General features: G+C 42.3%; 2 protein-coding genes across 3 annotated transcripts; both read left to right on the forward strand.

Annotated features, from left to right (window-relative positions):
* The first annotated feature begins 1,142 nt into the window (after window positions 1-1,142).
* Window positions 1,143-4,648, forward strand: LOC117540405 (diablo homolog, mitochondrial-like). Its single transcript, XM_034207066.1, has 6 exons — window positions 1,143-1,293; window positions 1,747-1,867; window positions 1,978-2,100; window positions 3,273-3,383; window positions 3,567-3,663; window positions 4,040-4,648. The coding sequence occupies exons 1-6, from the start codon at window positions 1,250-1,252 to the stop codon at window positions 4,246-4,248; spliced, it is 705 nt and encodes a 234-aa protein (XP_034062957.1). The 5' UTR covers window positions 1,143-1,249; the 3' UTR covers window positions 4,249-4,648.
* Window positions 4,649-9,300: 4,652 nt separating this feature from the next.
* On the forward strand, window positions 9,301-40,335 carry nectin3a (nectin cell adhesion molecule 3a). 2 transcript variants are annotated; one of them, XM_034207046.1, is made up of 6 exons: window positions 9,301-9,484; window positions 23,794-24,135; window positions 28,128-28,427; window positions 30,896-31,013; window positions 32,500-32,651; window positions 36,304-40,335. In XM_034207046.1, the coding sequence occupies exons 1-6, from the start codon at window positions 9,412-9,414 to the stop codon at window positions 36,957-36,959; spliced, it is 1,641 nt and encodes a 546-aa protein (XP_034062937.1). In that variant the 5' UTR covers window positions 9,301-9,411; the 3' UTR covers window positions 36,960-40,335. The 2 variants fall into 2 exon arrangements, with proteins under 2 accessions (XP_034062937.1, XP_034062936.1); XM_034207045.1 differs by having other exon boundaries at window positions 9,311-9,484; window positions 23,791-24,135.
* The last annotated feature ends 31,754 nt before the right edge of the window (window positions 40,336-72,089 follow it).

The raw sequence follows: 72,089 nt of genomic DNA on the forward strand, positions 1-72,089 counted from the left end.
TGTATTTGCTTTTTCGGTTCTGTTATCTTAATGATTGTTCTGTTATATGATAAATGTTGTAAATAATAAATACTTTTTCTATCATTCTATGAAATGCAGTGCAATGTATCATTTGAAATATATGGACTAGATATGAGTATGCACAGAACTAACTAAATGAATAATCAATTAAAACAAATATTAAATAATATACTTAAATACACTAATATATCAATTAAAAACAAATATTAAATAATGAACTTAAATACACTAATAGAAAATATGACTTTTTATACCACATATTTAAATACATTCATGCATTTAATTAGTATGAAGTTTTTTAATTATATTTAGTCGAGTGCAGATTTGTATTTGTACTTATTGTAGTTGTCCAGCAGATGATGCTGTTTGTGTCATTAGGATATCCATACACCCCGCCCATTGGACGTCCAGCCCCGCCCACATCCGACCCCGCCCCATTCCATTCACTCTTGTAGTTGCCAATGTCCAGCAGATGATGCTGTTTGTGTCATTAGGATATCCATACACCCCGCCCATCGGACGTCCAGCCCCGCCCACATCCGACCCCGCCCCATTCCGCGTTCCGCAGCCAGGGCCTATAGGAATGGGGCGGAGGAGGGGTCGGACGTCCGACCCCGCCCACATCCGACCCCGCCCCATTCCGCGTTCCGCAGCCAGGGCATATAGTTGTTTTCCCCAAAAAGTGGGCGGAGCCGTTATTTTTGCCCGGAAGTGACGCATTTGTTACTCTCATCTATGCAGGGTCGCTACAATACTCTTAAATGTATAAAAACAGGATAAAATAATAACCATAATAAAATACTGTGTAAAGATAGATTCTGCGTTACAAGTACTTTTGATACTCCAAGTAGTTTAAGAAAATACTTGATATTATTCTGAAATGATAATTTAACTTTTGGCACTTTAAGTACATCTTGATACTAGGCTACTACAATTTGTACTTTAACTTAAGTACACTTTTGAATTCAGGACGTTTATCTGTAGTGGAGTATTTTTATAGCATAGTATTTGTACTTTTACGTGTAATGTCTGAGTACTTCTTCCAACACTGCCTGTTGGTGATATGTTGATAGATTAAGAGGACATTTGGTGACTGTATTTACAGCTGAGCACAAGTTAATGTTGCCGTTTCACCGCGTGAGGGAAGCAGTGTGCACTGCAGGCTGTGACGTCTCACTGCCGGGGAATCTTTGCTCGGTGACACGAACATTTATTGAAGCGGACCAACATGGCCGCACTGCGGAGGATAACAACCTGCTTCCGTCTACTCAGGTACGATATGTTTTGCAGTTAAATGTATTTGTATAGGTAAAGTTTATAGATCAATGGCTACACAATGTCCTAAACTACCCGCATCTTAAAAATAAAATACTGTTGTCGACGATTAAAGTGGGAAAATGAAAATGTTTTGCCTCTGAAAGTGATAGCAACAACAACCGGAAGTTGTTATAATACACGTTAAACTTGTTTTTCCTTGCCCAAAACCGCATTATATTACACTCAGTAAAGAAGAGTAAAGGGCGAATTAAAACTAGGTTCAGTATTGATTCCCCAAACGTCTTATTTCATCTTTAGGGGTCCTCATTCTGTTCAGTCCTTTGTATGTAGGCTACTGACAATATAAGATCGTAACTTGACATTGCTTAACACTTATGTTAAAATCATATATTTAACTGTAGGCCTAACTGGCTGATTTGAGATGAAACTGTTTTATTATTTGTCAAGGAGTTCAACTCGTGTCCTCATCAGTAGCGGTAAACCTGCGGGGAAATGGACACACATTCTGTACACAGGTATATCGTCACTAACTGTGGGCGGTGCGCTGTGTGCTATACCTTTCAAACAGGTGAGTAATCTTACCAGAGATATACGCATAGAAACAACACAGCAGCCATCTACAGTATGTAAATAAGTGTACATTTACCTTGTGTGTTACTCTGTGTGTCTCTGTTGCAGGCTGACAACCTCTCTCGTGACTCTCTGGTCAGACGAGCAGCCTCTCTGGTTACAGACAGTTCAAGCACCTTTCTCTCTCAGACCACTTTAGCTCTTATTGATGCCATCACAGAGTACTCTAAAGTAAGTTCTCATCTTTTCTGAGAAATATCTCATATTTGCAACAAGGATTGTGTTCGATCTTCTGGTCTATTGGATACGTTTTCATTATAACATTCCACCAGTCTTTAGATAAAAGGCCTTGATTAACTAACGAGAACCTTTTGAATAACTGTATTGTTTAATAAGTGCAGAAGAAAATCAGCAACCAGCTGGCCAGACTCAATACAAATATTGACAGTGTAATAACTTAGATTGCCAGAAGGGTTGACTAAAGTCCACAGTTTTAACAAAATAGTTTACCTAGAGAGGTGCTAGTAAGATAGCGAGCGAGCTAGCTAATGTCAGCTATGCATCTAACAAGTTAGCTAGCCATCTAACAAGCTATTGCCAAATTAGTTGCTCTTATAATTAAAATGATAATAATTATTGACTTGCATCTACCCTTCTAGCAGTGAGTGATTACAAAAACATTGTTGACATGTGCTTTCAATATGCCAGCCAATCTCACAGAGCCAGCAGCTCTGGCGCTCCAAACATCCACCCACATTTCCAATGATGTGTTTTTTGGGTAATACTAATTAATCTAAGTAAGTAATCTGAATGGTTACTTTTTAGCAATTTTTTAAAACTAAACAACAATTTATTTGAAAAATAAAGGCTGCCTTATGCCCTAATGACACCAAGCAAAGTAATAGCACATACGCTCTAAGTTGAAATATGACCACAAGGTTATGAAGCATGGAACTGGCCCTTGTTCAAAGCGACAAAAAGGTAAAGACCCTCTATCCTCATACCTTTAATTGTGTTAAGGGAAACATTTGCAGTTTTTCCATGACCACTTCCATTTGATGTAGTATGTAGAGACAAATCAGTGGCAATGTCGAGAGATCTGTATACAAACTGATTTGTTAAGTACGCTTTCCCCCAAATAGTTTAGTAAAGACATGCAGGCACTTCAGGATTATTTTTAAGTTTTTAAGTTTTTTAAGATATCTGTGAGTTCTGCTGCCACTCCCAACACAACAGAGGTCCATTTCCTTTATTTGTGGCAATCAACCATCAAAATATATTGTGCTATTTTTGTGGATTTAATTAAGTTAGTTTAAATCTACTTGAGTACCTCTGTGCTAGTCTGCCTCCTGAAATAGATTTGAAATGTTAAAGGTTTATGTCCTCCCTCTGTTTGCCAACAGACTGTGCACACACTCATTTCCCTCCAAAGACGATATTTGGAAGCGCTGGGAAGACTATCTCAAGTAGAAGAGGATAAAATCTGGCAGGTGATCATTGCCCAGCGTTCTGAGGTGAGTTTTTATTGTCTCCTTGCGTGAAAGGTTCTTGAAAACAAAATTGAGCATAGCATTACGTTTTTCTGTGGATTTATTGATTGCTGCCCCATAAATATGACAGCACACTTACAAACCGTATTAAAACAAACATTTGCAGATCTGTTGAAGACAACCTTATAACTCTCTCTGTTCTGACAGGTTGACGACAGACAAGATGAATGCAAACGTTTTGAGTCCACCTGGTTCATCGCAGTCAAGCTGTGTGAAACGGCGGCTGAGGCAGCACGCACATCAGGTGTGTAAAATACATGTCGGTGTGTGGTTATAATGCCATGAGAGAGAAAGGTTGTGATGTCATGGTTGAAGTGTTGAGGCAGGTTTTTCTCAGGGTTCTTGTAACTGTGAATACATGCTAAGCTGTGAATCGTCTTTTCAAAGCTTTGTTTCACTGTGTGCCTGTTCCTTTTCACCTGCTGTCAGTGTTGCACTTTGGACAGTTTATGGATCATTTGCTGTCCCTCAGTAGCGCTTTGTGTGAAACAAAAAGGAAGTGATGGATAGGAGTGTCTTTTTAATCACTACCCATGTCTGAACTTAAGCTGGTGTTATATCAACCTTTGAACTTTTTTTATCAACAACTTGACAGTGTCTGTTTGCATCTGTGTGTCCAGGAGCTGAACATGCGTCCATCACGGTGTCGACGAACATTCAGGTGGCCCTGACGCAGGTGGAGGAGGCACAGAAACTGTCAAAGGATGCCGATAAAAAGTTGATCGAGATTAAAGTAATGGAGGTTGAAAGGATGGCGCAACATGCTGCTTCCTTACAGAATGATAGTGATGAGGAAGAGGTGCCTGACGCTTATCTAAGAGAAGATTGAAACAAATACTGGGAGGTATCAGAAAACAGAGGAAAGCATTAAAAAAAGTGTGATATGCTTTCAAAGTAAATTTACTTTTTATCATTCTTATAATGTTTGTCTCTTTTTGAGTCTTTAATGTTTGGCTGTAACTACTCATGTGGATTGTGCACACATGTAAATGCTTACATCTGTACATAATCTGCAATGTTGAATCGCACAAACGGAGGGAAACGCCTCAGTAATTCAGCAACTCCTTCATAAGTGTTATTTAAGTCATTTAAGACTATGTATTGGAAAAATGACTTCTACCTTCTAGGAATATGTTTTCCATCTATTGCTTGTTTTATTGTGACTCGATCCCATTTTGTGTTTTAATTTGTCTAATTCATTGTAATAAAGACAAGAGGCAAGACAGAAACGTGTTATGGTCTTCACTTAATGCACAACATCAGAAAACGTTACATAGCATTTCGTGTCATGTCACTAGATAAACTTAGATATAATGCAGTGACCAGTGGATCAGATTCAGTGTTGTGTTGCAAGGGCTTGTTACTTGTTTATCCAAATGACCTAAAAACTGTTCAATAGTAACACAAATGTGGGTAAAACTTGCTTCTTATGGTTGCCAGGGGATGAGAGCGGTTTCAAACCAGCATTTGTTCTGATTAAATTGTTGTTGTGATGTGGATGTTAAATGTGAGGTGTCTAACCCGACTCCATTAAAATAATTTCCCCTGTTGTCATCTGCGGAACTTTGTAAACCCCATATAACCAAAAGACACCCCGCAGTCGACTTGCTTGTTCTGTGATACTAATTCGTTTTTAAAGTTACTTGGAATAATGTATGAATATTTCGTTCACACACATTATGATTCTGATTCCCACTTATGTTCCTCTGAGAACATCTTTAAGGTAGTGTTGCTTTACCTGTTGTTTGTATCTCTATTTCACTCAACAACTGTTCCTTGTCTGCAAATTACCCATGTCCAGACTCACCTGTAGAGCTTTTAGGTCGTTTCTCAACTCCTACCCCCCCCCCCACCTGTCATCACTTAATCTACAGCATCACCTCTTTCCACACTGTCAGAACAGAAAACAAACGGCTCTTCATCTGGTCAAAATGTTGAATTGTGATGCTTTTCAAATTGGAAGACAGAAGAATAATTCCACTATTGGACAAATCAAGCGCACAGTTTACAAAAGATTATAGATTGTATGTAAAGTGCGGGCAGGTGGCAAATCTGTAAAGGAGTTAAATGTAGACGGAATTTCACAGTATTAAAGCCTTCAAAAATGTAGATGCCCATACACTGTACACTGAAGCACAAAAAAACTTCCTTTAATTCCAGCAGATGGCGTTCTACATCCATTGTAACAGATTGTTTTATGCCTGCATTGGCAATTTTATTCTGAATTAATGTTTATGCACTTACTGGTGTTACTATTTAACATTTAGCTTTCCCTGATATACCTACATTTGCATGTGGTAGTATTTGTTTAAACCATCTATACATCGTATTTCCTTTTTTGTTTAAATAGATTTGACGAAATTGTATTGCATGATTGTGATTCAGATTAAACCTCATATTGTTAGAGAACCCTTTATGTGAATAAAGTGCATACCCTGGTGCTTATACCTACATGAGGCACTTTCACTCTAAACCAGCTTGGTACATACAGTATAGAATAATTGTGCACAACTTTAAACCATTGTGACTCTTAACACTTTACATTCCCAATAATGTGCATGTTTTCACTGTATATGAAAGTGCTACTACTCTTACACCATTAACCTGCAAGTCTATTACCAAATCTACCAAGCCTTATCCTTTAGTAATGTGAATATGCTCTGTAACAGGTACATTGTTTTAATTATTTTCACGTAAGTCTTCCAAAGGTCAGTGCAGAGGGTCATTTCATGCTGTGGCGTCAGCAGTGAGGTGACCTCTGCTTTAGATGGTCAAGCCTTGGCAGGGGATGGGACCATGAGAGTGGCTACAGAAAAAAGGGGGGGGAGGTTAAAGTGTGCAAGTACTGGCCAATGTGACTAGTGAGGAATGTTGTGTTTAACAAAGGCTGTTTTCACAGACTGTAAAATCAAAAGTCCCAGACAGTCTGTGTGGACGTGCACCCACTGGTCACAGGGGAGGTGGTGCCAGTGCTGCCTGGTAGAAAATGTAATATAGCTCACTGAGTAGTAAAGTATTTTTGCAGCATAAAACCTCAATGAGGTAACCATAATTACAAAGGTCACGGGCCATAAATGCTCATAAACTATTTAGTGCTACTGAGGGGGATTGAGCATTTCTGCAGCATTTCTGGATAAAAACGTATACCAGTGGTGTGAAATAACCCTCACTTAAACCATTTCACCCAAATTGGTGATATCATTATCACATTCAATGTTTAGTGGAAGAAAATAAGATGTCCGCTCATTAATACACAATCCTCCTCTTGCTCTGATTTTACTGTTCCAATGCAAAGTTGCCCAGGAGGGGAGATTGATTGGTGAAAAGGGCAGCACTTTCACCTGGGGATTTATAGCTCTTTGAGGATATAAATAAACCACCGGAGGGTATAAAGGCAGGGGGTATTGTGGCAACATATCATGGGGCATGCCTTAATCACAGTGATGCTGAGCTGTAGCTCTGGGAGAGGGACAGGGGTAACATTTTTGCAGGAGATGGTGGTTCCCTGGAGAGTTGACAGCCCATGATGAGGACTCTAATACAGGCTGTGAAGACGTCACAGCTCAGCATGAGGGAATCACATCGGACGAGCATTTATGCTTATCTTCACTGAATAAATATAATGTTCGAGTCAAACTGCTGAGGTAGCCTTTTATCAGTTTAGGCTGCAGTGCATGATAATAACACCGTGCTGCACACAGCGCTGGATTCCTGAATGTGTAAAATCTGTAATTATCTCAAAGGAAAGAACAATGCAAGAGAGCGCTTCGTATGTTTTAGGACAGAGTACAGTGTGCACACTTTTTTCAGAAACAGGAATCAGTGCAACGCTGTCATTGCATGTGACTGCTTTGTCCTTCAGTAGCTCATCTCCTCGGGTTTATATTAACTTCTACATTCACTTCCTTGTTTTCCCTAAAGGCAAGGCAAGGCAAGTTTATTTATATAGCACCTTTCAACACAAGGCAATTCAAAGTGCTTTACAAAAAACGAAAGACATTGAGAAAATGGCAGTTTATAAATGTTATAAATGTCTTTATAACATTAGTTACACATTGACCACCAAACACGTGATTCTCATCATCTTGTTGTGGGTGTATTCATTTGACATTAAGCTGACACATTTTTGTAGACTTAGGCATTTTTTCAAACAACGAATGTGCTGAATACACTGTGATAAAGATGGCAGTCCTAAAATACTCAGAAATGTCTATAGTTGAAATAGTCGTGGTAGCAGAGGAAGCTGTGTTATACGTATTGACTGATTACATTTGCTATTGGAGAGCCCTTACAGATGTGCAATGTGAAAACAACATGTTTAAGCTTAAACAATACAAAACCTGCATATGAAAACTTTATTGATAAGTAGACTCGGCCTCATGGTTAGAGACAAAACAGGTTCAGTGTCTCTGTGAGGAAAACAATTAAACCTTTACATGTTCAGTCACTGCTGTAAGGAAGATAATCTTACTCAAAAAGTAAAACAATCATTTCTTTGCAATTTAGTTTGCATGTTTTAACAAGTGTGCTCTTGGAACAAGAGGATCGCCCACAGATACAAACTCAATTACACTTTTATTTCATTATTTTTAAGAGATCACTATTTGACAATGCCTAAATATTAAGCAGTCCACTTCTGTTATATCCAGGGTCAGTTTAACCCTCCACTGAGCCCCAATCATGTTACCCCTTCTATCTATTAATTGTTTAGTAACTTGATTAAGCAGATTTATTTAGGAAAATGCCAAATGTAACATTATAAATGCCTTAAAACTATAGGTTTTAACTCATGTTCCATCTACATAAAAGGCTTCAACATTATTTAACAAAGCCAGTGTAAATTTAGGGCCATTATTATGACAGTTTAAGTTGTTTTTTAGTGTTCAAAACAATATTACTAAACAAATGTTTCTTTGATCAAATTACCTTAAACTAATTGCCATGTGGTGAACCTGGAGCTTTGGGCCCCCTGAGGTTTTGGGGCCCCAGGGCAGCTGCTACCTTGTGCAGCTGATCCATCCTGGGTAGTGGATGGATGGATAGATAGATTACTGTTACAGTAGCTTATATTAAAGTAGACGATACCACTTTACAATAAGACTACCCTTATAAAGGATTCATAAAGGGTTTATAATTAGGTTATTAATTAGGTTGTAAACACTTTATTAATCCTTAAGAACCATTTATAAACCAGTTCTAACATAGTTTTCATACATCAACACAGGCTCACTATTTGGCAAGATGACTAAGCCTTATATTGGCTACCTAGTTTACTTCGTCTTCTTCATCAGCCAACATTCTTGGTATCTGTTGTTCACTGAGTTGATTCTCCCCCCATCCATCTTGACGTTTCTTGGCATCTCTTTATGACCATTTATTTACGAGTTACTAACATTTATAGTTGCCAAAATGGAGCCTTATTGTAAAGTGTAAAACACATTCCCATGTATTAATGAGTTACTACCATTTATAATAAGGCTTAGCAGTACAGATACATGTGGGCTCACTATTTGGCAAGCAACCGGTCACATTTGCCCTGTTTATCTCATGTCTTATAAAAGCTTATATCCTACTTTTTTTCTCTCACAATATTGAATTAGATGATATTTGAATGCCTCTAATTTGACCCAGACCAACAAAACAAAAAACCCTTTTAATAGCCACTTTTGTATTGAGAAATATTGCTTCTGCAATAGGCTACTATAACCAGTAACACCACAAAACACATTCTGGTACCACTTTACACTAACTCATTACATCTCAGAGGTGTCCAGTGTTGAAAGGTTGAAACAGAACAATTCAAATGGCGATGTTTGGGACTGCGTGCGTGCGTGCGCGCGCGTGCGTTTCTGTTTGTTGTCCTTGCAGGAGTGGTACAGCCCACGCGGATCGGTCGCTATGGAGAGCAGCGAGGCAGTCACAGAGAGCAGGACGAGCAGGAGCGAGGAGGACCGACACAGAGTGCCCGAGTGCACACACACACATAGGCATCATGGAGAAACGATCCCCGCCAGCTAACGGACTGCGACTTTTAACAACGCTGCTCATCTTTTACGGACTTACCTGTGAGTTAACTGTTTCTTTGTCATTTTGAGAGGCCATTGTGAGAAGTTGCCATAGTGCTCGGAGTCTCTACCGTTAGTCACTGATTCAAACCCGGCTAACGTTGGTCCTCGTTGTGCTGGGCTGTGTTCCGTTCAATGCCTGCTAGCTGTGTTCAGGCTAACGGTTCTGCTCTGTGGTTATCCTAACTGTATGTCGCTAGGAAAGTAAGTTAGCAGTTGGCGTCAGTTCACAGTAAGATAAACCTCGCTTGCACATTTCAACTGTGTTAACGTTATTAACAACAGTGTACCCTACCCAGCAACTTATTACACGCAAGCTAACCTCCGTTATAGTCCCATTTCTCCCTACCCGGGACAAGAGGTAGGGTTAAGCGCAGAGCTGATTTCGTTGTAGTCACACCAGTCACACGCAATTTTTTTTAGCTAAGGGGAGTTCTACTAAGTCACAACACGACTTGCCTTACATTAATCATTAATTGAGGAGCAGTATTTATTAGTATAGAAATATAATTGCATATCTGTGTGTGAGTGTCACTCATGGTGAGCTAAGAGCAGCTCCTTTGTGAAAAGTTTGCCCACTGGTTGTTGGATAGGGATGGGGGATCCACGCTATTGAGGAGAGGCAGCGCAGACCTCTCCGCTTTGGGCGTGAGAGTGGCAGGGGAAATGAAGACATATTTCAGGGGAGGCACTGCAGTCGCAGTCTCTGGAAGTATTGACCTGCAGTTGGGCTGCATGCCAGTCCGAGCACCTTTCAGTCTCCATACTGTCCCAAGCTGTGCTTTGCTCTATCCCAGTCCTGAGCTGGGATTACAATACATGGCAGGCCTGCTAAGACAAACATTGATGGATACTAAAAGTAAATGCCTCCAAAGAATGGCCCATTTTTTTTTTCTGAATTCAAGGGCAATAAAAAGACTCCAATATGCCATGGTAGCAGTATCTTAAAAGGACCATAAAACCTTTCTCGCATAGCTACATGCATGGCAGTCACCCTGGCACCAGCTAGGGCCGCAACTGATTGATGAATCTGCATTTGTTTTCATTTTTACATAATCTCTTGGTGAATGAAACATCAGAACATTTCCAAAAAGATTTAGGAAACCAGCACATAAATGACAATGGAAAAGCTTGAACCAGAAAATTCCTTTTGCACCCATTTTCATTTGAATTAGCACTTGCTCAGCTATTTTATTAATATAGCCATATACTGGCATTGCCATTTGATAATAAAAAAATGTGCAGATATTCATGTTTTTACATAAGCAGACAATCTAACAAGACATTTTTGATAAGCTAAAAGCCCCCACACAAAACAAGTTTCAGTGTGACACACACACACACACACACACACACACACACACATACACATACACATACTTTTTCAGTCTTCTTCATAAATTATTTTTCTGTCTGTTCCCACTAAACACTGGTTCATAGATCAACACAGTGAACTGATAAACAACACACTGTTGCAAAGTAAGCTGATTGGAACATGTGCTGCTGTTTGGAGCCATGTGCACACGTCTTAGTTTAACTAGTCACCTCAGCAGCCAAACAAGCTAATTATTAACACAGGACAATCTAGCCAGCAAAGGTTACTTTTGGTGTTGTGTTTGGAAAAGACTCCCTACCATATGGTTGAAGACCATGTGGCTCAAGCCTACTATTGTGCAGGGGTACTTTGAGTCAAGAACCTTCCTCGATAGTATCATTTTCAGATTCCCTGTATGTAGACAGGGCTTTGAGGAGGGGATTCATTCAAGGCGTGGCTACGGGTTGTGAGGTCTGTAATTGAAGACCTTAGTTGTGTGGTCTCTTCTCTTGGGGCCGCATGATTCATAATATAAATAAATAATGTTGTAATGAAGCCACCTAAATTACAGACTAAAAACAGAAATAGATTTTAAAAAGGCAATGTACTGACTGAGCAGATTTGTTCCCCTTATGTTAATGTACTTCAGTGGTTTATTAATTGACAGCAAGATGTAGCCAAGAAAGTGGTTTAGTCATTCGACATATTAATCCACTCCTGCTTTGTCTTTACAATGCTAAGGCATATCAGGTCAAGACTTGGAGACATTTGTTTGAGGGAGATATTCAGATAACATCTTTTTTTTAAAAATGTTTTGGGCCACCAGTGCTTTTATTACAGAGACAGATTTGAAAGTTAGAGAGAGAGATATATGACTCACGTAAACGGTACCCAGGTCGGAATCAAAACCGTGTCTACCTAGTGGTGACTGAGCCCGGGTATGTGTTTTTTTATAGCTCTACCAGGAAAACTATTTGGCCCAATTTGAATCTTTTTATCTTGCAACAAAAACTTCTGTCACACTGATTTTGACTTGATTCACTTGATGATAATAATTCAAAGTTGAGCATGAACAAAAGTATTTTTCTGCTCCACTGACAAAAGATGTCAACATTTTCACAAACATTTTCCATGTCTGGTGTTAATTATCCAGACTAGTTATTTTCTATTGAAAGTATATACAAGAAAGGGCATTAAAGTACATTTTAGCATTTGGACCCACATCTGTTGGTAGCAGCTGTAGCATTCATCGGTTCCTCTCATTTGAGGTTAAATCTCAGCTGTGATGCAGCAGCCTGAAAACTCCTAATCACATTAAATGCAGGCAGTGTTTTCCTTTTGAAAGAAGGCCATCAGCAGATGAGTGTGCTGCTTTATTGTGGGACATGGAGGCAGTGTGTGTGGGGTTCAGGGCGCAGGCTGTGGTCACCAGCTTCTGTTGACTCCACCCTTTGCTTCCTCTTCCTCGACAGATGTGACTGTCAGAGGCTTTGTATGGCAAGCTGTTCCCTGGTGGTCTTTCAGTAAATGAAGAGCTGTAGCCCCCAGTCGTTGCTTATCCCTGGACTTGTCGGTAGAATGAATAAAAAGACACCAGTGTGACACTGCAGTGCATTTTTCATTACTTTAGCCTTTTTTCTTTCAAAAGTTCAAACAGGACTCCCTGCACTTACCTGATTAACTTTGCACTAGAACATTGTCTGTGTACTTTATTTTAGGCTTTGAAGATGGTAGCCATTCCCACTCACTCAAACAAAAGTTACTCAACATATTTACAAAAATGTTACCCGCTTCCTTGTTTCCGTGTTGGGTGGCCCACACATGTGCATTAGAGAGGTTACGGTTATTAGACTATGCCTTCATGGATTTAGGAATTCACAATACAAAGAGTTATAACTGACCACTTTTAGGTGGTTACAGACATCTATGACTAAGAATTTCACTGTTATGGTATTTTGAGGAATAAGAATGGCATTGTTATAATATCATGTTTTTTTTTATTCTCAGGAAATCCCATGAAAAGACAAAAAACAGCAATGAATTGAATACCGAGCTACGACATGGCTTATTCTTCCATTGTTGTCCAAAAAAGATTAAAAACACATCAATCTACATTACCATGAACATGGCCTCTGTAGGTTATTTTGAGCCAATCCCACATTCACAAAGCTGCATAAATACTAGCTAGCTCACCAAATGTGAGGTTATAGTCACTAACAAATGCTGTGCCCATTTAGTCTTGTTTCAGTAACGTTGGCTAAAAACTTTAGGGCTCAACTGTTTAAAGGGAAAATAACTACTATGAAACTTAATATTTTTAACCCAGATTTGCATCTTCCACAGGAAATAATGGATCTTGGGGCTGGGTGTCACAGACAGTTTATGGAAGTTGCAAATCATTGAGGGGCGGACTAAAACTTTGTTGAATTTGGTCTTTCTGTGGGGTTTCATTGTAATGACACAGAAATCAACCTTTAACCGAACCTTCTTGTTTAACATGCCAATCACAGTGCTTTTGGTGGCACGGTGTCTATTTCCTCCCCAGACCAACATTATGAGTTACCTGTCATTAGAACCGAAGTGCATGGGGTTAATAAGCCATTCAAAATTGTGGGCAACAAGGGAGCATTCAAAAAATACATAGGAAGTGCTATTATTAGTGATGCTATTTTCACTGTGTGTTAGCTAGTAGCCTAGGTCTTGTCGACTGAATAATTCTTGAATAGACAATTGACTGTTTCAATTACTGAGTCATAGGAAACTATGCGGTAAAAATGGCTTCCAGATATTTCCATGGATAATTAACTACTGTGAATGAACACAGGCCAACCTTTTGGAACAGTTTTTGCCTGCTGTTTTCAGAGTCAGGGTTTTTCCCTCAGGTTAGGGTCACTCGGATACACTGTGGCTTCACAGTCCATATTAAAGAGGTATACATGCAGGATGTGCACAGTCAGCAGTTGAATCCCCCAGGAGGGGAGCGTCAGGGTTATGGGAAACAGGTGTGGCTGCTTTCCACGGCTCACTCTTATTTGTTTCACTCATTCAGCTGTCAGGTGGTTATGATATTTGGGAAGAGCACACAGTCTTGTATACGCTGACCTACCCCCTACCACCCAAGTGGAAGATTATTAGCACTTACCAGTCAAATACTGGGTGGTGCTGACTGCAGCAAGTTAGCTTTCAGTAGTGTTGTCTTATTTGCTTGTACACAAGTGATGACATACATTACTGTAGCTAGTAAGGAATTTCCTTTGTCAACTGTTTTTGGCATATCCGAGTCCCGCAGTGACTCACATACTTCCTAGTTCTTAGCTCTCTATACATCTTTCTTATCAAGTCTCCAAACATTAAACATATGTTAGGAAGGAACATTGTCCTTTGGCTCAACATAGTAGACCATTTTTTTAAAGTCAATCATCCAACTTTTTTAGTTCCCCCCTACAAGTATATTTCTGTTATATCTTTATTAAAAAACATTTTAAATCGTTGACATATAACTTGATTTAGCAGTTTTAAAGTATTGGACTTACTATACCAGAGTCTCAGGTCCAAAACCACAAGTGAGCAGGAAATGTTCCCTGCATGCTTTATTTACAGTAATAGAGTAACTGATTAGTGACAGTCCAAAATTGTTTATTGTATTACAAAAGTGATCAAGTCCAAAGTTTTCTAGGTTTCTTAACACACCCTTGTCCCTCATTGTGTGTGAGATAACATCAGACACCGAAACCGAGAAGAGAAAGAAATGTCCCCTGGCTCTGAGTCCCTGAATTGGCTTGCTGAGCAGCCCTGGTCCTTGATGCAGATATATTGCGGTAATGGCTTGAACAGGATTTTGGAGAACTGTGTCCCTTCTGGTATTGAGCCAAATGATTCTGTATTCCCCTGCCATCTCTGCTACACCCCCTATGTCCACATTACCCCCTATAGTTTACATCCCTCTGCTTTGGTTGCAGGTGCCGTCTTCGTTTTCAGAAAAGCTGAATACCGTTAGCAAATAATAACAAATAGACCGCAGGTGATGCTTCTGTTTGGTGTTGATGTAGGGATGGAGGAACATACTGCATGTTTGAAAGCTAAGTGTAGAGTCATAGATTACTACTCACTGCTGACAAACACTATAGTTCAACGTGGTAGCTATGTTTGCCTCTAAATAGATTGCGAAAAGAATCTTAACAAAACAAGTGGCCAGTTCTATTTAGGGCTTAAAAACAATGTTAGAATAATAGCTATTGCAAAACAGATTGAATTACATTTTAAAGAGCAGGGGTCAGAGTTTAAAGATTGACTAACCCTACAGCCGTGAACTGGTTGGACCTGGATTAAATGAGGTACTACTGACTATATATTCTCAAAATATTTGTCTTCTATGTCCAAGTGGGCTTCATGTTATGGGAACAAACCAGACATGTAACCTGAGTACCAGAAAAAATACACTTGTATGCTGTTTTACTGGCTTTATGTGATGCTCCATGGACTTAAAACTGTGGGAGGGGGTGTGTAGTACAGTGCAAAGAGGGGTGTGTTGACAATATTCCCCTTCGATTGAAGTCTAGACGTAGTTGTACAAGATACAGGGCAATATAATTTCATCATAAACAACGCAATTGGCCAAGCATTTTGCATTGGCATCTTATCAAATACATGTTTTTGTGCTGAAGTCAAATCCGCTGTGATTTTTTTTCTTAATCCCAAATGACCTAGGCACCTAAATCTCCTTGTTCTCACAGTTCAAAGTGGGTGGTAAGTGAAAATCAAGAGTTGGGTTTTAATCTGTTGCAGAAACAGGGTGTGTGCCGGGAAAAGTGGGTGTGCCGGGAAAATGAACAACCTCTGACCAGGATAATGCTGCTGAAATGCCACACTGACCAAACTACTTACTGTTTTTATTGACCATGGTACACACAGTACAGATGCTGCTTTTGTTGGACTGTGTTACTTCCTTTGTAATTGTGAAGCAGCTTCCTCTTTTAATGTTTTTGTATACCTTACATTAGCTAAATTCCTTAGAGGTAGCTGCATCCAAATGTAGCATAGTTAAACAAGTTTAAATAATATTATTATCATGAACTGTAACTAAACCTCTGAACTCTAGTCTTACTAGCACTGCTTGCTTAACAACTTGTTTTTTAGAAAAGTCTAACTTTTTATCTAAAGAATCACTGTTCTTCTGACCTCCGTTACTATTCTATTGAGTGGCGAAGTCCCTCCCCTTCCGGGGGAGCTCCATGGGACCTTATTTCTGAAAAATTCTGTATTGAAATCAATGGAGAGAGAAAGATGATCTTTCGATCCCGTTTGAATTGTGCCACGAATTACACATATGATGTTTGTCAATTTAAAAGATAATTTTGCAAGTCAAAAAAAAAAAAATGTGTCGTAAAACTGTGAAGTAACACATTTGTTTGTGTGAAACACTCAATGAACTACATCTCTGGTCTCGCAGACTAGCACAACAATACACGTCACCAAGATGGCCGTCACCACTGTCTTGTCAAAAAATGGATTGACTACCCTCACTATCACCACAATGAAACACGTCCAGAAGAATGTCATGCAAAGCTGCCTGCCTTCCTTTGATTCTCTCTGAACTGCCTGATATTTTTAATGTTTAATGTCAACCATTTGTGCAGATAGCATGAAGTAGAACAGATCGCCAATGCTAATGTAGCGTTTCTCCCCCGGGCTTAAATGGTGTATGATAGAATGATCACCCCGGTGTGACAGTACTCTTCAAAGGGTTCACGAAATATGACTACTACTCTTACTGTTTAACATTTTGGGTTACTTAATGTTACTTCATGTTAAGGCTAATACAAATGACAAGGCTAAGACTGTAATGCTAACTAACGTGCTTGCTACTAGCTAGGTAGCTAACTTGATCCAGCCACTCCTGGTCCTTTCATCAGACGGGAAGTGAAAGAACGAGCAAGACCCATTGCTGATATGATAACTGTGGAGCTAATTTCCTGCCAAAACTCCACAAACAAACTAAACAGGTTTACAAATGCCTCATGATTCACTAACAAACACAATGTGGTTTGCAAATACAAAACACCATCTCCAAACTAATGCATTTAGTTTTGCAAAGAAAAAACATATCTATCAAACAAACACATAACATTGTTCTAATAAATCATGTTTCAGAGACAAATTCAGCATAGGTTTTACAAGTTCACACATTTTTTTTACAAGTACAAAACTTGTTTTTACAACTACAAAACTTTTTCTTCTCACGGCGGAATATTACTGCCAAAAGTCACGTGACTTTTGGCAGTAATATTCCGCCGTGGCTGGCACATGCTCCACGGCAGCAGGGGGCGCTACTGAGTCCATTGGGGAAGGCGGGAGCAGAGCATGGCCAGCCCTTGCCAGCCTGATGACAGCGGTGTTTCTAGCGATCCAGCGATCTGGGTCAGTGTTATAGTGATAATAAACAAGGTGAATTTAGCGATCACAACGAAAACAGCCTAGACACATATTGAGACCAGAAAATGAATGTTATTAGGGCTGTAAATATAATAAGCCTTTGTCTAAAGCCTAGCCTTTGCTTGGCGAGCTACTTTAGAACATGCCCCGCGGGCGACTAAGTGCCCGCGGGCACCGTGTTGGCTACCCCTGGCCTAGACCTATTAAACTACTCCAGTGTGCAGATTACATGGGACAATCACTAACAACATGTCAATCGCTTTAAAAAGGTTTGTTTGCATACAAGAAATCTAAAATTGGAGAATGATGGGAATTATTTTAAAGAAAAACAGCGGAATTCCCACTGGGGTCTCTGCGGCAAGTGGGAAACTATGTTTCCATTATGTTAGATCAGCCTAATGAAAGTACAGTAGCCTATTTAGACCCAGCGAAGGGCAGTGGAGTCTGTGATTAGCACAGAACCCATTCTCTCTCCTCAGCACAACTCCACCCCCACCCCCGCCACCCAACAAGGGCCTAGTCTATTTCTGTCCTCATGAATGAAAATTGAGACTGGTTTTATAAGATATAATTTAAAAGGACAGTGTGACTTGTAAATTGTGGAAAAAACACCAACATGTGTATTTAAAAACATCTGATTTGTTATATTATGAATCCCTCAAAGTTGAATTGAGTTGTTTTGAACATATGAGGCCAACAATGTATATTTTATTATTACAGAGACTTACAGTACGTGAAGGCTTGGACCTGGAATTATCCTTCCAAAGTAGCCTGTCTATGCTGCCTTTGTTTGGCTTGATGTTAGATTTTAGCGGATGCTGTGAATAATTTACCAAAATCAATTAAACAGATACTAGGCCAACCATAAAAGAGCTGAAAGTATAAAGGCTCCAGTTGTGTTTGAGTGATGTCTGGCTAATTGTTTTATGTAGTATATGTCTAAACATTCATTCATGGCTGTCAGCTTCTGAGACGAGATAAAGGTTTTTTTTTTAGAGCAGTCAGCTATCTAAAAGAGGACAGGAGAGGATGTTCTTGATGAGCTAGCAGACCCTGACATAAACAACAATTCTACCCAAGTGCATTTTGTAACACCACTGTGGTGTGATACTGAGGGCACTGCGGTCTCTATTAGCATTAACGTGTCAGGGATGTCCTACACTTAGGCTCTAATTGACAAGGACCCCATTGTAGCTTCTCCGCCTAACATTAAAACTCCCAAAATGAAGTTACCTATTCACACAGCAGCTTGAAAGATGTCCTCCCTTGCTTTCTGTGAACATCTGGGACCTTTCCAAATGTCAATTTCACAAAAAAGTACTTCCTTGCATGGAAAAATAACATTGCTGCCCACCTCTGTGTCCACAGCACTGTGGTCAGAGACTGAAATACCTCAAACCCCCACAACAAACAATAACAAATCCCACACAATAAGGCAGGATGCTGTAGGAGTGTTTGCATTGCCTCGATACACAGTGGCATACATTGTTCTTCACCAGTTCTACAGCATAGTCGTAGTTGACTCTGATGAGAGGTTGTAACCTATCCTGACACTTTGTATGTCAACACTATTGATCTTTTTCTCTTAAGCATGGATCTTTAATCAAATGTGACCTGGATGAGGAGAATTCCACATTGCTATGGGAGAGCAATGAAAAAGGCGTTTTGAAGAGGATGGTGATGTGTGAAAGAGGCCCGCACGCCCCTTTTTTAAAGGCCTGTCAGTCTGTGTTTGTTTCCACCATGAATTAGCCCACTGAAAAAGCCTCACACCCTCACAGGATACAATGCTAGGAAGGAAGGGGGTAGATTAGAGCTGGTGTAGGGACTAATGTTTCTTTCACACTGCACAAATATTTCTTACGATAAAGACATGCTATAAAACAAGCGATACACCACTTGGCCTATCCTGTCTCCGACTGATTGAGACTGAGTTATAGGCGTCACAAATAATAAAGCAACAGTCTGGGGTCCTGTGTAAGGCATACAGGCATTGTCTGTTTTCTTTTCCCGGTCACCTCTTTAGAGAATAACAATACCAGACAAATAGCTCCCCACCTCCTATTGACTTCTTTGAGTTTCTGGTGTTTAAAGGCTCATACAACTCTGAGAAAAAGCATTGAGACTTGGAGAGCTTGGCTGTGGGCTGGGAACGGTTGCTGTAGCGGGCATAAGTCCATTGAGACATTACTGAATAGCTCATTGTTGTATGACTTCAAAGTTACAATAGTCATATATCAATCCATATTGTTTGACTGTTTTTGTGGGAGGTTTGCCAAGACAGTTTTTCAAATTCATGTCAATTTTATTTTTAAATGTCACCTTGGTATCAGATGGAAGTTTAATGGTCAGCTAATGTTGTGATTTGCCTGTACTAAACTAAGGGTCTGTAGAGCAAGGAATGAATTACTGCATTCATTAAACAGTAATGAAACACTGCCCTTCCGCCTGTGTTCACCTCCTACACACACACACACACACACACACACACACACACACACACACACACACACACACACACACACACACACACACACACACACACACACACACACACACACACACACACACACACACACACACACACACACACACACACACACACACACACACACACACACACACACACACACAGGGAAGCAGGGAAGAGGGTGAGGACTAGGCTAGTAGAATGATAGGTAGCCAAACACATTTATTATTCAAAATGAACAGCTAAAATGTATTTATTTACTTTACAAGATGAATGTGCTTCTTGACTCAACGTAAATAGTTACTGTAGTGACATCTAAACTATGTAGGTTATCATAAACAATAGATATGATGGCCACAGATGTCAGAAGACCTATCACCCATAAAACTGTCATCAATCAGCCCATGACCTAAATACTGCTGCTCAGAGTCCGATAACATGACGTTATAAATTGTGTCTTTGTAGTGCACACCATACATACAGTATTTGCATTTGTATCAGTATTTTTTATTTGAGGGTCTTAACTCTGTTAAACTGTCATGTACTAACACTAGCTTGTAAAAAGGATTGACCCAGCCTAGTTACAGTTTTATATCCTAACCCAGGTCTTAACTTGTGTCACTCTCACTCCTGTACTCCCCCTCAATGACTGTCTTATCCCTTGCTCTGTGTCCTTATTTTTCCCTGCATTACTATATTCATTTCTGAATGCTGAGCACTCAGTTTCCTCTCGCTTCAAACCACACTCCCTACTGCACAGATCTCATGTCTGCATTCTTCTCTTGTGAGGTCTGCAGATCAGTCCCCGTGAGTGCTGCTTGACATGATAATCTATGCATGGAGTTTGTCTACATGAACATGACATATTGTCTATCCTGTTGCTGCTTGTGAATGTCTCTGGCCTTGGATCCCTCCTGTCTCACACGGCTCTGACATGGCTTCAACATGGCTTCAACATGAGGGTCTCTATCCAGGAGACAGCGTCCTCCTTTGGGGAAGTCAGGCCTGAAGCTGGGTCAGGTCTGGTTAGGTGGAGATCTTGGCTCATCAAGTGAACGACGTGGAATGTTTGAGCCGGTTGCTAGGCAAAGAGGAAGGTTTTGATTTACCATTGCGTCCACGCAGCAGCTTGTCGCAATTAGTGATGTCAGGAGGGAAAGAAACAAATATGAAGCATCTCTTCAAAGGCCAAGCATTTCCTTCCCATGAGTTCATACTTTCCTTGGGTTTCTCAAGGAAAAAAGGGGGCAAAAGTGCAGCCTATTTTCTCAAGTCAAATTAGATTTGTACAGGCCAGGGTTCTTCCTGTTCTCTGCTTGAGTTGAATAAATGTGTTGCAAAGTATCAAATCGTGACGCAGCATTAAGATTGAACTTTTCATGTTCCTTCTAAACATTTGGAAACATATTGTTTTCTTGGATAAAATGGAAAACCAGCAATGAAATGAGTGACAGTCCTTCTCTGAGCCTGTATTTCTTGATGAAACACCATGACAGCTCTTTGTTTAGCGATTGCTTACATTTCATTTGCCTGCTGTATTTTAGATAATATTTCACAGAGCTGTGGCTGTGTTCTTTATGGTCCCAGCCTTGCAGTGCCAAGTTTCCCCACTCTCCTCCTGGCTTTAGGTATCCCATGCAGAGGCCATCTGTCTCTCCTCCCATAATGGTAAGGGTGGAGTCCTTCTTTAAGCACTTCCCCCCTTTCTCTCCCTCCTTCCCTACATACTCCCAAATGCTCACTGTAAAACACACAGAACATAGCATGGATGGAGTCTAGTTTCTCTGTATGCTTTGACACAGGCCTGAAAGCTGACACACTGCGATAGACAAACTACGTTCGGTAGCAGTTGGAGTGTCGTGTCAGGTAGCTGCAGAATGTGGAGCATGTTGGGGAGCAGGAGCCTGGTCGGAGACACGTGTCTTCATGCATCAACACAATGTCACGCATGCCAAGCATGTTGGTTTACCACTCAGACAACAAGTGTTGCAGGAGGATTTTATCAGCATGACATCTATATCCTACCAGTTAAATATATATATTTGCAAATATTTATCTTTCTGTCCAGCTTTTATCATTGCAATATATTTTTATTAAAGCAGTTGCACTAGTAAGGTGACAACAAACAGCTGTCAGGTCAGCTCAGATGACCGAAGAGTACAGAATGTAAAACCCACACGGCTCTGACCCTGATTCCCCCCACACCAGAGCTCAGGACTCCAGACGCAACGCAAACACCGGGTAACACATGCACATTATAGCAGTGAGGGCTTTTTTTAGATCAGGTCATGATTCAAAGGTGGGGAAAAACTGTAATTGAAACCCTACATTATCTCTGAGAAATGGAATAAGAATCCTAAGCGACCCGAAAGTGTCTTTCCGACTGAACGGCAAATATGGTCGGCTGAGTTAAATGCTTTAGTTTAATAGGTTAAGAGTCTAAATACAGGGCAGAACTGTGCTGGATTAATTGACAGTGTAAGGCAAGAAACACAAGGAAAATATTTTTGAATATGTGGGTCAGCAGAGAAACAAACAAACAGGAAAGCCGGAGTATTATAGCACAGCAGGGAATTTCACAATGCAACATGCATTTAGGACTCAGCACAGCAGACATTCAAACAAAATGCTCTGACTCACGTAAGAAGACACACATTTTGAAAAGAGAAACTGTGTGTGTGTGTGTGTGTCTTTGTGAAATTACAGGGGACGTAATGGAGCACGGGGAGCCTCAGCCTCCTTTGGCTATATTCCTCACAAACCAAGATAGCATTGCTGTGGCTTACCGCTCACATTCATGCCAGCGACTCAAAATACCAGCCAGTGGACCACTTTTTTTATAAGCTTTACTCCATACACATCCGAGACTACGTACCAAATGGAAATGTATAGCTCCCAAATATAGCTTACTCCGAGTGTAACCGTGTCAGGAAAACTGAGGCACACTGTTATAATATTTTTGAATTAATTCAAATATTTCATTTACATTTTCACTGCAAAGCAAACATTTTCACAAGGTTTATTGTGGCTCTACTCCACAATTCACTTTCGATTTTGTAAAGTGTCTTGATGAATATTTAAGCAAACATATCTATCAATGGCTCATTTGTGTGATAATGCTCACAGAATAGCCTTGGATAGACTTGGGTATATGTGTTTTGTTCCCATTCATGGCTGTAACCTGTAATTTAGGATTTATTTCAGGTTAGGTTTGCATTCATTCCCTCTGAGCTGGTTGTTTTTGTTTTCTTTTGCTACAACTCAGAAGCACGTTTATCAAGTGTGACACGCAGACGACTGTCCATACAGCGTTCACATCACAAACACTGAATCACACTTTTTCACACGGTCCGTATCTCACGGTTACGGACCGGTGTGATTTTTCTTTTTCTCATTGCTCATGCTCATATTTTTTTTACTTTCTTTCATGTATTACAGCCTTCAATTAGCCATTATCATCAAAACCAACTTTACATGTTGCATTACTTTACCTTAAAATAACCTATATGAAATAACAGGTCCAAAAAACCTGTGGTGGGCTTCAGGTTGAATTAAGGGCCTAATAAAAAGAGGGTATAAAACCAGATTGCTTGTTTTGTTTCATCTCCTTCCAGGGATTTGTTTTCCTGTTCCTGCTTGAAAGGTGCTCTGACAATTAGCAAGGGGGACAGTCTGAGTGTCCTGCGGTGAAAGTGTGTTGCTTATTATGAGGGAAAGCAGAGCACTCAGACTAACCACGACGAAGTATGGTCGTTTACCCCAGGAGAAACATGTCTCAAACTAATCATGGCTGTTATTGTGACTTTGGGAATACTTTATCGATGATGAGTGACAAGAATAAATGCATGAGCCGGTGCACTGCATCTTGCAAAAATCACGAATACACATTTATTGTGAGCCTCAGTCCTGGCTCATTGCAGCTACTTTTGAATAATAATCTCTCTTATATCCGTCACAATGGCTGTGGTAAAATTAGCTGTTTGACAAATTAAAATCTAGATTCTAAGAGTGTACATTTTTACAGTTAATTAAAGCTTCAGCATTGATCCTGTTGTTTATCTGAATCTGATCTCTATTGTGTTTTCCCAGCAGATGCCAGCGGTAACCAGGTGGTTGTTCCTGAGAAAGTGAACGCCGTGCTGGGGAAGAACATCACTCTGGGCTGTAGAATAGAGGTGGGCTCAAACCTCACGCAAAGCTCCTGGGAACGCAGTCTCCCTTCAGGCACCATTACCTTGGCAGTGTTCAACCCCGAGTTTGGAACCTCCATCTCTCCAGACTACGCCAAGCGCATCTCATTTGTTTCCCCCTCCGTGCGAGATGCTTCCATCACGATTGAAGGAGCAGTCTTAGCAGATGTCGGGACCTACACCTGCAAAGTGGTTACATTTCCTCTGGGCAACACACAAGCATCAACCAAAGTAAATGTTTTAGGTAAAGTATAGCTCTGTCACTTCCTTCTTATTGTATTGAGTGCTTCTTAAAGCTGTTATTTAATCTGACTTTTCAAAGGAGGGCACTGTTGGTTGTGATTAGGCAAAGCTTAGGTGATTACTAAGTGTTTGCCCTGAAGGAACAAACAACTCCCTGAAGCCACCTAGCTTTTTAAATCACTACCTGGACACAGGCCCTTCTACATTGAAATCCCTATAGGAATCTGCAGCTGTGGAGAAGCTGTTTTGGCGTGGTCCATCTCACCTCACTCACCCCAGTGTCACTCACTGTGAAATACTGCTATGTCAGCTTTAAATTCATTTCGCCATGAGGCCACTTATATGCAAATCACACATGAATAGTTATATGGAATATACAGACTCTCCTCATCTAAACAAAGTGCAAAAAGTTCAGAGGCCCAACAACAAGTTAATTGCAGGGTGTGATACAGAGCAACTCTCAGGACATTCACTTGCATCTAACCAGGCTGCATGAAAACAAATCATACATAACAGTCTTAAGATTTCAATATGCAGCCATTCCCCTCGAGGCAGGGAGCATTGTTGTCAGCTCGGCCCTCTTTACCCCTTGTCACTCATTTTGAAATCATACCCCATGCTAAGTCATTGGCATTTTTGAGGCTCTCAAGGGCATTGAACTAAGCAGAGGACAAACTTGGCAATCTTGACTAAAAATAATAATATACTTTTAGGCACATTTAGCTTCTTCATAATCTGTCTTTTTATCAATGCCATCTTTGTTTTATCTTGAGGCTTTTTCCTTGATATTGTAACCCCCACAAAACACATACATTAATAAATACTGTATACAAATATAAACATACACTGTCACTGGTGTTAGCATGTGCATTCTGCAGCTTATGGGCGCTGTACAATAGCTGCCCACTGCTACTAGTACTAGGATGGGTACAAATCAGAGACCATATTTCACTGTGTGTGCTGTGTGCATGAATGTGTGACAAATAAAGAGGGTTTCATCCTACGATTCTATATTCTCTGTGGGTACATCGAGTCACCCACTCTCAGAGCTTGAATTTTCTCTGCGGTCAGCGTATGTTTCAAACTCTAAATTGGTGGTTAGATTGCACTCAGGCATTGCTGAGAGTCTGAGATTGCTCTGTAGGCAGTAGTTTCTTGTCTCCCTCCAGAGACTGGGGGAGACTGATGACTAATGAGTGGTACATTTAGTGCTGCTGTGACAGCCAGTGTGTCTGGGACCTCACAGAGTTCAGCTACACCTTGCCCTCCTCTCTCAGCTGCTTCTCAGCCCTAGTTATTTTATGGCTCACACATACATGTACACCCATAAGAAAATACATACTTTACAATTCAGACGTAATTAGGGTGTGATTATGTTAGAAATACATGTCTTGGCAATTAGATACATGTCATGTGGGTATAGTTATTTTCTTAAAGATTGAACATCACAATTAACAGACCTAAACTAAGCAGATTTAACTTCCCAAGGCAGCGATGAAGATCAGATTCATCATCCGTGCCTTGTAAGTATTTGGAGAAATGAAAACATGGCTGCACCCCTAAAACACTCAGGACAACACCACGTTAGCGTATGTTCAATATAGACACATTTAACCACAGTTAATTTGCATATTGTTGTAATATACAGAATATTGCGTGTTCGCTGTGTGTATTTGTTTGAACTACTGAACTCCAAGTTTTAATTGATGTTTATACTTTGAGATTAAGGAGAGAGCACTTGACTTCATTCCTTTCAAATGAACTAAAGTAAAGCGATGAAAAGGCTCAAACCCTCGAATAATAGACCTTAGTCATGAGTCACGACACATCATAACGATCAACAGGTGCAGTACACATCAACTTATTTTCAAAAATGTACACTCTTGATACAAACCTTGTCCTGTATTTCATCTTGAAACACGGCACACGCAATATTTGTTTTGGCTCAACGCTTTCTCGCTAGTAGGCCAAGCCTTTAATGAACACTTCAGTGGGAAGCATGCTCCAATATAAGCAACAGGAAGGAACCAGAGGAGGAAAATATGACACATAAAGTGAATGAATTACAATGACCCTTTGTTTTGAAGTGCTGAACAGCAATTGATCTACCTTTTAAAAAAAACACGTAGACACACAATTATGACAAGGCAGATTTAATGAATAAGCAATAAGCATTTAAGCTTAATCTTCAAACCACAAACTACTTTTAGAAGAAGTATGTTCATTAATGTGGCCAATAATGCAGTTTCTATCTTTGTCAGTTCATACAATTGAGAAATCAGCCCCACAGAGTTGCTGTAGTTGCTTAATCACCATAGAAAGAATCTGATGAGGGTCATAGATTATCTATGGTGAGAAATGTTTCATTTATCCTTTTAGTCTATTCAAATAATGCTGAACCTACTGAAGCTTTAGTAGGTGCACTGTTATTTATAGTTGTTTCAGTTCACTGGCTTTCTTTTCTTTGAGAACCAACTTTTTCCTTCACAGCATTCAAAATCTAAAGCATAAAAGATGCCTGTTCTTTTAAGAACTGCTATACATCATTATTTCAAAAATTACTGCCAATTTATAGGTTTTTTAATGCTAAATCCTCCTGTAAAAATGTCCAGGCGTGATGCATGACTCGCGAAGATCCAGTTAAATCCTTTACTTCTAGGGGTTCCCAATCTGACGTCAGTGCTCGGTGTGCATATCTGAATCAGTGTGTATGTGGGCGGGAAAGGGCCAATGCAGCTGAATGTACGCTGAAGGGAAATCGTTATCCTTTCCCCTAAAGCATTTCCACTCATCCAAAGTGTTCCCCTCCCTTCCTGACAGCAACTCCAAATTAACACGTCTCTCTGATTTAGTTATTCTGAGGCTTTGGCCAGCTCGACTCTCAACATAGAGCAGCTACTGTTTATAGTCAGGGGCTTGTAACCAGGGGCATTAAGAAGGGAAGAATGTCCCCGCCCCTGCAGCGGGTACAGGAGACGGCAGGTTATTTTTGGAAAAAGGGGTGCCTGGAGTTATTTAAATATGTTGTTGGGCCTCCTGCTCAGCTGGAGAGGAGTTGGGGGGGCAGAAGTTTAAGGTGACGGCCCTGTCTTGTGGTGTGTGCCCCCCACGTGTGTCTTAAAACTGTCACTACTGCAGTAAACGTAACAGCTGTTCTTTTAAGATGGACAGATAGGGACGAGGTGGAGCACTGCAAGACAAAGACGAAGAATTAAACCCAAATGTAACCTTGTGTAGCCATCTTTTGTATTTCACTGTCCGTTTTCCTCTTTTGTCATGCTGAACTTTACCATGTGTCATGTTCTGACAGTTAGTGATTATTAAACAGAGCCCCATGTGTTTATTTTAGGCCAATGCATAAACTGTTTTACTGCTTTGCACAACAGGTACAGGGTTGCGTTATTCTGGTCACGTCCCTCTTGCAGGGATCTGTTTTGCCTCTCTGCTGAGAAAGTCCTTGTTCTCTATAAACCCGCCGTTATTCTCAGGAAGCCAGTATAACATTACCTCAGCTGGAAAGCGCTGAGAAGTGTACAGTAACCCGGCTCCTCATCTTCCACCACAACACTGTCAAATACAAACACACCACAGTGTTGACTGCCAGTAGCCTCTGATTCTGCACATTTAGGGTTTGTCCCCAAAGTCATGCATACATCAGGCACTGCAGGAACAATAGATTACCCTTCCTCAAACACATCATATGTTGGACACACAACAATAAAGACAGCTTAGTCTCCACTGAAATGGCTCCATTTGATTGAATATCGTGGTTCATCAATATTTAATGCTTATGTGAAATGGAAGAAGTCAATCTGCTCTGTTTGGCAGATGAGTGTACTAAGGCCCCTTCCATCTGTCCATGCACTATATGATGGACATTATTTATTCATATACATACACACAAAGATCAATATTCATTTTTAATCTTTTCTCCATTCTGTCATTTCCTTTCCCCTCCCCCTCACTCTCTTTCATCTGCTCTCTTTATCACAGTGGCGCCAAAGGTCTATGTGTCTGCGGGCCCAGCAGCTCTGCTGGATGGTGGCAACGAGTCGCTGGTGGCGACCTGCATCGCAGAGCGTGGCCGCCCCGCTGCGGAGGTCTTCTGGGAGACGGAGCTGTATGGACGAAGTGAGAAGGAGAGTCAGGAGGAGCCCAACGGCACCTCCACCGTACGTGTGGGCTACATATGGAACCCACAGAGCTACGCCCAGGGGAAGCTGCTCACCTGCGTGGTGCGCCACCCGGCCCTGCAGACAGAGTTCCGCATACCCTACATACTGAATGTGCAGTGTAAGTGTTGAATTATAAGACCTTGTGAATCCTTTGTTTTGTTTCAAATCTGACTGGTTAAGTTTTTTTTATTGAAATCTCATGGAAATACCAAAACAATCAATGAATTGGTCGTACTACATCTACTGTAGCTTTAGTCTGATGTAGCTTGCTCTTCTGTGCCATAGACCTTAATTGTCCAAACTTTTTTTTTTACTGTAATCCACAAGAAAAAGCTCATTTCCAAATTGGTTGTTCATTGGGTACAGAAAAAGTCATTTATCTTTCAAAGTTGTAAAATGTAAATAACAAAAAAGCACCGCACAATGCGAAGTCGTTTGATGAATGAAATGTAGTTATTGTAGTCTACGAACTTGGACTGGAAAGAGGTGTTTTGCTAACAGAATTTCCATAATTGTCCAAAGAACATCATTGCACTGGTTGACCATGAACAACAATATAGAATATTACATTACATTACATTGCATTTAGCTGACGCTTTTATCCAAAGCGACTTACAATAAGTACATTCGACCAGGAAGACACAACCTTGAAGAAAACAGAATCATATAAGTACATCAGGTTTCATAGAGCCAAACATTTCAAGTGTTACTCAACTGGCTATAGATAAGCCAATCCTTTATTAGTATATAAGTGCTTTGTTAATAATTATATCACTCGAAGTGGAGTCGAAAGAGATGAGTTTTCAGTCTGCGCCGGAAGGTGTGCAAGCTATCTGCTGTCCTGATGTCAATGGGGAGCTCATTCCACCATCTTGGAGCCAGGATAGCAAACCCACGTGTTTTTGCTGATGGGAACTTGGGTCCCCCTCGCAGCGAGGGTGCAGCGAGTCGTTTGGCTGATGCAGAGCGTAGTGCACGCGCTGGGGTGTACGGTTTAACCATGTCCTGGATGTACGAAGGGCCAGATCCATTCGCAGCATGGTACGCAAGTACCATTGTCTTGAAGTGGATTCTAGCAGTTACCGGAAGCCAGTGAAGGGAGCGGAGGAGCGGAGTGGTGTGGGAAAATTTAGGAAGGTTGAAGACCAGACGAGCCGCTGTATTCTGGGTGAGCTGCAGAGGTCGGATGGCACATGCAGGTAGACCAGCCAGGAGGGAGTTGCAGTAGTCTAGGCGTGAGATGACGAGAGCCTGGACCAGAACCTGCGTCGCTTTCTGTGTCAGCTGGGGACGTATCTTCCTGATGTTGTAAAGCGTGTATCTGCAGCAACGGGTTGTAGCAGCGATGTTTGCATTATCCGCAGCTTAAAGTTTACCTTAAAATGTTCAAAATCACACACACTTTAAGCCTGAATGGCCTTGTGGTGTCATCCTTTATCCATCTTTTACCAACTGCACCAAATGTTTTCTTCTGATCAGGTTGATAGGATTGGGTTAATTAAATGTGCAAGATTATGCTGTTTATTGACATTTTTGTTAATATCCTCAATACTATAACATAATGCTGAAATCCCGAAGATGAATGGTCATTATATACGGCAAAGTACCGATAATTATAGTTTTAATTGTGCAGGGCTTACAGGTACGGTATATTTATTGATATTAACCCCTGCTGAGAGCTTGATTTATGAACAGCCTGATCCCTACCTTCCCTCTTTTCCCATAAAGGGGCCGTTTAAGAGTGTTCTTAATGTTATAATCATTGATGCATACTTCTTTGGCGAGCAGTACTAAGGGTTAGTCTGTTTGGACTGTGAGTGCAGGCTAATGAAGGTGTTTTATGAAATATTGATCAGGCCTCAGCAGCCACACTAGTAGCGGGAGGCTGCTGGGGGCAGTGGCTGCAGAGGCGCAGGAAAACCAAGGTTAATACAGGAAGAAAGAGGCATCCCAGCTCAATAAATCATGTCAAATGCAGAGGCAAGGGATTTTAAGTGCAAAAGAAGCACAATTTGAACGTTGAGCTGCGTGAAAAGGTTCAGTGAGCAGAGGCGTCTTCCTGTGTGCTGTAATGAGTTCCTCATTTGTCCTCCAGAGAAATCAAAAATGAAATATTGGATTCCTAGGTCAGTGTTTGCCATGTTTTATTACAGTGGCATGTGCTGGGCATCCTCCTGCTTTCCTGTGTCACGGTGAGGCAGTAGTTTATTATTAGATGCAGTACATTACTGCCTGAGTGAGTCTGTCATTTTCTAACTTTCCACCAACCCAGGGTCATTTGTTTGTTCTGCTGGCTCACGTTCACCACTAGATCCTGTACCCTGCTACAGTCCTGCCCTGCCTTTGTTTTTTGTCATCGCTCGCTACTGTGCTTATAATGCACGCTTTGTTCCTTCTGGAAAAGCTCATTTGTCTTCAAGCTGCTGGGACAACATTGACTGATTATTGAGTCCTAGTCTTGTACCCTCAGAAATGAGACCAAACTTACAAGAATAATAACACCGCCTTTAAAATCTAGTTTTATAAAAACCTGTTTTAGTTATTAATACAAATGATTATTTGACATCAAAACTGTATGTTTTACAGTCTCACCAGTGGTGTCGATAACAGGAATTGACGAAAATTGGTATGTGGGACAAGAGAATGTGAAGTTCACCTGTGGAGCCAAGGCCAACCCACCTGCCCGTCTCTTCACATGGACCAGGTCAGTTTTCCTAAAGAATGTCTCCTGGTGGAAACACTTTTTGGAACGACTACCATTTGATTGATTTGTTATCCTGTAGGTGAGGATAGGTGTAGCAAGTTATAATCATTATCCATGAACTGCAGTGATGTCAGTATTTAGTGAACATTGTTTACATTGTCTGCCACAACACCACACACACGTGAGGGAAATACAGAAACATACATTATTACTGAAATTATTAAACAAATACAGAAGTGCATCTCTAATACTGATTCTTGAAAGCCTCACTGTATTGAAGTGAGCGGGAAAGCCTTAACTTCTCATTAGAAATACAGTCACAGTACACTCAGTAACTAATTGTTCTAAGAGCTGGGTTTTAAGATAATCGTTGTTGTCTTCCCCTTAGAGCCCGCCTTTAAAGGTCACCTATTATTCAAAATCCACTTTTTCATGTATTTTATACATAAACATGTGTCCCCTCTGTGTAAAGAGATTCTGAAAGTTTCAGGAAAAAAGATTGGCTCACTTTTTGTCCTGATCCATTTATATAAAAAAATGAAAATTAGCTGATCAGATTTTGGCCACTTTATGATGTCATAACGAGTTTTTGGCTTGTGTAACCATTAGCCAATAACCAACCAAGGTAACACCCCCCTACCCCCCACCTTATCACCTGAATCTCTTCCTAGAGCACCATTGTGTTCTTTTTAATCAACTATCTCTCAGAGGGGCGTGGGGAGTGGCTCCTTATTTTCATCTAAAGTAAGACAGAGAATCAGCACTTTTGAAACAGGGCTGAAACAGAGGGGATTATGGGAAGCTACAATGCACGATCTGTTTGGTATTTCAGCCAAACACTTCAGAGACATGTTTTATATATATCTGAGACCTATAATATATTGATGAAAAACAGTATAATAGGGGACCTTTAAAGACAGTTTCTGTCAAACAGGCTGACACACAATCTGTTAAAGTTTCTTACAAATGTAGAAGCATCCTCCGTCCCATATTCAGGGGACAAGACACGCAGCTATATCCTTTGCAGCCTTAAGTAGTGTTGGAAAGCAGTCCGTTGTTAAAAGGTGAAGCTTCTGTCTATAAATTACCTCCAACATGACTTTTGGCGCCTGGACACTGGAGCTGTCCAATGCGCTGCTGCACACATCGGAATAGACTCCCTGTTATAAATAAAAGATTCCAAATGGTTCATGCATCAGAGTAACGCTGGCCTATTGGCACCGCTTTTTCATCATCTTGCTTTGAAAACAAGAGATGTGTTTTTATTTGAACTGACAGTACTACTAACATACAGAAAGCACACATTATCTCTGTCTTTTGATCATATTCAAAGTTGCATCAGGCCTACAAATAGTAGATTCAACACAAGCGGCAGATCAGGGACATGTCACAGAACGTTTATGCAGTTATAACGTCATGTCTTTCTTTGAGTTTGTGTATGTTGTACTATACACTGAGATGTATCTAACATTGTATTTCTGCATAGGTTGGATGGAGTGATACCAGAGGGTGTTGAGATATCAAACAATAGCTTTTCTATCACTCGCCCTTTGGAGCACAATGACTCTGGAGTGTACCGCTGTGAAGTGATCAACGACATCGGCCTCGGCAGTCAAGATGTACCCCTCTGGGTACAAGGTACGTTTTAACTTTCTAACTTTCTAACAAACAAACTCATCTACTGTTGTTAATCTTTACACTTTTCTAACAATCACCAACTCTGACCAGGGGAAAGGAGTTCATCTGTTATCAGTTATTGTGTTTAAAATACTCCCTGCATTTACTCATTGTGGTGGAAAACAGTATTAAAGTGCTATTTGATGTTTCCACACCCCTAAATAACCTTAAAACCTGAAGTTAAAATAACAATCTGTGCCTTTTGACCTTCACCTCTCTGATGTCAGTTAACCCTCTCGGTACGATCAGCTACAGTTCATCACTTCGAGCTGAGCTAAGCCTCCATAATCATGTCCCTGCCCAGATCCACTTTCACACATTCCTGGCAACAGAGGAGCACAGAGTGCAGATAAAGAGTATCAGTACCAAAACGTTTACAGTGTTGTGGTTTTGGCAACATCAGATTTCTCAGATACGAAAGAGGGTGTTTACCCCTGCCGGTTCAGCAAAGTATGCTCCCATGTTGCCTTTTTCTTTGTTTTCTTTGAGGTCAGGTTTCACAGCGGGACATAATGAATTGTGTTCAAAGATTTGCTGTACATGGAAGAATGTTTTTGTACTCATTACATTACATTTATTTCTAAAACTTAAACACTAAAACTAAAAGCCAGATAGGGGACTCTTGATCATTACAAGGGCTTTCCCTGCATTTGTATTATTGGAAAGCTGTTGATTTATGACATACATCCTCACAGCTTACTGAATAACTCCCATCTACTCCCTCTGTCTATCCATGCTTTGCCTCTAGAGTTCATTATTGTAACGTCAGGGCGTGGATCCTGACAACCCTGCATCTCTTCTTGTTTTCCTTTCTTCTCTGCTCCTTTGAATCCTTTTCCAAACAAAGCAACTGCTGCTTTTGGACACATACTCCGCTTACCCACTCAATCCTTCTTGTTTCTCACTCAAGTAGAGAGCTGGAAAAGCCCCAGTAAAGTGCTGTCATGCTCCGTCTGTGTACAGGCCGCGTTTAGAGTCCTGCTCCAAACGAAAGCACAGCTGACATCCTGTCTAGGACTGACTTGCTTTGAGCAATTATGTTGCTTCTCTTGTCAAATATTAAGACTCGAGCATGCGGCCTCTCACTTCCATCCCCTGTGGAGATAGCCAGGTTGAGCTCAGCTTTATCCCCCCCCCCCTTCTGTAGCTGTTTCACATTCCCAGTTGTCTGTGCAGCCTTGTGGGCTTTGGCAGCGTTTTGCTCAGATCAGCTACATAGTTGTAGATGCACATAACCCTACATGAGTTTAAAATGTCGCGCTGCAGGGTGGGATTGATAGTGACTGATGGAGGAGGCGATTGCCAGCATATCAGTACACTGACCTTGTGCGTCTCCATTATCCTCTGTCATGCTTTAACTGTAGCCCTTCAGGCTCACACAGTGCATAATGGCAGGTAATTACACTCTTACTCAGTTACACAAATTGTGGAAATCATTACATCTCCGTGGGGAATCAGGTTTTGATAACTAGTGCCAAAAAACCTCCTGGAGACGCAGACGTCTATTAGTGAGAGTCATATTGCTTTGTAGTCAGGCCTTTGAAGTGCCGCTGCAGAGATCGACTGGTGGTATCAGGCTGCTCTTAGCCCCGGAGGCTGGAGGTCAAAATGGAGACACTTATCCTGACCTTGAGCGCCACAAAGTCCTGTCCTCTCCGGCTCTGGCTGCTATCACAAACGCCGGGCACCGGAGGACAAGTCAGATGCAGGAACCTTGCATCGATCACACAGCGTTTCATCTTCTCACATGACTTCCCCACAGCAGGATTGAAAAGAAAAAGGGGGGAGAGCCAATCGCGCTCACTCAGATGCTCATGAGTGCATGTCCTCTGTCCTTCTATACCTCTCTGTCTTTTTCATACACACACACAATGACATTTAGCACTTAACCTCTCGCTGCCCCGCACATTTCCTCCTTCTTGCTCTACAGCGCAGCTTTCAACAGACCCTTTAGTCTCAGGGGTGGCATGTGTCTAGCTCTGCAGTGTTGTTATACATTAATCTAAAAACCATTCACACTCGCTCTGCCAATCGCTACAGACATAAAGTGTGCTCTTTTCCCCCTTTTATTTGTATGAGTTCTCACTCCTTATGCTGTCTTTCTCTGTTTTAAAGGGGACCTATCATGCAAAATGAACTTTTTTATGTCTTCTATACATACATGTGTTTCAGGGAACTCACAAAGTGTCAGAAAATAAAACCCTCTCTCTTTTCCTCCGTACCAACATCTCTAAAAACAGGGATACAACGGAGCTGATCCAGATTTGCGTCCAATATGACGTAATATCAGAAATGTGGGCTGGCTTTACACCCACGGCCCGATCAGAAACATCGCTATCAGAAACAATGAGCAACGTGTTTTGGAAGTAATATGGTCTTTGTTTACATTAGCAAGCATCGCTAACACTCAGAGCTAACCTGTACTGGAGAGAGTTTGTGTACAAAAGCAGGATATAAAAAGGAACTCACCTTGTAGTAAACCCGCAAGAAAAGAAGCATTTGAGCTCCATACTGTTTCAGAAATAATCCTTGAAGTGGTTTGGAACATAATATGGCGTTTAATTACGGCAGCTTTTAGCTGTATCTGAGCAGAGCAGACAGCCTGCTCGTCACTGAACTCACTGCTTGCCTTGCCGTGCTCAAAAGGGAGCGGGGCCAGCAGCTACAGTCACAGAATCAACACTTCTCTAACAGGGCTGAAACAGAGGGATATGAGGAATGTCTAAAGGTGCATTCACACCTAATAGTCCGCTTCTCTGGTGAGCACCAGACCACAGTTTGTTACATTGTTTCATTTTTCAGAAGGTTCGGTTTGCGTTCACACAGGCAAAACTCAAACGGACTATAAACTTTAAACACATGTCATGTGCTCGCAAATGCTGTTCAACAATTGGTCAGACATTAAGGGGGTAAAAACGCAAATCCCGGCAATTTCTACCGGAGCCTCCGCCATGGAGCATCGGCAGGTTATTTTCATGCTGTTGTTAATCTGGAGAGCATATCAACAGCAACGGCGCATATGATTATATAACCAGACAACGTGCGATACAAAACATTATAACACATATAATGAGAGACGTTCTGCAGTAAGGAGGGGGTTTCACCGACGGCAGGTGGCTCTGACTTTTATATATAGTTTTTACTTTGATAGTTGTTTTTACTTTACACAACACTGTTCAACCTGTGTTCAACACATCATTCTGCTTCACTCTTTCACTAAAGAAATGAAGACACCCACGTTCTTGTGACACGTAAATACTACGCTTCCTATGTTTTAGTGCGGACCGAACCGCTCCAGAGTTCGCAAGCAAGCGCTCCGAGACCACCTATTTTAGCGGACCAGAGTCCGGTTGTTTAGTTCACTTAAGAGGTCCCGGACTGTGTTCACACCGACCCAAACGAACCGCACCAAGCGGCTAAACGCACCAGGGTTCGATTCAACCGGACTATAAAAGGCTGGTGTGAATGCGCCATTAACTGTTTGGTATTTTGAGCAAAACACATCATAAACATGTTTTATATGTATTTGTATATATCTGAGACCCATAATATATGCCTAAAAATAGCATGATAGGAGATCTTTAAACCTTTTCATCACATGTTTACTCTGCAGAACCCCCCCCTACCACGGCGGCCCCCAGCACCACTGCACCCCCCCGCAGCGAGACCTCGGGACCTGGCACCGTGGCAGACCAGCACAGAGCCCTGTTCACCTCCCCCACCCTGGCCTCCTTACCTGATAGCAGCCTGGGTACCATCGTGGGCGGGGTTGTGGGCGGAGTCTTGTTCCTGATCCTCTTGCTGATTCTGGGCGGGGCCTGCTTCATGCGGTCGCGCCGGACCTTCAGAGGAGACTACTACACCAAACAGTACCTGGGACCCTCCGACATGCAGAAGGAGGCCCAGCTGGACGTGCTGCAGCCCCACGAACTGCAGGAGGTCTACGGGGATAAGACCAGCAAAGGCAGCCAAGATCTGAAACCCAAACTGGGCGGGGACATAATTTACCCCGACTACACCCCTGACCATAAGGATAGGGACGACTGGGCCGATAGAGGGGACGCCAACAGAGGCCTCAAGGAGGGAAACTACTACCCAGATCTCTACAACCCCCAAAACATGCACCCCTGCGGGCCCCCTGTGCACAGCCCCACAGTGAACAACGGCTCCCCCTACGTCCCGGAGGACTGCTACGACAACGGGACAGACAGCGACTATGTGTCCCACATGGATGGATCTGTGATCTCACGCAGGGAGTGGTATGTTTGAGGAAAGGAAGAAAGAAAAAAAGACAAATCAAACGACTGACTGAGAAAGATTCGCAAGAGACAGATTATCATTATTTCAGTTAAAGGATGAAAACTATTTCTCAGTGCGGTTTCACAACGAGCTCTTTGAACATTACTGCTCTGCCTTGATTGTAACCACTTAACCTTAAGGACGCCTATTTGGATTGTATTACACTTTTGGAGATTTTCAAGGAGCTGCAAATAAGCTGAAACGCCTCTGTGAAATTATCCGTGCAGGCTTAAGAGGCTTTGGCATACCGTGTTGTTTCAACTGATGTGAATGGGGTTTTGTATTCTGCTTGTTTGTGTTTGCACCTGTCTTTAACACAGGTCAGGTGTTCAGACCCTTGTTAGTGAAGTATTTATATCCCTGACTGACCGAGCTCTGCTCCCATAAAACCTCACATCTTCTGTGGCATTTTCCAAACGGTCTCTTGATAACTCACGGCGTTTTCATACTGTTGAAATGTTGATCATGGCTGCAAGCGGTATTTAAAGCAGATTATATTGCATGAGTTTTTACAAAAAGCTAAAAGTATAATTGAGTTAAAGGGAAAGTTTGTCACTCACATGAAGGTGTTGTTCTGAGAGACTGATGAGAGTTCATTACAAAGAAAACCCTTGCAAACCTGTGGTTATGTTATTTAGTGGCTTTTTCAAACTCAAAGTGTCTTCAGTAAATTATTGTTGAAAAGGTGAGCGGTCACCTGACAGAGAGAAAGGATATTCCCAGTGGAAGGACTTTAACTTCCAGCTTCAGTTCAGCGTACTACAGATGTTCTTAAAGTTGTACGATTTCAGTCCTGGTTCCCGTAGTAACAGCAAACACTCCCTGAGCAGCTACTTTACAAGGACAGGGGACAACTTGTGTAATTAAAAATGGTCTTCTGACAAAGAAAAAGAGCAGAAAATTACAGTTATCTTGTTTTGTAGGCGCCTTTTTGATAACCAAAATTGCTGAGTATTAACCTCAGTGACAACATCTTTCCGTTTCCTGCGGGTGCTTCACAATAAAAGCTGGATTACATGCAAGCATCCTCTCCTCTGAATCTCTCTTGTTTAGGAAGCCAATCCAGTTTAGTAATGGTGGACTCTGCCACTACCAATAAAAGCTATTGAGAGGTAATTACTGCATGAAAAATGCCAGCCATGCTAAGGGTAGATCTCATGAAAATCTTAAGGATTACCATCTTTAACCAAAACACTATTATCACTTTTGAAATGTGTTAATCCAGTCACTTTCCTGAAGTCAAAAAGCACAACTTGGTTATTACAGTTGTCAGTAAACATCAAAGGAGACCCAGCAGGCTTTGGCCCTCTCTCCACTTAGCCATGATAACAGGCTGCATCGCTGTGTTTCCTATTTCCCCTCCTCTGTATCCTCTGATTTCTGTCTGCACACAAACACCAATTGGTCATTATAGATTTTATTTTAAACGTGGGATCAAAGCGATGAGTTATAAATACCACATGTGACTTTAACAGCTGTCATCATCTGACGCTATGTGGCTCCATAAACCACCAACAGTTTCACTGCTGACGCTCGACACCCAGCGGTGAGGATTCATGACGCTAAATAAACAAACTACTTGTTGAAGAAAATGGGCAGAGAGAGGAGCACTAATAAACGGATCCTGAAAGCTTTAGTTTATATATGTTTGAAGTCTGATTGTGGAAATACCTCCCAGGACAGTTGGAAACACTGAGCGGCTGACATCACTACTGATCACAGAACAGCCTATGATGTTGGGGTTTGGCTCCTCTGAGGATATACAGCCTTCATGGAAACTAGAAATGTAATCCACCAGTGAAAAAAATCAGTGTAGGAACCATGTAGGTTAGAGCTGTCTGCGTTATAGCTCCCATAGGGATTTTACAGTTTTTTCCCCTCAAACAACAAACCCAGTGTCGTTCTGTTAAAACAAAAGAGTTGACATCATAAATGATCTCATCTCTCACTGCTTGATTTGACCTTTCTCCACTTAGTGCTGTTTCCTCAGGAGTAACACATGGATCAAAGTGGCCTCAAATGAAAGGGAAAACACAACCTTTTTTGGAGAGATCCCAGTGTAGTCAATCAGCGTTTGTTGCAGGAAGAAGGAACCATATATGTGTGATACAGTCCGGTCAGGACAGGGGGGGGTATATTTTTAGGTTGTTTCTTATTGGGGTTTTATAGATTGATGGTGCACATTTTCCTATTTTTTTTTCTTTATCCCTTCTCCACCCATGTGTTCCCATGCCAGGGCTTTGGTGGAAGGTTTAGATGTCTGAGAATACACTTCTTTAATCTCGCTCTTACTTTCATCGCCGCACACACACACACACACACCCCTCTGCCACACATCTGCCACTGCAGCCCGCAATCCAGGATCAGACCTCGCCTCAAACCTTCAGCTTTTTAATTAACTTTTTTCTGCTCATCGCAACTTGGCAACCCACGTACCCAGAGTCGATGACATATAGCTCATCCGTGTCTGCCATTTTTCATTCATAGCTTTAAAGTTATTTGGTAAACCTGTTCCATGCAAACTGCTGTCTCTGCTTTCAAAATACTATCTTTCTATGTTTCATCTCTAAAGACTGTTTGACAAAAGCAAAAAGAGCTGAAGTGATCAATGTTATTGTGCAGGATCACTCTCCAACTGGTTTGCATGTAAATTAAGTTATTCGATACCTACCACGTTTATTATTTGTCATCACCCATGTACATAATGCTAATAGGTTAGCGTAGGATTAGCTGTTTGATTTGTATGCTCATGTACAGTTGTGTTCTGGTCTCCCCTACTGAATAGTTGGTGCCTTAGATGGGTTGCACAATGCACAGAAACTTTGGAAAATGACAAGCATTAATATAAAGGATATAAATATCATTGAAGTGGAGGACTGACTGGTTCTTTAATATGTCTTCCATGGTTATATTTGAGATTTGCTGATATTAAAACATCAGAGCAGACAAAAGGTTGATTGTTATGCCTTACACTTTGAGGACACATGTAACAAGTTAGTTACTGAGACAATTGTAATAAGAAAACCTTCACTGGGAATTAAGGCAAGCCAGATTCATAGAAAATATTATTGTCCTGTAAATATGCTGGCTGTTTTTTTTTTTATTATTGAAAAATCTTATTTTTTGTATGAGGTCTGTACTTTTCACAGAGTATTCGTTAATCTTACGTGCGTTCGAGGAGCTCATGATTAGGGCGAGCCTGTTTTCACCGCATTTTATATTTGTTTCTGAACCAAATATGTTCTATGTTGTTGTTTGAATGATTGGATCAGAGGTTAAAGTGCGGCTGATTGTATTTTGTTCCTTTGTTTGCAATAAAAAATACATCATCATTATTGCACTCAAATGTGTCCTTGGATTCTGCTTTCAGGAGATCTTTTTCAAGTTTCTTTTCATTTCCTTTTTCATTCAGGTTTATTATTTTAGTCAAATACCTTGTTAATTTAATATTAAGAGCTTTACAGATGGATACAGTGTACACATTTCAAAGAATAATTGTACACAAATCAGTTCTGTAAGTAGCATATGGAAAGCTTTGGCTTCTTTAAAGCCAACGCAACAGTTTGTTGTATTGAAAGCGAATGTACTTTAGGATTCTTGCTTTTTTGAGTTTGTACGTATCTTCATTTTGCGCTTATTGAAAGTCTCTTTGCATAAAAGCGTCAAACAAATAAAATGTAATGTAGTATAATAAACATAATACAGAGCCCCTGCAGAAAATACCTTTTTGATTAATGTCACAATCTTTAGTTTCAGTTATTTAATGGGTTGTTGTTTGCAGTGATATGAAAATGTCTTCTTTTACAACCTTTTCCTGACCACATTGCACAATGCTTCAGGCACGACATATTTTCTAGGCACCTGGAAGTTATTAGTGCACTGGTATCCTTGACATAAAGCCATTTTATCTTTTTGATTTTTGATTATTCTAGGAAATAAGGTCTGCGTTGAGATAACGTTGAACAACCACCTTTGTTAAGAGAAATCAAAGTTTCAAAATTCACGAGTGGGATATTAACCGATTTATTTTATGTTCTTGAGTAAAACAATAAAACATCTTAAGCATCATTAATCGTAGACCTTATTTCAAGCATCTAACCAAAAACTCAATTAAAAAAATCAATTGACTTTAAGATGAGGTAACCTGAAGTGCTAAAATGCTAACTCGTTTTGAGGCTTTGGGCAATCCTGCAGCAATGTTTGACCTAGAAACAGTAGTTAACAAAACAGTTTAACTTCAAGGCCCGTCCAATTAGTACTGTAGCTGTTCATCCATTGCCACCACATATTTCAGCAGATGGAGTTTTCCAAAATGCAATGGATTTGTAAGTTTCTTAATCAATCAAAAAGGACAGCAACTAAATGGACTTGAGCTGGACTGGTTTTGTCATCTGCTCGGTCAAAGGTTGAGAATGAGCTGGAAGTCTTTTATTTTAAAAATGCTCAATAAAAAATGTGCTGCCATCGTTGCTGCATGTCATCCCTTCTGTTTCACTTTCTCTTTACGGCTGTTCTATACATTAAGGGGAATAAAAGAAAAAGATTTTGACTCTAAACTTCCCAGATTCCTTCTACAGCATGCAGCTTTTTGCTTTTTTTGGCTGGAGACAACCAAAGAATACTGATCAGCTATTGTTGTTTTGATGTATTATATATTATTTTACCTCTTTTCATATAAGAAGACAGGTGTCCCTGTTTGAACTGGTATATATCTTGATTATATGGACTTGTGTTAGGTCCCAGACGGCCTCTGGGATTGCCCTGATTTGTAGCACCTGTCCCAGTTGGTGTAAATACCAGACTGCTGTATTTTAGTCTGTTTGCTAAAACATTGATCTGAATCGTTGAAATGATTAAATTAGAGTTTTGTTTGAGGCTTTCCCATACTTCTTTGGACGTGCGCCTTTGTACTAGCGCCTTTCACATATGCGTTTAGATAGTTTTCTCTCCAGTAGCGACGTGGTAGAGATGTTTCAGTGTTTCAGCCTGTGGTCATCAGTCTCTGTCACTTCAGCCTCTTCCACTGTCCACACCTGTGATAGTAACTAACTGACCCATTTCACACAGCTCTCCATCCTGTCTAACTCAGCACCCTCTTCATCACCGGTTCACAGAGTGAAGCGAGTGAGGCTTTCTTTTTTTTATCGCACCTGCATTGAGCAGGGCGGCGGCTGACCACCCACAACTCCCTCCTGTCCTTCATCAGTGCTCAGAGAGTAAGATGTGTCTCCTTGAATATTGTGAATTTATCACATTGAAATGATGCGCTCAAAACATTTACAAAGGAATTTACAATGGCATCCCTAATCCAAGCCCTCCCTCTCTAAGTGCCTGTGGTAAACCCCCAGTGTTAACCTGGCTTTGGAGGTGACACCACCACTATCAATATGTGTTGTTTAGCAAAGTGACATTTGCCCCCTCCGGTCCAGATTACGAGCAGGGGGAGAAACCAGATACTTAATCCTCTGTGGCATGTTGGACAGAAATCTCCCTTCTTGGACTTCACTTTCATCACTTCATCGTCCACGTCGCCCCGGCGCAAAAGCACTCACTCTATTATCATGGTGTTGCCTGACTGGGATAACCCCGGCCTAATCCATCACTGCTACCGTCGGCATGTTTGTGCAGGCAGTGTGGGTAAATAACGCTGTGTTGGTGGGCTTGGGTTACCTCTCTTTTTCCTTTCTTAAGTATTTGGCAGATGGCTGCAAGGGGCATTCTTTTTAACACTTAATGAATCCGTCAGCAAATGTGTTTAGTTTTGTTACCTCGTAAAACAGCAGCAGGTACTTTCAACATTCTTTAGGACCCCACCCAAAAGTCAACATGGGTGTCTGCATCTAACTTTAACCTTTTGAAAGAATTCTTGTAAAAATGCATGTTTTCTTTTTTCACTGCCAGTGTACCAGTGTTTCTTCTTATTACATTACATGTTACTTGTTAGACGCTTTTATCCAAAGCGACTTACATACTCAATACTGTGGGCAATCCCCACAGGAGCAATTTGGGGTGAAGTGTCTTGCCCAAGGACACAACGACATGCTGACTGCAGTGGGGTTTGAACCTGTGCTCCCCTGATCACAACACCAAGGCTCTATCCACTGCGCCACACGCCTCTTATGTTACCTTTCATGATGTATTAATTCACACTGAAGGAGAGAGTGGTGGCCTCTACTATTTTGTGCTCCTACCCTCCTCCTCTCCAAAAACACTGATTGTTAGCTAATGAACACGAACGCAGCACCGGGGGCTCACTTCAAAGGCCACAGCTGACTGAGCTGAACAGACAAATTGTTTAAATTCATGGGTTTGGAAATAATGAAATGCTGCAGAGGGTGGGAGAGTGCGGAGCAGTTACAACAAAAATGTTGTCACATGGCCTGCGGTCTCGCTGGCCCTCTTCTTGTGTGAAGTGTGTGAGGCTTCATGGCAGCAGCACCTGGGGCTCAGGCTGGAGCCACACGAAAACAAACCGCATTCAATATCAAAAAAGTCTTCCGTCCACACGGAATCGGCTCAAGAAACGTGTCCGTCCACACGAGAACGCGCGACCCGCTGGAAACACTGTAGTACATATGCCGGGCCTGTAAGTGGCGCTGTACTTCTGTCACAAAATACACCAAAAGCAGCGAATAAGACCCCCCGAGCATGGTTTCCATGGTTGCCTGGTTGCCCTTCTGTTTATTCTCCGCGGTGGATTTAGCAACATGTAGTTCGTGTAATAATGATAATAATAAATTATCTATAGCGCTTTTCTTGAACCCAAAGACGCTTTACATTTGGGAGGGAGGGTAGACAAACAAAACCAAAAAGAAACAAAACAAAACAGAAAAGCAGTCAGGAGGAAGTTGGTTGAGAGGGGGGGGCGGGGCTTATGGATACAGAGTTGAAGAGGTGGGTTTTGAGGCGGGACTGGAACAGGATGAGGGACTCAGACTCACGGAGGTCTTGGGGGAGGGAGTTCCAGAGCTTCGGGGCTGCCACAGAGAAGGCTCTATCCCCGAAGCTCCGGAGTTTGGCCTTGGGGATGGAAAACAAACCGGCTGAGGTGGATCTGAGGGACCGGGGTGGTTGGTAGAGGATGAGGAGGTCAGTGAGGTAGGGGGGGGGGGGGGGGGCCAGGAGTTTATAATGGATGTGGTGTGAAACGGGGAGCCAGTGGAGTTCTTTGAGGACCGGGGTGATGTGATGCCATGATTTGGTGTGGGTGAGGAGTCTGGCGGCTGCGTTCTGGACACACTGGAGTCTATTGAGGGATGTAGTGCTGATGCCGTAGAGGAGTGAGTTGCAATAGTCAATGCGGGAGGAGATGAAGGTGTGAATGAGTCGCTCAGCTGCAGGGCGGGTGAGAGAGGGACGGAGTTTGGCAATATTGCGGAGGTGGAAAAATGAGGTTTTTACAACTTGACGGATGTGGGGCTCTAGGGAGAGTGTGGGGTCAAATATAACGCCACGGTTGCATGCCTGGGTGGAGGGGGAAACAGGGGTGCCATCAATGGTGACTGTCAGGTTGGGGTTTTTGCTGAGGGTGGATTTGGAGCCGATGAGGAGGAGTTCAGTTTTATTGCTGTTGAGTTTGAGGAAGTTGTGTTGCATCCAGGATTTTATTGCACTCAGACAGGATTCGATGTGGGTGAGGGGGGGGTTGTGGGGGGATTTGGTGCTGAGGTAAATCTGTGTGTCGTCAGCGTAACAGTGAAAGTCCAGGTTGTATTGGCGGAGAATCTGACCCAGGGGGAGGATGTAGATGATGAAGAGGGAACACCTTGGGTGACTGAAGCTCTGGCAGAGGAGTGGTTGTTGAGGGAGATGAAGTAGGATCTGTCGGAGAGGTAGGACTGGAGCCACCTGAGTGCAGTACCTTCGATACCGATATCCTGGAGTTGGGTAAGCAGGAAGGGTGAGGAGGTTTTAAAAGTGCCATTTTTCCTTTTGAGGGGGGCCAGGCTGTTGAGGGAGGCGAGTAGGGTGGAATTAAGGTGGTTGAGTTGTTCATCGGGTGAGCTGAGGTTCGAGTCCAGGGGGAGAGTAGAGGATAGGTGCTGGGGATCGACAGAGCATAAATTACGGAAGGTGATGTTCCTGGATGGGGGGGGGGTGGCGGACAGGGGAGGCGTTGGTGAACTGTATGAGTTTGTGGTCAGAGAGGGGAAAGGGGCAGGGGTGGAGGTCGAGTACTGGGAGGTTGGTGGAGCAGACAAGGTCAAGGATGTGTCCTTTATCATGGGTGGGGAAGGTGACATATTGGGTAAATGAGAAATTGTCCAGAAGGGAGGAGAATTCAGAAGCGAGTTTGCAGGTGGGGGAGTCCATGTGGATGTTGAGGTCGCCGAGGAGTAACAGACTTGGGGAGAGGGATGAAGCAATGGTGAGGAGTTCAGTGAGATCAGAGAGGAAGGAGGGGTGTGGTTTCGGGGGGCGGTAAATGAGGATAACTGTCAGTGAGGGAGGGGCTTTGAAGGCGAGGAATTCGAAGGATGGTACTGAGGGGAGAGTGAGTTCTGTAGTCCGGATGTTCTGGTTGTAGATGACAGCCAGCCCACCACCACGGCGTGAGGGGCGGGGTTTAGTGATGTAATTAAAACCAGGGGGGGATGTTTGATTGAGGGAGAAGAAGTCATTGGGTTGTTGCCAGGTTTCAGTGAGCAGAAGGAAGTCAATGGATTTGTCCAGAATTATTTCGTGGAGGATGTGGGCTTTATTGTTAAGTGACCGGATATTGAGGAGGGCAAAATTGGTCAAGTGGGGGGTTGGAGGGGTGGTGGCAGACTGGAGAGGTATGAGGTTGGCCAGGATAGCAGCGTGGGGGTGGGCACGAGAGGGGGGGCAGTGGAGCAGAGGAGGGGGGCTTGATGGTGGGGAGAAATGGCTTGTTATATGTGTTGGGAGGCGGAGGGGAGTGGGATCCGCTCCAGGTATTTCATGCAGCTGGGAGTGTAGGTGAGCGGGGGAGAGAGGAGCAGTAGGAGTTGCGTTCTGATGGCGCGTCAGGTGTGCGACAGTGCGTTGGGTAGAGCAGATGGATGCTATGGATTGTCCGTGCTGAAAGTAAACAAAACTGAGGCGGGTGCTTCGGTGAATGTAGCGGGGTCGACGAAGGAGTCCAAGCTGTCTGATGACTGAGATGGAAGACGGAGTGGAGGAGTTGGTGAATGACAGAAGCTATGAGATGGAGTATTTCAGCATGATGACAGGCGGGAATGCTGGGAGCAGTGTGTTAGCAGCGATAGCGGCTAGCGGGCTAGGTGCACAGAGGTGGGGGATTGTTGTGGAGACGAGGAAGATCCACGACATGGCAGGAGGATGTGAACAGCGGGACGGGACAGATGTACCCCGGAGATGAAGGCAGGAGGCAGAGAGAGTCCACGGTTGTTGCGTGGGACGGAGACAGACAAGTAGGCGATGTAGCAGATAGCAATAGCCACCCGGCACTTTGATGGCTGAGTGAGGGCAGCCGGCAACGGAGGCAGAAGTCTAAAATAAGTTAAAATTAAAAACAATGTGCAGTACAGTAAAGATGTGCAATGCAGGGCAGTAGTCCAATTCGAAAGTTTTGCGAGAACGAATGGTAGCTGAGGGTGATAGAGGGCAACAGAGGCGGAGAAGCGGCGAACAGTCAACGCCAGTGTCCTCTCCGGCGGGAAAAGGAAGTGTAGTTCTCCATTTCCACTTGTTGCTGATGGTTGTGGTAGAGGAGCTGTAGATTTTTGCACTAACATCTGTAGCATGGTCAGTAGCGTCTGGAGCACGAAAGCAACCCTGTGATCCGCCATTGTTGTTGTTGGCCAAACACATCAGCAATGACGCAGGTGACGCGGGGCCCCCGCGTGGGTAGATCTGAGGACGCAGCGCTCTGGGGGGCCGGAGCCGTTTGGCCCCCCAGAGCTCTGCGTCCTCAGATCTACCCACCTTGGGAGTGGGACCCGTTATCGTTTCCCGCGTTTCCCTGTCGGCCTTGTGTGGACGAACCGTCTATAACAGTGGTCCCCAAACTAAGGCCCGCGGGCCGGGTACGGCCCGCCTCCACATTTGGCCCGGCCCCCTGAACAATACCAGAGACGCATTATGATTTTTTAAAATTTTAGTCTGGCCACGCGAATCCTAGACTAGCCCCTGTCAAAATGTTGTGACCTGCTCTATCGAAATCAGTCGCATTGACCCGAAGACACCTTTTGAGTTGTATACACTGTTGGAAAGAGGATATTCCTAGCTTTCTAATGATATCAGGATTGTTTTTGTACTTCAAATATTAAGCGAAATATGTCACATTATATAATGACTGTCACCGAGTCATCATTTTGAGAAAAAGGCCTTCAAAGTTGTCTCTTCTCTGGAATCCATCGATCTGATTGATTATTAGCGGAGCAAATGATCAAAATACTACCGAGGGAAGATATTTTCGTTTGGAGGGGAAGCTCGCGAGTGTGTGTGTGTGTGTGAGTGTGTGTGCTTGTGTAATTTTGCATTTGTGTGTATTGTGTTTGTTTTCCCGGGGAAAACACTCACGAGAAACACCGGCTGTTGTTATGCCTGCCGTTCTCCGCTTGTAATTATGCCGAAGCTTCAAAGTTGTATTTATCATCTGAATTTGCCGAAACAAGTTTAATATTCTGAAAGCCAAGACTTTGTTTAATTGAAATCAGATGAAAACAAACTGTAACGGACCCTGCAGTGTTATCTATGATTACTATACTCTTACATTCATAATTTCAGCGGAGTGAGGGGGGGGCGGCGCTGCGGAAGAGCAGATTGCGAGTGAGAAATAAATAAATTGGAAATAAAAGTTTCATATTCTGAAAGCCAAGACTTTGTTTGTTTAAAATCAAACAAAACACCCGAACCCCGAAAAAATAGTTTTTTTAACGTAAATCCACGTTTATTTTTGAGAGATTCTGCTCTGACAACTAAGCTAAACTTTTACCTGTTAAGATTGTGCACGGCACAACAGAAAGTTACAGTAATTTTCAATGGACTTTTTTTCTGTGAAGAACCCAGAGAGGGTTATTTGGTTATTATTTATTTCATAAATAGTGTTATTTATTTCATTAATAGTGTTATTATTTATTTCCTGACTTTTTTTCTGTGAAGATCCCGGAAAGGGTTATTAATATTTGGTTATGTGTGGCTTTCTAGAAAACAATAAATGTTTACGTTTAGACACCCATGCGATCGTCACACTTTTTCTGTTACAAACTGACCCGGCCCCCATCAGAGAAGGGAAAAGTTATGTGGCCCTCACAGGAAAAAGTTTGGGGACCCCTGGTCTATAAGATAGAGAACTGTAGCGGATACGACCCATTTGGTCTCCGTGTGGCTCCAGCGACAGTGCTGTGAGTACCGCCGGGGGGGGGGTAAACATCTCTGTTTGTTCAGAAGCAGTTGGTGGTTTTACTTTATAGAAAAATTCTGATAAGTTGACATTTTATAATTGTATGTCTTTCTTTAGAATTCATTTTGATTTAGATTATCCCTCAGATGGTGTCTGTCCTTAGCCTCTTAAGCCCCAAGCCTGTTTTTCAGGTTTCAGGCTCGAAAATGACATGCCCAAAACAAAGGACTATAACTTAACTTCTAAAAGGGTTATATGAATAATTTATTTTATCAAAGCAAGGTCACATCTGTGAGTTGGATGTAGAAGTGTCAGAATCAATAAAGATGTTTCAGTGTCAGAGTAAATCCAGATGGAACATAGTCAAAAAGTGTACATTTTTGTCTCCGCCCAAATAAAACCCATTACTTATAGTGAAAACCACCCTTGAATGATGGGTTAGTAGCCTAAAAGCTTTAGGAATCCAAAGTATAACATATAATAAGTACCCTGTATCAAGATTGAGGCAAAACAAGTGAGAATTGACCTTTAGAGAGATTTAGCAAAAAAAAGTCCAAGCGGACTAAGCTTTGGGCACATTTGGTTCCATCAGTGCCATTTAACCTTTTTCAGGTACCAGACTGTAAAAATCATTGTACAACATTTAATTATCACTATAGGTATTCATTCCATAAAAAAAAAAATACAGTTTTTTAAAAATTAAAAATTAAGTGTGTGTGGTGTGTGTGTGTGTGTGTGGAAAGTTCCCTCTTTGCATGAGATGCATGTTACTTGTACAATAAAAATGAGGAAACATTTGACTCCAACTGGAGCAGATTTATTAAAAAAATTAGCAACACACTATACAACAAGCATTTTTTGGGTAAAAAAAAAACTTTATACAAACCCTGAATGTTACAGTATTACTCCAGTAAGTCATGCCATGCCCTGTAAAAGTTATTTTTGGTAGTGAAGCACAGAGGGACCTGACACTTCCTGCAGTACACAGGTGTCTTCACCCTTCAGTTGCCAGCATCAGAGCACCTCCTGCAGTACCCTCCTGACCTTGGTGGCATCTTCCCCATAATACTCGGGCATCCAGAAGCCATATCCTCATCGGCTTCCTCACTGTGAAAACAAATGTGGAAAAATAGATTAATTCTCTGGCTTGTACTTTAAAAAATGTAACTCAAATCAGAAATAATTTCTCTACAACAACAGCAGAACATCAATTTTGAGTGTGTGAAATAACATTATATCACTCAAAATGTATACCGTGTAAATTATGTGAGACGGGGTTCATATAATCTGTTCAATATTTAATATTAATATTCTGTCTGTCATATATATGTGTGTGTATATATATATATATATATATATGTGTGTGTATGTACAGTGTTTGAATTGGAATGAAAAAGGTGCCAGTACTCTAAAATCAGCAACTTTTTCAAGTCAATTTTATATATACAGCCCACAAACAAGAATTTGGCTACTATAATGCTGGTGGGTTTGTCTCTTTACTACTGTATATTTTAGAAAGGTTCACTGTACTTAACATTTTTTATGATAGGCAGCGGATATGGCTAAAGCTCAGTAAGGTCAATATTAACTGAAAATATAGCAATCAAAGTCTAGATCTTCTGCTGAAGACACATGAAGCAGAGACCTTTCAGGTGAGAGCCCCTCTGGTGGTGTTCAACATTAATGACAAGGAAACAAAGCTCTGGTCAGAAGCATTTTTTATAAAAAGCTTTAACAAAATTAAGTATTTCTGTACATTTTGAATGCAATCTAACTTTCCAACTCAGAAAACGACAAACGAAAAAGTGCCAAAAGTCTTCTCACATGGCTGAGCTGCTTTGCAATATACTTCACCACTGAAGAATACAAATATGTATAAAGTAAACTATGATGCAATCTAACTTTCCAACTCAGAAAAATGATAAAGAGCATGAACAAAGAACATGTAAAAACAAATGCAAAATTTGCACAATCTAAAATGAGAAACTGTAACTGCAAGTAACAAAGTCTGAGCCATGGTAAAGAGTTACATTGAACACCAAGCTGATCAGATAACTCCCTGGTTGGTCTGAAGTCCTTCTATCTCCAGGATCTGTACAAATCGGCACATTATGCCAAAAGTCTTCTCACTGGGTGAGCTGCTTTGCAATATACTTCACATTGTTAGAAAAGGCTCCAGAAGGCCTTGGGGACATCAGTATCAGGGGCTGGAGCTGGACAGGCTCTTTCATCAGCACTTCTCCTTCCCTTTGCCAGCCAGGACCTCACATACTGTTCCGGATTGAACTGTCCTAGTGATGGTCCATTACATTTAATGAAAACCAGGCTGGACAGTCGGCTGACAGAGAGAGCATTCCTTTTTGCAGTAAGGATATCGTTCATGCAGCTGAATGCCCGCTCACACTCACTAGTGGAGACAGCGATGGTTCGGACTGCTTTCAGTAGAGGCTCCATGGCAGCAGGTGTACGGGATGCCCTGGTTTCCTTGTATTCGCGAAAGCCCTGAACAGTCTCTCTTCTGTCCACTTTCAGCACTTCGCACAAACGTAGCACCTCTACGTCCCCATACTGTACGTCTAACTCCTCTTCAGGCCAACTTCCAGGATGGATAACTTTCATGTCCTGGATTAGCTGATTGTCCCGGGCCTCCCGGCCATGTAATGGGATTTCTCTTGTGCTGACATGAGAGGAGGTTGTGGAAGTCATTCTGTGTCTCAGATTCTCTACCATACTGCGGAAAAAACTGACCTGCATGAATCTGTACAAGCCTGCCATTCTCACGCAGGGCAACACCCTTGAAGGACTTCTCAGCTAGAGCTGTATGAACTGTAGTCATGTGTGGGCCAGGCATGGTGACCATGGATTCAAAAACTCGTATTTCTCGAGTTAAGAGCCTATCTGCTGTAGGCAGTGTCATCTCTCTTTTTTGGAGTTGCCGAGAGAGGTCGCTGAGCTCTGTGAGCGCATCGTACATCAGTCCCAGATTGCTGACAAACGTTGCAGATGTGAGCACATCATCCAGGCCCTTGTACTTTGCTCTGTCTCTGGAATCCCTGCTCGTGTCGTTTGCAGCATTTGTGAAGTGATCATGAAGCACTCGGTAGTTTTCCCAGACTGCTCTGACGCTCCTTTCACTTGAAGCCACCCAGCGGATGGACAAAACACGCCCTATCACCAGGAGACGCTGTCCGACTGCTTGCGCACACTGCGCTAACTGCCTCTGATTTTTGGGGGGAGGCATGGAACAAGGAATAGAGTTTGTCAAAAAAGATCTGGAAATGATTGAGCCCTGAGACCTCCTTGACCACATCCCCAACTGCCAGCTCTAGACGATGATTGGAGCAGTGCCACACAAACAGGCTTGGGAATTTACTACACAACTGGGTAGCAACGCCTGTTCTCTTCCCTAGCATGACTGAAGCCCCATCACATGCAAAAGAAACGAAACACTGACCTAAAAAGTCCTCGTTAAAATCTCTTCCAAGACACTCCATTAACGCCTTTGTGATGTCATCAGCCGTTGATCCATCCAACTCGATCAGCTCCCAAAAAAACATTTCGGGCTCAGCATCAGCTAATGCTGAGCGTAGACACACAACAAGCACCGTTTTACCACTAATAGTGGTAGATTCATCGACCAAAACACAGAGTTTTCTTTGGTTTTCTGTAATGTCTTTTGCCATTTTTTTCTTCAGCTCATGAGCTATGTGGTCGATGATTTCGCCACAGGTTTTATTGGAGTGCAAAACCCTGCCCACGTTCAGCCCATTCAGTTTCTGTACATTCAAATCAATTGGCATGTCTGTGAATGGCCGGCTATGTTTGCCAATTTTATATGCCGTTCGAAAAACTCTGATAGTGGTGTCTAATTCAGATGTATGCATAGACTGCACTTGATGTTGAATAGTTTCACGTGAAGCAGATGTAAGGATGTCAGCAGCTTTTACATGGGCTTGTGATTATTTATGTTCTTTGATTTTTTTTCTCAGGCTAGCTTGTGGTTTGCCCTTGTCAACACCGAAATGAGACACTGCACACTCACCCCATTCAGTTGACAGTTTCAGTCCTTGTCCAGTGTGTATTCCCAAAGATTTGACATCTCTGCATATCCGACATCCTAGCTTCTTATCTTTAAGAAGGAGCCATGCATTGGTCTTGCAAAAATATTGCACCTGGTCCGTTGTCCAGCAGTCAGGTGCATCGCTTTGCCCGGTGTTGGTGGTGGCAGTTGCGCCAGCAGCAGCAGCTAACGTTAGAGGCTCTGGAGGAGGCGGCGGAGCTAGTGCTAATGCTAATGCACTAGAACTTGGAGCAGGAGGATCAACCAAAGAAAGCTCCCCATCAGACACCATTTCCAACACAGGCACAGCATTCTCTGTATTTGAAGTTTCTTCCGGCGACAACCGCTGTCTTTTTGCACTTTTATTAATCCACGCTAACATTTTAGAAATGCTAATTTGTGACGTGACTTGCTTTCCTTCTCTCGGGGGCGTGCCTGCTCTGTTCTATCACTCTACATAGCCACCCACTGGGTGGGAGTTGCACTGCATAAACACAACACACGTGCATCTAGGAATGTAAATTGTAAAGCATTAAAACATGGTTTTACTAACAGTTTTCAGTATGTTGTTACTTCGGCATTATTATTATTATTATTATTTTGAAACGTGTATTACTACTAAATCACGGTCAAATAGGTTAATTTTGACATAGTCGTTTCCACCACAGTATTTACATGGAGAAGATAAGCCCCGCCCCCTCTCCAGCACGTTCTGTTTGAATGACAGGAGTAAACAGCTGACAGCCGCTGTGAAACTCCAGCGGTTAGAGCGATGAGAATGTCCGTTCGGCACCTCATGACGCATCTACTGAGTACCGGGCGGCTGTATATATATATATGGATGTATAATAAGAACGGCGATAGAGTGTTGAGTACTGGCACGGTGCATGAGTACCGGAGTACCGCCAGCATGCCGGTACTGAGCAAGAAGTGCCGGTACGCCATGGGTCAGAACCAGAAGTGCCGGTACTGCGTACCGGTGAGTACCGGCCCAATTCCAGCACTGTAGTATGTATATATATATATATATATATAGTTGTAAGTCACTTTGGATAAAAGCGTCAGCTAAATGAAATGTAATGCCGTGTTTAATTCAACATGTCTTGTATTTTTCAACAACAAGAACAAGAAACGGCATCCATCTTCTTTGTTGTTGAGTGTGTGAAAGAACATTATATCACAAGATGGATGCCGTCGTGTTATTGTCACGTGTGTGAAATTACTATAGATGAATACACTCTTACACCAAATAAATAACAAAAAGATAAAAACAGATGAATACTCTTACACCAAATAAATAAGTAATAGATACAAACAGAGAGATTACCTTTCCGGTGACGGAGGTTCATAATCAGAGTCATTACTGTCCCCTTTGTGCGTGACGAGATCACTATCTTCCGACGGAGAGTCCTGAAATACGATGTCCAATGCCTCCTCGACGGACAAAAAAGTCCTCTTTCTGGCTGCCATTGTTACAATGAAGACAAAGAAAACAAATCCTGCTGTTTCGCTGATCGATCTGCCGTTCTCTGCTCTCCTGTCGCCGCGGGTATGCTATGCTATAGCCTAGTATGCTGCGTAAAAAGAGTGGGACGTGCGTAAACCAGCTATACTGCCTTTATTTATACTTACGCAAGCTCCTATCTCTGGAACTCATTGGTCGATTTGGGTGATTGACACCTTTTTTTAATCGTTAGAGCCAATCGAATCGAGTAGCAGTTTCAAATTACGTAAATACGTTACGCCTGCGGAGGGGGAGCTATGCGTAACCTGCATCTCCCGCAGCTGAAGCCACGGACTGTTAATCGTTGGACCTACTCTTCTGCCGTGAGTGAAATAATTGATTATCAGTAATCATTTTAAAGTGACAAGAGACATTGGATTAACCCTGAGCAGCGTTTTTATTCCTTTGAGCACAACTTTTGATCAGAAAACAGCCAAGGTAAGACCTAATTATTGTCATGGATTTGAAAACTGATATTGTTTACTTGCTATGTTCTGGCTGCCAGCTCGGTTAATGTTGTGCCTGTAGTGATGGGGCGTATACCCATGGAATCTGTGGAATCTCAGTTTTCAGAAAATGTGTTGTTTGTGCGGAAAGTATGAATTATAAATGATCGTTTTTGTGAGTTATGAGCAGACATAGCAATTGCCCGTTTTTGACATGGGCTCATTTAGAGGCTTCTTGTGAGACTTCTTTTTTGAAAAACATTTTTTTCTTCGTATCGTCAGTTAGCCAAGTTTCCTCCGGTCAGATGGGTATGGAATATTAATAGTTTCATGAATGACACTTCAGATATAGCACTGTTGCTACATATATAGCATTTTCGGACCCGAGCTCGGGTCCGTGGGGCTTAAGAGGTTAGGGATACAGTCATTTGACACACTTTGTCAATTTGTAAAATGGGTGTAATAACAGTGTAATTAGGGTGTTATATGGTTTTAATATGGGTCTAATGATAGTGTGCGTGCGATTACTGTGTAATAGGTCTGTAATAGTGTCTTAATGTGTAATATGGGTGTAATATAGGTGTTATGTTTAAAATAGAAAACATTATGTGATTGCCCATTTAAGGGATAAAAGTGTGAATTATGTCTATTAACAAAACCATCTCACTGCAGGGTTCATTTAGTCAATGTTTTGGAACGTTCTATTCTAACACCATCTTTCCCAGCAGATAAAGTATGGCACTAGTTTACCCACACATTTGTTTTACCTTTACAATGTATCAAATTACTACCTAACGTCATTCTTCTATGGTTTTGCAGCATTTGCAGTTAACTATTTTTTAGCTATATTTTACAGAAAAAATAGTGGTTGGCGGTACATACCAAAAATAGAGCTTCAAGTAGAATTAAATATTGACCATGGTGAAATTGAAACCTGACTCAGAATAAAGAATAATGTTAGCTAGATGTGTAAATAGGCCCTAATGTGCAATACCAACTTAACAGCTAATAACATATCACTGTTTCTGCCCCCCTATGTGGCCAAAACAAAATATGTTGCAGGATTTAGGTTCTAAGATTTCATGACAATAACTGGGCAAACTCTTTTTCCAATGAACTGTCACACCAGCAGAGAGATACTAAAATGACCCATCATTTAGATTGTCAACGTTTTTATTTTTAGACTGTGGCATTCAAGTGTCAGACCACACTGTTTTTTTCTTTGTTTGTTTTCAATACTTCATTTTCTATATATATTTTCTCTCTAAACAAAACCGACCTAAACAAATAAGCAAAGCTCTACACAAAGTGTTTTAAACATCCACAGGCGAATCCAAACAATACAAAAAACAACAAACAAAAAAACCTTGAATTTTGTTTATCTTTCGAAGTAAAATAAAAGGAATACAGAAAAAGCCTGCAGCCTCGGCTCTATTTGAAAGTTGCTACTGTTTCACTCTGCCTTTTGTGATTTACAAGCCACAAGTGTACGGTTTTCATTGTGATGTAAAATGGGAGCATTTCATTAATGAAGTGAATCATCTATGACAGTCACGCACAATTTATCTGCTTCATGTGGCTGGTTAAAGAACATATTTTTTCTATCACAGACAGAAATAAATATCCAATGTTTTTGATTAAAATCCTGACATGTTTATAAAACCTCCTACGCATCACCTTTGGGCAGTACATTTGACTTGTTTGCAGCTGACTGGTGAGAGGTTGGGCACTGTGACAAAGCCCTTTTTGTGCAGCGACTCCTCTGAGACTGAGAGCAAAGACAATGAAGGTTTTCATCGGTGAGCCACATTGTTTCCCTGGATAGCACTGAGTGGCCATTCACAGATCAGATTGTGTGTTCCCAGCCCGCTCTGCAGCCGTTTAGCTTTATTATTACTTAGCTTGCTGCTCCAGAGCCCCTGCGTTTCTCTTTGCTGACTCAGAAAGTTTACCAGAGACAGTTTACAGAAAAGTCCTGAGAGCAGCATATCTTATTGCACAATTTGAAATTAAATTGGGATGATAGAGTGGTTTTCTCTAGGGCCTAATATATAAAGTATAAACATACAGATAGAGTATGGTAAGAAAATATCCATAGGATCATTCCTCTCTTTGGCAGAGCCGCCATCTCTGCCTCCCACTCCTGTAACAGGGCCCTTTAAAGACTAAAACACGCACATGTTGGAGTGCAAGGGGCAGGGAGTTACATGGTTTTACCTGTGAGTGTTTCTTATGGATCAACCTCTAATTGGGCTCATGGCATGCCACAGGCTCTGATCAGAATGGGTGGGCATCCATCTTACTGGCCTGTGACAGGGAGACCCCCACACCCCCCAGCATTGTTCTGCAGTGCTGGAGCAGATATAATCTTCAGTGAATTTTAATCCCTGCAAAACAATGCAATGGTCCATGGGAAATGTCCATAGGGTGTATTCAAGGAAACAACACACAATTGAATGAAGCTTAAATACAGCTAGGATTGAACTGAATCTGCAACTTTATGTATGCTGGAAACATATGGGAAGTGTCCGGAGGAAGTTTACATTCTGCAAGTACCAAGAATAAGATCCATGCTAGCAGCTCTGTGGGGCTGCACACAGGCACAGCAGTGGTTTGAGGTGATTGCTATCGACAGCAAGCTAACAGGCTGATATTTACAATGCTAAGCTATAATGTTTACAATCTTCACATTTACAAGTGAGTGTGCTCACATGAATAGCGCTAGATACAAAGTACAGCTGAAGCAAATGGTAATATCATCAGTATTCTTTTCACAATTATACATTTGATGATTGCGCTAGAGAAGTCAATGGATGAAAGTTATCACAATCCATCCTCTGGGAACAGTGAATAGCTCTACCAAATTTCCTGAAAATCTATACAATCCTTTTCCAGACAATTCACTTTGAACCAAACACATCCACGTACTAGCAATGCTAAAGGAAAAACCACATGTTCACAAAAGTAATTTAAATCCATCTTCTAAGAACCATGAATGTCTGTAGGAGACTGTGCCCCTATCCATTCACCATATGTGGAGATTATGATGTTGTGAACATAGCAAAACATTGTGGTGGTCCACAAGCATCTATAATATATTTTTAATATGTCCAGTTGTTGTCATGAAACGTACTCTAAACAACAGGTAGTAACCTTATGGTTAGAGTTAGCGGAAAAGTCATCAAAGTTATTATGATTCATCCTCTGGGGAACATGAATGATTGTACAACATTTCAGGGGCAATCCACCAGATAGATACAGTATTTCAGTCTGTACCAAAGTTGTGGAATGACCAAACCACATTGCCATCCCAAAGATTTCACAATGACATAAGAATCCCATAATTTATCACTTTCAGGGACATCTGTACGTCTGTCTGCCTGTCTGCTGTTGTCTGTTGGTATTTTTAGTGTTAAAGCTGTTTCCTTCACCTGCTTGTGTCCGTCAGTCTGTGACATCCAAAAGGCCCAAGAAGCAGCCTCTGATCCGGCTGAGCAGACACCCAGCACTCCCCTTGGCATGCTTCCTGTGAACAGTTGGACATTGGGTCGTGTGTATGCAGTCTGACAGCCGGACCAGCCGTCCACCCGGCACTCTGCTACCACCAACTGTGTGCGTTTTTGCACGTGACGGCATTTGTCATGTGACTGCTGCCTGCCCCAGTGTCAGAGCTCAGCAGCCAGCAGACCACCACCAGAGGCTGTTGTTGTTAGTTCCTTGGTGCAGATGAGTGGCCATGAAATCTCTCCTCACACTCAGCCCACGCAAACTTATTAAGAATCAGTCATCCGGTGTGTATTTTGTAATGCTCTCTACAGCTGTTTAGCTCTGATTGGTGTTTGCTACCTTTGTTTTCGCAGGCTTCCTTCCACAGTCTTTTATCTAACAGCCAGAGCTCTCCTGACTGGGACAGATGAGCCTGTCCCACTCAGCTGTTCGGCTGGATGATGTATCACCATGGCTCGGGTCTACAGTCAGTACATGTGCTTTTTTATTACAACAACATCAGCGCAGCCTTAACATATCTGATATATGGCTCTGATTTACTGCAGGGTCGGTAGGAGCATTTACATATCTTCAGCAGATAGAGGTCTACATCATCATGAGTACAGCCCGATTAATTTCATGACTTATATTGTCACATTAGCTAATTTCACTTCCTGACATTTTGATCATGTTTGTCAGCACTGCTTGGTTTATTTCCGGAAATGATCTGACTTATTTAATTTGTCGGTTTATTTTTTTGAAATATCCAATCATTTTGTTGTGGAGTTTTGACCTTTGTCAGGCATGTTCCTACGTACACAAGGCACATAGAGCACGACAAACAGTTGGTCATTGGATGCCCCATAGAGTTTTAATTCAACCTTTTTGCATTTTATACATATCGACAAAGTATTTTATAAATATGTGGTTTGGGGATGAGTGTACTTTGTCACATAATCAAAACAAATTGAACTAAATTAAGAAGCTAATTAAGTAATTAAATGTAAAATATAGTAAAAAAACATTGACAAAGATCACTACAGAAGGAAGAAACTGCAGAATTATTTTCCAGCGTTCATCTATTTGTCTTTGACTTGGTTTCTCTTCTTTCAATAGATCCCTGATTGACCGCTTGACTCCCTAATTGTCTATGCCCTCATCTAAAGCTGAGGCACTTTTGGCCTTATTAAACACAGCCACGATCATATACAAGAGCAGGGATGACAAAGGAAAAGAGAGACAAAAGATGGAGAGGAACTCCATTGTTCCACCACAACACTGGAGTGTGTTACGCGGGTAGGGCGAGGATGGGGTGAAGCACAACTCATGTCAAATCGAATAAATTACTTTCAACAAAGGGGGGCAGGCGGCAGCGGGACGCCTATTTAGGGGCTTTTAAAGTCGAACAGCGTGAAGTCTTAATTACTGAGACTTAACACTGGCCAGTGCTGCACTCACGCAGCGCCGGTCAGGAGTTGAAGGCTGCTGCCCCCGCGGCTTCAGAGGAAGAAGTGAAGACTGAAAACTGAAGACAAAACAACATTTCCCCTGTCTCTACCAGCACGAGTGAAAATAAGGGTTGATTTAATTTTATTTCATCTCTAAAATTGTTTTATAAAATCAGCTAAGGCCTCATCCATGTCGTCGAATTGAGGTGGTTTTCCAAAAAAAGAATACACCTTGTTTCACCTTTTATCCCTACTGTCAGATTGAATCTTCATGCACATGCAGCTTTATTGGCGGTAATGATCCTGGGTTGCTCCCCGCTGACCAATCACATGTTAATGCTTGCTGTTCAGATGACAGGAGGAGTGGTCGGTTACGAAAGAGAAGCTCTGATGCCATTAGTCAGCTGGTGTGATGGTGTGAATGATTTTAAGGATATACATACTGACCTTTGACCTTTACTTTCTCCTGAGCTTCAGCTTCACTTCACAGTTTGGGCAGATTCACCGTAAACAAGTCACATCGGTGTTATGATTCAGACAGAAGACAAAAAACAGTATTGGAATAACCAGCAAAGATGAATTTCTATGCAGATGATCCACTTACATTAAGATGTTATTTTACTCATTTAAATGAATAAGTTTCAATATGACTGCGTTTCATGCCTCCATGGTCATATTTTTATAATTTCTCATGTGAATGTTGTAAATTAATTAAGTGTGTGACTGTGTGTTACCTTCCGTGTGCTGCTATGTAAAACAGTTTTATAAGAAAACTTTTATTGGCACTTAACTGAATCTCACCTGAGTTGAACTTCACATTATTCTGCTTGGTAAGCGGTATTTACTTTCCTAATTAGCTGAGTGTGGGGGTGTCTCCTGTGGTGATATCAGAACAAATGTCACAGCGTATTTCTTGTTTTGGCTGAAGTACGTGTTTGTGCTTGTCTAATAATCCCTCGAGGCGGTGTTATCTCTAGAGGTCATGCATTGGGTCTGCAGCAGGCAGGAGGATCAGGGGCCTGGTAGCCGTGACGATACACTTTCATTTCAGCCAGCTAGTAATCCCACAATGCAATAAAACTGTCTGGCCCCTGAGTCTGGCTCCAGTCAGACCAACTTTACTTGCACAAATGTCCAACCTCCCTCTCAATATTATTAAGTGGAATGTAAATCTCGAAATAGAAGTTTAGAGCTATTTTCTCTCTTTTTTTCAACATTGGAGATGTCATTAAACAGCTATGGGCCAGGAGGGAGTCAGTAATTATATAGGGGGAGAGAGTATGTGTGGTAATGAAGGAGTGCGTCTCAACCAAACCAAGAAGACACCAGCGGGGACAGAGGTCACTGCAGGCTGTGTTTATGTTGGCCATGGAGCTGCAGCTGTGTGCACAAAGTGTGTCTGGCTTCAGACATTATCTCACAGTTGGTTTTGGTCAACTTTTCAAAACAAACAAAGTGTCTTCTGCACTTTCCTCTTCTGTCTTGCATGCTGTTTGGTGAAGACGAATTCAGGCCCAAATGGACATGGGAATGGATTTGAGGTGGGGGGGAGCCATTGAGTGAACAAATGCAAATTGTGATCGTTTTTAATAGACTCCAGGGGGCAGCAGAAACAAGCTAAAAACACAGTGTTGACATATCATCACCTTTTCATTTGATATGACAGCAAACATAAGGTTGCTTATTTACACATCCAGCCGTTGCAGCATTATCATGTATTTGTTTCTGGCCACCTGATATGAAGTGCTATATACTCTCTTTTAACTCTGTTTGGGGTCTCCACCAACTCCTCTGGGAAATATTAAACAATCCTACTTCTAAAAGAGGATTCATTCATTTGGGAACCATGACTGTCTGTATAAATGTAATGTAATATAGTTGTTGGAATATTTTCCCAACTGTTATGGGCTCATTGTCTATTACCCTCAAAGCCATGAAACTAGTGTCACAAAAAGAACAATCCTTGTTTGCCTTGTTTTTAGAGAAGATCCCCAAAAATAAAACTCAACCTGACATGAACCAAATATATTCTTTTAAGCAAGAACAAAAGGTCTTGTGAAGCAAACTAAAGGTGTAATGGAGCAGACAATATCAAATGTCAGGTTTATAGTTGTAATCATACTGCTACTTATGTCCGACGGAATGCCAACATTTCTTTTGGGTAACATGTAAACCATTTATTTAAAATCCTTTATTTCCTGAATGGGTCAATATTACATTCAATAGTGAATTCAGGTCAGTCCATCACTGAGCTTTTCGTCTATTTCATTGTCATTGCATCTTTATTATAGAGTTTTTTTTTTAAAAGAGCTACATTCTCTCAATTCGATTAAATTAGATAGAATTTATTCATCCCAAATTTGGAAATGTAAATGACTTTACATTTGACAAGAAAAGTGCACAAAAGAAATGTGTTTCTTACATCATAAAACATATTTATTAATCTAAGAATTTGCTTTTAAAATTGTCTTATCGTTTCTCAATAAAGATATGGAGCAAAACCCATTGCTCATTATTGACTTCTGCACATTAAAATAATCAATAGGCCTCTGATCAGTGATAGTTGTGATTTATGGCTTCAGGCTTAAAATTTCAAATTAAAATGTGATTAAGAGGATGCTGGACTGATTTTTGACAAAGGCTTCTCACACCCACCGGGCGTCACCAGCAGCATAATCACTTAATGCTAAGTGCTGAGTCAGCAGGTAAGAGGAAGGTCAGGCTGTTACTGGCAGAGAGAGAGCGGTCACTCAGGGACACTGAAGACACCTCCTCATATAACAAATAAACTGTCTATTCAAAAAATCCTGGGAGAAATAATTACTTCTGTTTAGAACATGTAGGAATGACCCTTCTGTTGTCATTGTGTAGAAACTGGTGTTAACATGGCAGCCCTACAGTACAGTTTGCTACAGGAATGCACTGGTTGAGCGATCATTGCGTACACAAGAGGCGCCACAGGGATTTCTGAGGCCCCCCCCCGTCCTCTGTGTGTGTGTGTGTGTATGTGTGGCCTAGCATTACTATACTTGTGGGGACCTACATCTGTTTACACAGTCACGTGTGGGGACTCGTCGCCCTTATGGGGACAAATTGGAGGTTCCCATGAGGGGAATCATTAATTTTAGGGTGAAGACTTGGTTAGGTTTAGGGTAAGGGTTAGGGTTAGGCATGTGTTGGTTATGGTTAAGGTTAGGATAAGTCAGAAAATGCATGTAAGTCAATGTAATGTCCCCTGAAGTGATGTATACATGGTGTGTGTGTGTGTGTGTGTGTGTGTGTGAGTGAGTGAGTGAGTGTGTTTGAGTGTGTGTTGCCTGGCTGCTTACACTTGTTAGGCTGTAGCTAAACTCAGGAGCCCACTTTATTATCATTAACATCATCAACATTGATTTAAGGTTACTTCAATATGTGATCGCTTTAAAATTCCTGCAAACAGAAGATGACTGCAGAATTAAATAATCAACATAACTCATTATGCAGAATAATTTATATTATAATACTAATTTATAATCATTAAAGAATCATACACCGCTTTAATGGTGCAGCTGGTAAAGGTTATTTTATCCACTTTATATACTGCTTGGTAGCCTCATCTATAATAATACATATTACATTTAGTTTACCATCACAATTATTTAAACAGGCTTTTATGTGAATAACTCCTTGTGCACTTTTAAGTTTTGTAAAGTCTTGATCTGTTCTTTATTGCATCTCTTGAATTGTTGCTGTTTTATGTTGTATTTTTCCCTTTCTTTATCACCTTTTTCTATTGTTGCTGCCTTTGGTTTTTATTGTATGTACATAACTTTGTTAACATTTTAAAAAGTGCTATACAAACAAAGGTTTTTATTCATATTAAAAATGTTTTGGTTACATTATCACGAAATTGTACTTATGTATTGTACTTTTACTTTCCACCAATCAGAAGAGGAGACTGAACAGTTAATTGCGGAAAATGTGAAGGGAAAATATTTCATTTATGATTTGTATTTATTTTCTTCAAATACTCACTTAAGTGTTTTTGTATAATTTGTGTCCATAGATGGCAGCCATGAGTTCTGTTTTGCAGGAATCCAAAAGTCCTGTTGCACAAACTTCAAACACTTTTACCTTTTACAACTTCAACCTGAACTTGTACAGAGCAATGAGAAAGGCACTTATACCAACAATAACACCAGCTCCAACAGTGGAAATAGAGACTTTACATCGACTAATGGAAGCATAATGATCTCCATCCCAGCAGGCTGGATGTGTCGCCTCTCTCCTTCCTGATCACCATAAGACAGAGAGTGGCAGAGGCGTGATTCAGGTCTATAAACCTGTATTGATTTGCTGCTCTCCTTCCTGCACAGTCCCTGCCTGGCCGGTGCCAGAGTAATGTGTCCCCCAGGTCTAAGGTTGCATGTGAATTTTCTGTTGTGTCAGCTGAGTTTAGTGCAGTGCATGCTTGAGAGGAGGTGAACTCTCATTATCCCACACTGCTTCAATTAAGAGCTCACTGTCAACCAAAGCAACATCTTAAACTCATTTATTACCTCCCGCAGTAGGTATCTCAGAAATGGCAATATTTCATCTTCCACAGTAGAGTGTGTGTCATTTTGTCACGAATACATCTGCAGCAGATAAAATCAGAACAGAAGATGAAGGTTTTATGTAACATGAGGCAATCAGATTCATGTGTGTGTATTCCTCTATTCCTACGGCCATATTGAATAATTCCACACCTCGTGAATAATATCCAGTGCCAAAGCTCGGTGCCAGCGCAGGAAGTAGTGTGTCCTCTATGTAGTCGAGCAGAAAGTGAGGAAGAGGATGGGCGTGTAGCACAACTGATTTGTATGCAAGAGGTCAGAGGTCGTGTCAAATCACAGACCCTCATTTGCCTTTTAATACCATAACCACAACTTTGAATGTCAAGTGTTTTTAGTTCCCACCCCAAAGATATATTAATAAATATGTATTTTTCATCACCACAATCTCTCCTTAAACTAAGTGTCAATGAGAAAAAAATCGTATTGTTAATAGCTGCCATGTTACTGTTTTCACATGTACATTTGTATACATTGATTTTCTTTGTATACACACAGCATATAATTGCACAAACTTCAATGTCATTTTTTATGTTTCATGTCTATTAATGATATGATGTTTTTTTTGTAGATTGACTGTGAAGAGTCAGAGAAACTTAGTTTTATTTCAACATTATTAACTCAGTGTTTAATTCTTTTTGCACTGATTTAAACAATGTATTTGTTCAAATCACTTTACTCTGCTGCATGTCTCCTCTCCAGGGTGTTTGTTCTTAAAAAAGCGTCCCCCAGGATTTCCACACACCAATTTCAAGGTTCCCGGAAAAACCAAGCTGTTATTATTGGAGGGGTGTTTTCTTTAGTACTTTAATCTGAAGTTCAGATTTCCTATTTTCTTATAAGATGTGCCTTAAAATATCACAGGTATACTTTACATTCAAAAGTATTAATGTGGATTTTGATCTATAGGGTGGGAATTTATTTATCAAATGTGGATAGAATCAAACCATTCAGCTGTCTTTGTCGTATTTTATTTCTTGCAAGAAAGTTTAGTCAGTCATACAGAGAGCGTATACAGTCTGCAGAGTGAAAGACGAATAATATAGTTTCGGTTGCATATTTAAACACAGAGAGAGGAGAAAAGGAGGGGTTGAGTTTGATGATATTGAAAGGAGCATTCTGGGAGTTAGGGAGGCCATATCAGGAAGTTCTCAGTTCACTTGAAGGTCATACTGTTGGTGCACATAGAGTGTAACACCATTGCAACAAATGTTCTTAATAAGGAATTTTCCCAAGCTTAGCTAAGAAATGTGAGAAGTAGTAAATATAGATAGATACACAATGAGAATGAGAAGTAAGTGAGTATAATATGTTTCTATTACAATCTATTTGTTGTGTTTTTGTAGCTTTTGAATGTCAGCATCAATCTTCCCTATCTTGTGGTAGGATCCAGGTGCACGTTGTGTAAAGTTTATTTTCATTGAAAATACAAATGGTTGGACTCCAACTCACCTCCAAAGGCTAGCTACTCCAGCAGCTAAACAGTCATCATAACAAACTGTATGTAATTTTCTAACTGCTGGGTACACTTTGTTGATTGTTGTTTCCCATCTCTCTCTCTCCTCACCTCACTACTATCACTATCAAAAAGGCACATAACCAGGGCTGCACAGAACTGGTGCGTAGGTGCCAGCGACGTGCAGTCAGGGGAGGCAGAGCCTCACCTGTCATACTCCAATGTAACGGAAAAACAACTAAAGAAAAACTAAATAGTAATAATAATAATAAAATGTCTCCACTGATCTGTGTTGTAAATGTGATTTATGTATGATTCCAATCGCTTTTTATCAGGGTCGGCGTCATGGGGGGTCATTCGCGGGGCCATGCCCCCCCAAATTAGTCACTGTGCCCCCCCAACACAGGGTGGGGTGGGCAAGCCTTGCCACTTTTTTTTTTCTTTTTTTAATCATATAAGTGAAAACGTTTCCACTAAAGGTTTTTTGTGTGAAATACATCAGAAATAAAGAATACAAATAAAACACAGCCTGAGGTGTGCTCACTGCTGCTCTCTGATTGGTGTGTTGCTTGACCAATGACCCCCGACTTTTTTTTGTTATCATTACGTGGCTGTGTGTTTAGATGAAAGCCAGTGGCGATCTGTTCATCTGTTACGGCCCGTCTACACTACAGGCGTCAAAAAATGCTTTCAACGCTTCGCCCATTCATTTGAATGGGGTGACTTAGGATATTTTCAAACTTCGCCGAACTGCATTATGGGTAGCATGGCAAGGCGTTGCAAGCCTCGCGAGCGTCTATCGGCGTCAAAAGTTGAACAATGTTCAACTTTTGAGGCTCGATGCTTGCTCGAAGCTGGCGTCAGCCAATCAAATCCTGTTTTTGCAATTCCCGCCAGTACAAGCGCTAGCCAATCAAACCGTGTGCAAGCTGGGAGAGCCAGACCGCAGTTCATTTCCTCATATTCCAAACGAGAAATTACGGTAGCAAATCACCCGGTTCTTTCCGACCAGAACTATTTACCGGGATATAAACCGGAGGAACCAGGCATGGAGGGAGGTGGCAGAGACAGTGGGTGAAACTGGTAGGTTTTCGCCTGTTTGGGGAGTTTATATCCAGTTTACTTCGTTTTAACATTGCTATTGCTTTGTATGTCGGGGGCGGGAGATTCATGTTGTTGGTCGCGTTGCTCGCAAAAAATCGCCAAGCTTCAGACACGCCCAGCTTCAAGCTTTTTTGAAGCCTGTAGTGTAGACGGGCCGTTACAGCCCGTCTACACTACAGGCGTCGAAAAAGCTTGAAGCTGGGCGTGTCTGACGGCCCGTCTACTCTCCAGGCACGGAGATGCATAATTTCACCTATTGAAATTATGAGTGGTTTATCAGTAAAAACAGGGCTGAAAGAAAAAGGTTGTTAGTCATATCATGATATAATAATATCAATTCAAGAAACATGTTTATTAGGAATGTTTGATTTAAAAAATGGCTCATTTGGAATATTTGCTCTTAAAAGAAAATGGGTAGCTCTTCAAAGAGCTTTTGGTTTGGAGGAGCCATGGTGACCCTACACCACCTACACCTGCCATGACACTATACCCTCCTCATTCAAATAGGAGCAGAAGGTCTCCCGCAGTTGGATGGATCGGCGTGTGGCGTTGTTTGAGCCCATCATAGGTGCGTCGCGCAGGGTTGGAGCTTCATCACTCGACTCTGCGACGACAGGGACGACAGGTGTGCGTGATGACCTTCCTATTGTCTTCCTGCGGAGGAAGTTGTGCAACACACAGGTGGCCTTCACACACAACTCTGTTACCTCCGGGCTGGTGGTGATGACACGCCGGAACATTCTCCACTGAGATGAGAGGATGCCAAACGCACATTCAACCACCAACCTGGCCCGGCTGAGGCGGTAGTTGAACAGCCTCCTTTCACGCGTGAGCTGATGTCCAGGGAACGGACGCAGCAGGTTGTCCAGCAGCGGAAAAGCCTCATCTCCAACAAACACATGGGGAAGAAGGCCCAGCCGCTCTGCTCCTGGGATGACGGTGTCAGGTGGTAGCTGCAGACTGCCATCTCTGAGGCTCTCTCCAAAAGCGGAATTCCGCAGGCTCCCACCGTCGCTGCTCCTTCCAAAACCTCCGACATCCACTACCCTGAAGAGGTACTCAGCATCCACGACAGCCAGCAGTACCAAGGAGTGGCTGGACTTGTAGTTGAAGTAGAGGGACCCAGAATTTGCCGGAGCCTGGATCACCACGTGCTTCCCATCAATGGCACCAACGCAATTTGGAAAGTTCCAGCGCTCCTGGAACCCAGCAGCGATGGCTCTCCAGTCCTCCGTCTGTGGTACCGGCATGGTTTCCTCGACCAGCGCGGTCCAGATGGCACCCGCAACCTCCTTGACGATGACAGCCACTGTTGCATGCCCGACCCGATAGCTGAATGCTATGGTCCTGTACGAGTCACCGGTTGCCAGGTACCTGAGAAAAAAGTAATATACAAGATTTAAAAAAAAAAAAAAGTTATACACCACGCAGACACACACACCACAGACACACACACATCACAGACACACACCACAGGCAGACACAAACACCACAGACACACACACCACAAACACACCAACATACCACAGACACACACATCACAGACACACACACCACAGACACACCAACATACCACAGACACACACACATCACAGACACACCACAGGCACACACATCACAGACACACACATACACCACAGGCAGACACAAACACCAGACACACACATCACAGACACACACACACACACACACACCAGACACACACATCACAGACACACACACCAACATACCACAGACACACACATCACAGACACACACACCACAGACACACACACCACAGACACACCAACAGACCACAGACACACACATCACACAGACACACACCACAGACACACACATACACCACAGGCAGACACACACACCACAGACCACACACACACACACACACACAATACTGCGTTTACCTAGCTATCTTAATTAATGTCATTCATCTGAACTACATCACAGACTTCATTCATCCATTGCATGCATTCTCTCTCTTTATATACAGAGTCATATTAAAGAAGTAGAAATACACAAAACGTACCGTAGGCAGATGGCGAGTCGCTCGGCGGGTCCGATTGACAAACGCATACGGGTGTCTGCCTTTGCAATCAGTGGACCGACTTTTCCGAGCAACTCGTCGAACGCGTCTTTGCTCATCCTGAAGTACTGCTGAAACAGTACACCATCCAGGCGGAGCTCTTGGACAAGAACGTGGTATTCCCCCCGTTGCAGACGTTTTCTGAGTATTGTATGTACCCAACAGCGACGCACTATAGCCTACGTGGCCTCCTGCGAGACATTGCATAAACCAACGCTACCGTTACTACAAAACCGGCATCCATTTTGGCAATAGTGTAGAAGAACCGGGCTTTTTTTTGCTTTGTATGCTGGGGGCGGGCGGGAGATTCCTGATTGGTTGTTGGTCGCCTTGGGCGCGAGAAAGCGCCAAGCTCTCAGTGTTTAGATAGTTAACTTTAGTGTAAATTATCTCAGTGGGTCTCAAACGGTTTGGTCAACATTTATGTAAACAAGTATTTACGAGGAACACATTTATATGATCATTAGCCTATAGTTATTAAAAAAATAAGAGAATAAATGAAAAACGGGTATGAAATAGGCTACTATAGGACAGTAACACAAGAATACAGTTTAAAAGGGGAGTGATTAGTAAAATATCCATAAAGAAAAAGTAAATCTGTGTACAGTTCTGTTTCATATGGATGCTGAGAGATGTAGGCTATCCATAGATCTCTTCATTTTGCTCTCAAAGTGCACCAGATTGATGCATTTAACTTCTTCTTACTTATTCCCAGGGGAACATGCCCCCAGACCCTCCTAGAGGAGGTTAGGTCCACCCCCACCTAAAACATGTTCACATGGATAGGATACTAAATACATTTGCACACTTTTTATATGGTGGCCTATGTCCATATGTTTCTGTTTTGGTGGTCGTGCCACAACCGTGCATGTATGCACAAGTCATGGGTGCGCTAGAAAATAGCACTACACTCCTGCAATGTGTGCGAAAGACAATATACTTTACAGCATGTTTTTTTAAATTGAAGTTGTGTTTGTGTGTTGGTTGTTGACGGCAGTGTGTGCCCCCCCTTGGTAAATGATTGCCCCCCCATTCGATTTGTTCTAGAGCCGACCCTGCTTTTTATAGTCAAAATCAGCAAATTGGCCGAGCTCCGCTACAACTACATGGGAGCGATGAGGAGTGAGGCAGGGACGAGCTCTGCCTCACGTAAGCCCACAGTAACTGGCTGGAGCGCGGGCACTAATGTAGCGCGGGCACTTATTTTGTGAGCGCGCTCAAGCCAGTTGTGGGGTGAGGTGAGGCCTTTATATATACAGTCTATGGGTGAGGCACAGATGAGATCTGCCTCACCTCAGAATGCGTCACCCCACAGAAACTGGCTGGAAAGCGGGCCCTAAGCGCATGCCTGCACCATCTCACTGTATGTCACCAATGTAATGTTTGTAGATCCCTTTATTTACCATCCATAGTCTCTAAATAACTTATTTCACGTATATATGATATGTAGGCCCGCTGGTCTCATCATACAACGGCAATGAAAAAAGCACCAGGAGAGGCAGCCATAACCTCTGCCGCACTGAAGGGGGCGAACGTGAGCCCACAGGTTCTTGTTGCTACTGTTATTCTACGCAGACGCAAACAACAAGCTAGACTTTTGAAACTAGAGGAAGATAAGGAGGACTTTTACAAAAATGTAATGGAGATTGTTGTCCAGAAGGATAGCATGGACTTCATCTTCAAGTCAAGGTAAGACCACAATTGTAATGAACATGGGATCTTACTAAGAAAGAACAATCCAATATTTAGATTTTGGGTATCCTTTTGTTGAACGGTCTGTTTAAAATGAATCGAAGCATCTGACTAAAAAAGCTTTTGAAAATAACCGAACATTTCGATTAAGGTCAAAATATAATATTTGTAAATCTGACTCTGAAAGAGTCAGTGCCTCACCAGCCATGAACCTCACCGCACATCACGGCACCTACGCACCAGGAGAGAGAGAGAGAGAGAGAGAGAGAGAGAGAGAGAGAGAGAGAGAGAGAGAGAGAGAGAGAGAGAGAGAGAGAGAGAGAGAGAGGAGAGAGAGAGAGAGAGAGAGATGTTCGCCTAGGGCGCCAGATCTGGGGAGGCATGTCATGACCAATACACATATATTCAATTACATAGAGTAGACACACCAAACAATAGTGGAAAAAGTCTCGAGGCGAGGTGAATGAACAACATGTGAACTAAAATGGCCGCTCGGCACTTCCGGGTCAAAGCACGGCATATCTGGACAGCGACAGCAGTGACGCTGCCCTCTAGTGGCCGGCGATAAACTCTTCATCCCCCCCAGACCGGAAAACTATGGGCCGGAATAGATTAACGGTCTAAATCCAGCTGCCGGACTCGGGCTCGTAACGTGCAGGCGGCCTCCTCACGCGGCCTGGCCGAGTAGGCTGGCCGCTGAGCAATCCCCTGGGATGTCGCCCAGCCCGGGTGGATAGGTGGGGGCTGATGGCCCAGAGCAGCGGGCGGCAGCAACGGCGCAGCCGGCTGCTCACGGGCGCAGGGTGTGGCCGGCGTATAGGCACGGAGGAAACGCCGGTTGCGCAGTGTCAAACGTCCCAAACCGTCAACCCTGACCCGATACTGGTCGTGGCCCGGCGACTCCACCACGACCCCTGACCTGTCCCATTTGTGGGGGCTCGGGCCTTGCTGGTTCTGGAGGAATACCCTTTCGCCGAGTGCCAATGGGCGGAGCGGTCTTGAGTGAGTCCCCAGAGATTCGGTGGTACGGGACATACGGGTCCGAAGGGCGTCCTCCTTCGCCACCCATGCCTCGCGCCATAGTAGGCGGATGTGCGGGTTTGAGAACTTCTCGAGGTGGTTCACGAAGGAGAGCGAGCCACGAAGGGGGCAGCCGAAGATGATCTGCGCTGGCGAGAGGTTGCAGTCGGGGTCAGGCGTGTTTCGCAACTGCAGCATAGCACGCAGGAAGCGGTCCTGATCAAGGCCGCCCGACGGGCCGGTGTTGGACATCAGGAGGCGCTTAGCGGTCTTAACCGCAACTTCCGCCCTCCCATTCGACTGCGGAAAGCTAACGGACGACACACGGTGTTTGACGTGCCATAAGCGGAGGAAGTCCTCAGTGTGGCTCGCCTTGAATTCTGGACCACCGTCGCTCGAGATCTCCTCCGGTACGCCGAAGGTGGCGAAGAATGAACGGAGGTGTTGGACCAGCACAGGCCAGCTGAGCCCGCTAGGGCAGTACCCGCCGTAGAGCTCAGGACCTCAACCCAGCCCGAGAGACGGTCCCCGACAACTAGGTAGTGGCGGCCCCCATAGTCGAAGAAGTCAGTAAACACCGCCTCGAATGGCGTGGACGGGGGTGAGGACGGCAGGGGGGGTGTAGCCGCCTGTGACGGAGCATTGCGGTTGCAGACTGCACACCCGTCCCTGGTGGCCTGAATGTCCACGGACATCCCGGGCCAGTAAACTATGGCTCGGGCATGCTGCCCCATCGCTGAGGTCTCCTGGTGAGCGGCATGGAGATGCCAAAGGACTCTCCCACGGAGGGATGGGGGGACCACGACGCGGGTCCCGATAGAGCAGGACGCCGTCCTGTGCGTAGACGGACTCACAGACCGATGACAGACTCGCCAGGGCA

The sequence above is a fragment of the Gymnodraco acuticeps genome, unplaced genomic scaffold, assembly GCF_902827175.1.
Source record: "Gymnodraco acuticeps unplaced genomic scaffold, fGymAcu1.1, whole genome shotgun sequence".
NCBI classification, from domain to species: Eukaryota; Metazoa; Chordata; class Actinopteri; order Perciformes; family Bathydraconidae; genus Gymnodraco; species Gymnodraco acuticeps.

Excerpts from the sequence above, each read along its gene's own strand:
- LOC117540405 (XM_034207066.1), top strand. The coding sequence starts at position 1,250 with ATGGCCGCACTGCGGAGGATAACAACCTGCTTCCGTCTACTCAG. Across the intron at positions 2,101-3,272 it reads CCATCACAGAGTACTCTAAA|ACTGTGCACACACTCATTTC; the intron begins GTAAGTTCTCAT and ends GTTTGCCAACAG. Across the intron at positions 3,384-3,566 it reads TCATTGCCCAGCGTTCTGAG|GTTGACGACAGACAAGATGA; the intron begins GTGAGTTTTTAT and ends CTGTTCTGACAG.
- nectin3a (XM_034207045.1), top strand. The coding sequence starts at position 9,412 with ATGGAGAAACGATCCCCGCCAGCTAACGGACTGCGACTTTTAACAACG. Across the intron at positions 24,136-28,127 it reads AACCAAAGTAAATGTTTTAG|TGGCGCCAAAGGTCTATGTG; the intron begins GTAAAGTATAGC and ends TCTTTATCACAG. Across the intron at positions 28,428-30,895 it reads CTACATACTGAATGTGCAGT|TCTCACCAGTGGTGTCGATA; the intron begins GTAAGTGTTGAA and ends TATGTTTTACAG.